Source organism: Castanea sativa, chromosome 11 (genome assembly GCF_040712315.1).
Source record: "Castanea sativa cultivar Marrone di Chiusa Pesio chromosome 11, ASM4071231v1".
Taxonomy (NCBI): Eukaryota; Viridiplantae; Streptophyta; class Magnoliopsida; order Fagales; family Fagaceae; genus Castanea; species Castanea sativa.
Window position 1 is genome coordinate 60,619,237 of NC_134023.1, and position 62,503 is coordinate 60,681,739.

A 62,503-nucleotide genomic window follows, 5' to 3' on the forward strand; every position below is an offset into this window, starting at 1 on the left:
TCACACATTTAAAAATTATTTTGTTATAGTGTTTTCAGTTTTCAGCAAAATAAGTTATATCCAAACGGACCCTTAGTAAGTATATCCCATTATTCAACATGCTTTTTTTTTTAATAAGCAAAAAATGGGTAGAGGGGGGCGATCTGAGTTGACTTTTTCACCTGGGTATGACCATAGTGACATTCTACCCACTAGGCCTGCGCCTGCGAGTACAGATGATCCAGATGAGTCATAGTTGTGCATCTAGCTCCATTGAGGACACTAGTGAGCATGAATCGAGAGCATAGAATTATTTCCCAGGCACTTCCCATTGTAGGATTTGAATCTGGAACCTCCACCTCCCAAACCTTTAGGAATGAGCCCATGACCACTAGATCAACCACCCTCGGTGGTTCAATATGCTTGTTAAAATTGAGCTTTCATCCACCCAAATTAATCAGGTTAACCATCTATCTTTCATGCAATTTAAAGTAATAAAATTGACACTTGCGTAACCTATGCGAATAACTGAAACTAATTTTTTTTTTTGGGGGGTAAAAAGGATACTTAAATTAAAAGCTAAATAGAAACAATGTCTTTAGGGCGACGCCTATTAAGATACAGACCATTAAAATCCAAATTAAAAACTAGCTCTATGTCCACAAGCGGACTATCAAATAAAAGGAAATCTAAACTTTGCTGAGATCCCATCCTAGCAAGGCTATCAGCATATTTATTAGTTTGGTGGAAACAATGCTTAATACGAATCTGGAGGAATGGGGAAGCTAGGTGCTTGCAATCATCCACAAGAGGAGAGTTAGCTAAGTTGGAGTTGCTGGTATTAGTAAACATATGTTACATATCTACTATAGCTTTACCATCAATTTCAACTTCCCCCACAAGGAAGTTTCTTGCATGACAAATAGTAAGCCCGTCCCGTAGGGCCAAAAGCTTGGCAATAAAACTTGAGGCTCTCCCAACATTTCTAGAAAACCCGATCACCCAATGTTTTTGAGGCGGATCTGTCGGTATTCAGTTTCATCCATCCAGCAGAAGGTCTCTCCCATCTAATTTCTAATCAGCTCCTGTGTAATTCTAGACGGAGGCAAAACTATTTTCTTCTCATATCTAGCCATCCTTGCTTTGCTTGACATTTTTTTTTTTGGGTGCATAAACGATGATTTATTGAAATTAAATTTAACACACACAACTAAGTTCATACTACCTACTGAAAGAGCAGTAACTTACAAGACAGACTAAACCCAACATACAAGACAAAACACTAATTTAAACACTAACAACAACAACAACACCTGGACTTCATGACACAAATAAAACAGAGTAGCTAAAGCTTTATTTGCAGAAAACTCCACGAGATGAGACAAAACCCATGGAATCCCAGAAGAGGCATTGTAGCAAAAAGGGTGGGGCATGTGTCATCAGAGACGGAGCTATTCTTGGACTTGGGGGGGCAGTGGCCCCCCCCAGATTTTCAAAAAAAAATTTTAGTATATATATAACATATTATTTTTAGCAATTTTCTTCAATAAAAATTATATTTTGCCCCCCTCTCATAATATTATTGATATTTTCAAATGCTAAAAAAAAATAGCCCAGTAACAAAAATTAAGCTCAAACAACTCCTCAAAACAAACGCAAGCAAAAAAAAAAAAAAATCAAAAATCAAAAATCAAAAATCAAAAATCAAAAATCAAAAATCAAAAATCAAAAATCAAAAATCAAAAATCAAAGCCGGTTCTAATTAGATATTTACCTAGGCTAGGAGTGGGAAACACCCCCACTTACCTCACACATATAATAAAAGGAAAAAAGAGAAGGGGATTTCTAACTCTAAGCCATTTAAAAAGAAAAAAAAGAAAAGAAAAAAACCTAACTAACTTACGGCTGAACACAAAGGAGAGGAATTTGGCAGCCAGCGGCAGAAGCAAAGGTATCATCTCATGTCTCATCTCATATTGAATCCTTGTTTGAGATGATTTACTTTTTGTAATGTGTTGATTGTTGACACTTGATATTGTTGTGGCTTGTAAGTTGTAAAGAAAACTTAAAAGAGAACACAGAGCAACTAAGTGCAGGGACTAGAGAGGGAGTTAGCAGTCAGGGAAGCTGGGCCTGGAGCCTGGGAGTTGGGACGGAGACGGACAAACTTTAAACAGAGAGTAAAGAGAGAGTTAAAAGAGAGGTAAAATTATCACTCACCTATCTTTCATCTTTGTCTTTTGCCCATACTTTATATTCTTTTATACATGAAAAGCTCTATCTGACCATTGACAAACACAATTACACAACCCCACACGCCACATCAACTCCCGTCATTAATGTTTTGTAATTTTTTTTTTAAAGTTTTGTTTTTAGCAATAGCATGTGGCTGTGATGTTTTGTCATTTGTGATTTTTTTCTTCATCTGACAATTGACAAACACAATTAGGCAACCCCACACGCAACATCAACTCTTGCCATTAATGTTTTGTAATTTTTTTTTTTAAAGTTTTGTTTTTAGCAATTGGATGTGGCTGTCATGTTTTGTTATTTGTGATTTTTTTTTTTTAGTTTTGTCTTTAGTGTTTTTGTCTATTAGTTAGTGTCTTTTAAAACATTAAAGTTAGGTAAATAATTAAAAAGATTATTTGTAATTTTAAAATTTATTGGTCCGTTGTTGAATGTTTGTGTGCATAGTATTTGTCTATTGTGTGTAATGATTATAGATTATTGACCATATAATAACATAATAATTTCAAATTATATTTTATTTGTAGATTATGAAAAAGTCAACTACCATATTTGATTTTTTTAAAAGAAAAGCTTCAAATAGTTTAGAAGCTAATACTAGCGATGCAACATTGCCAACCACTAATGTTGAGGAAAATCCTGATGCCCCAATTGAGGAAAATCTCGACATCCCAATTGAGGAAAATCCTGATGAACCTGTTGAGGAAAATCTTGATGTCCCTTTTGAGGAAAATTCTCAAACAAAATTTCAAAAGGTTGATATGAGTTCGTTGCAATTAGAACGTGATCTTGGATTGCGTAGACAAATATATACTTATCATGTTGATCAACGAGATGAGATCCGGCGACGTTACATTACGTTGGGTCCATACCAGCCTCGTTTTAAAAAAATTTTAAAATCTGAGAAGGGTCGAAGCTTTCAAGGTTCTTGGTATGAAGATGATCGCTTTAAGCCATGGCTTGAATATTCTCCTAAAAAAGATGCCGCTTTTTGTCTACTCTGATTTCTCTTTCATAAGCCAACTAGGCATGATGGACAAAATGCATTCACAGTTAACGGATTTAAGAATTGGAAGAAAGTGAGAAATGGTGAAAGCTGTTCTTTTAGTCTTCATATGGGGAAAGACCTTAACTCCACTCATAGATTTGCCCATAAAGCGTGCCAGGATTTGATGAACCAGTCTCAACACATAGACAGGGTAGTGGGCAATTTCACTTCAGAACAAATTGTAAATAATCGAGTACGATTGAAGGCTTCAATTGATGTTGTTCGACATCTTGCCTTGCAAGCTATTGCTTTTAGAGGTCGAGATGAAAGCTCAACTTCAACCAATCGGGGAAACTTTCTTACGACATTGGATTTGATGGTGAGCTATAATAATAATGTTGTTGAAATAATGGCAAAAGCTCCAAAAAATGCCACCTACACATCACCTCAGATTCAAAAAGAAATTCTACATGTTATTTCAACCAGAGTGAAGAAGGCAATTAGGGAAGAAATTGGTGATGCAAAGTTTTGCATATTGGTTGATGAAGCTCGTGATGAGTCCATGAAAGAGCAAATGACTGTGGTTTTAAGATATGTTGATATAGCTGGCTTTGTGCGAGAACGATTTTATGGGATTGTTCATGTTGTTGACACTGCAGCAGTGACCCTTAAAAAGGAGATATATTATTTGCTCTCTAATCAGTGCTTAGATATCCAAAACATTCGGGGGCAAGGATATGATGGTGCAAGCAACATGCGGGGTGAGTGGAATGGATTACAAGCTTTGATTTTGGATGATTGTCCATATGCTTACTACATTCATTGTTTTGCACATCGTTTACAATTGGCATTAGTAGGAGCATCGAAAGCAGTTGTCGTTCTTAATAGATTTTTCAATAAATTGATTTTGGTTATCAATAATATTCGTGCTTCATGCAAACGTATTGAGCAATTAAAAATTGCTAGAGCTTCTGACATTGCATATTTGATTGATATTGAAGATCTTAAGACTGGGAAAGGACTTAATCAGATGGCCACTTTACAGCGACCTGGAGATACTCGTTGGGGTTTGCATTATAAATCGGTTTCTAACTTGATAAAGTTGTTTAGTCCAACATGTGAAGTTCTACTGAAAATCATGGATGAAGGAAATTCTTCACAAAAAGTAGAAGCAGAGTCTGCTTATGAGGTATTAATTTCATTTGAATTTGTCTTCATCTTGCATTTTGTTAATGAAACTATGGGAATCACTGATAAACTTTGTCAAGCTTTGCAAAACCAATCACAAGACATTTTAAATGCTATGCATTTAGTTTCATCCCCTAAAAAGCTTATTCAACAATTTAGAGATGAGAAATGGGATGACTTACTAGCTACTGTGATATCATTTTGTAAGAAACGTGGTATAGATGTCCCTGATATGAATGCTCGTTATGTTGCAAGATTTGGTCGATCTCGTCATCAACAAGAGGACTTTAAAAATGAGCATTATTATAAAGTAGATATTTTTAATGCAGGAATAGATTCTCAATTACAGGAACTAAATCATCGGTTTAGCGAGCATGCCATGGAGTTACTTACGCTTAGCTCAGCTCTAGACCCTCGAGAGGCATATGAATCTTTTCGAGTTAGTGATATTTGTTCATTGGTAGATAAATTTTATCCAATAGACTTCACAAATGATGAAAAGAATGATTTGAAAAAGGAACTTGATCTTTATAAGTATAATGTAGTTCAGCATTCAGGGTTCAAGAATTTGAAAAATATTTCTGAATTGTGCCAATGGATGGTGAGAACTAGAAAATCAGAAATCTATCCACTTATTTGTAGAGTGGTCAAGCTTGTGCTTACTCTTCCCGTTTCTACTGCAACTAACGAGCGAGCATTTTCAGCTATGAATGTCATCAAAACTGACATTCGCAACAAAATGGAAGATGAGTTTTTGTTAAACGCTATGATGTTATTCATTGAAAGGGACATTGCTGCGACAATTAGTAAGGATTCAATCATAGATGATTTCGAAGATTTAAAAAGATGGCGAGTTCCATTTTCATAAATAATTGCATTGCAATATCTTTAAAAAAAAAAAATTCCTGTCTTTTTCTTTGTTGATGGTTTATTAAATGAATGTTTATTTGGAGTTTCATTTTTTTTTTTATACTTCTGCCCCCCCTAACTCCAAGTCCTGGCTCCGTCCCTGTGTGTCATAGAATTTCCTATAACCCATTTAAGGCCTTTTGTTAATAATTTTCGTCCTTTTAGAAGAGCTTTCCAGGAATGTGAGCCATTTTTAGAAGTATTGGTAAGAAAATTGCTACGCCTGAAATGTTTATGTTTCAGAAAGTTAGTCCAAAGCATATTTGCATTTTGCCATAAGCGCCAAGCTTGGTTAGCAAGGAAGGTTTCATTACTCCGTTTTGTATCTCTAATGCCCAAGAGCCTCCACATTCTTTAGTTTTGGTGATTGTGGCCCAAGCTAAAAGATGAATATATTTTTGGGAAGTAGTATCTCCCCAAAGGAAGCCATGGATTGATTTTTTCTATTTGACGTGAGATGCCTTACAAGTAAAAGAGTGGTTTACATCAGGAAATATGCTAAAGGTGAGAGGATAGCCTTAATAAGAGTAATTCTACCAGCTTGAGATATAAGCTTTGCTTGCCAATTATTGTAATACCCGACAAAAAAACAGAAAGAAATAAAAGGAGTGGTATTTAAGTAATTTTCTTTGTGGGGTCAATTTTATAATTTATAATTATAAGGGAGTTTTTAGAAAATAAGGTTGAAACCCTAACTATATATAAGCTTATTAAAGGTCAACGTATAGGGAGAGATATTTTGAGTGAGGAGACTACCCAAAGGACTGAAGTAGAGAAGGATTGACTACATCCTTGAGGTAAGAGCTTAAGAAATCTTGTTCTTTTGTCAAATTTAGATTTTATGTGGTATTAGAATATTTTCTTTTGTGGGTATTTTGGCCAGTCGTGAAATTATTTAATTACTTGAGAGTTTTAATGATGCAAACAAAGAAAAGTTTGGATTTATTTTTTGATAAACTAGACGCTGTTACTACAGATGTTTCTATGTTCAGTAACTTAATCATTTTTTATAACTTTGTGCGTTAAGCGTAGAGAGAAGCCGCATATTTTCTTAAAATGTTAGGTGTTTTGCGCAGACTTTCTTTCAGTAACAGTGCCGAAGTAGTGGATTTGATGAAAAAAAAAAGTTGTTTTTCCCATAAGGCCATGTGCCTAATTGTACTTGGAGTTGGCAGGTGGCATGAGATTTTGAGATGATAATGGTGGCAGGTGGCAGAGAAAAAGAGAAAAAAAAAGAAAAAAAAAAAAGAAAAAGAAGGAAAGGTGTAAACGTAATTGTGTTCATGTGTTTTTTTTTTATTTTTAAAATTGGCTTTTGACTTTATAGGTATTTTATAGTCTATATCCCTAGGAAACTATATGTAGCAGAAAGTAAAGAAAATATATTATATGAATAGGTGGATTTTTTGGTGTGAGATAACGGTGGATAGTTATGAGATATTTTTAATAGTTTCTCTATCTGGCCGGGTACAATTATAAGTTCTTCTTAAATTATTTAATTGTTGAGTAAAAATATTTGAAAATTGTTTTAGGTGATATCTAAGGATTTTAGAGGATTTGTTAAGGAAAAGTTTCTTTTGGAATAGCTTTTGGAGGTACGTAACCTTATCCTAATTAGTTTTATTTTGCGTATATATATGATTACTAATTTCAAGCAAATAATTATCACATATATATATGATTACTGAATATATGATATATTTTATTTAATTGTTTTTAACTATACTAATTCAATTTAAAGAATAAAGAATTTTCACCAATATATATGAGCATTGAATATAAAATTTATTTTATTTAATTGTTTTTTTAGCTATATTGATTTAAAGTAAAGAATATAGAAATATCACAAATATATTTGAATATTGAGTATATGGTTGTGTGTGTGTGTGTGTATATATATATATGTATTTGAATAAGATATATTTTTGTTAGAAACTATGATTTCATATATATGATTATGGACAATCTGACTATGAATTGATTCTGATACCCAAACCAATAGAGTTATTCATTAGTACTTTGATACCCGGCCAATGGGGGCTATTCATTGGTACTCTGATATCCAAACCAATGGGGGTTATTTATTGGTACACTGATACCTAGCCAATGTGAGTTATTCATTGGTATACTGATATCCAACCAATGGGGGTTATTTATTGGTACACTGATACCCAGCCAATGGGGGTTATTCATTGGTATTCTGATACCCAAACCAATGGGGTTTATTCATTGGTACGCTGATACCCAGCCAATGAGGGTTATTCATTGGTACTCTGATGCCCAGTCACGGGGATATAGTGTGACCATAGTCATAAGATTGCTAAGAATATGAATTACGTTTGAATATTTGACTATTTTGAGTCCTTAAAACTACATATGTGATTTTGAAAATGTTTGAGTATTTGAATTATTTTGACTCACTAAAACTGCTTATGTGTTTTTGGAATCTATTGTAAGTTATAGCTTTTGATATATGGAAAATTGACTATTTTCTAAACCATCTATGATATATTTGTAAGATTAAAGTATGTGATCTATGTGCAACTTATTATTTTAAGATTATGAAACTTCTTCAGTTATTTTGAAAACACATAGTTTATTATAACTTTTGAAGATTCATATTACATCTTATTATTTTACAGATCTATTGCTTGATAAAACTTATTAGGACTTTGGTTACTTATTGAGTTGTCAACTCATCCCCCTTTTTCCTCTTCAGTTTTAGATTGGGAAGAATAGCAAGTTTTGAGAGTTTTGATGTTGTGTTGTGAGCAGGAAAAGAAGCTTAGAGATTTTGAAATTGGATGGTCTTCTAATAGTTTTTTATTTATTGGCCAATTGACATTATGTACATGAGGTTTGGATTTTGTTCCTACTAAATTATTGGAGATCTATTCATAAAGAAATTGTTGAGGTATTTTGGATTTATTTGATTTAATTTTTGAGGATAAATTTTAGTTGCTAAGAAGACCTTGCACACTTGTACAGTGCTTACTTTATAAGTGTGCGGTGGTTGTCACGTGCCTATTTTTATAGTTGGGTTCGAGACATGACAATTTTAATGGTATCAGAGCTTAGGTTATGATCTTACAGACTTTATGCTAGGTTTTGATTTAGAATGAAATTTGCGCCCTAGGCATTACAATTCTAGTTATTGTTTATGAAGCTTGTTAGGTTATAGATAGTGTTCTTTTGATGACTTGATGAGAAGTGTAAGTGAGGTTCCATCATATGATGATTTGTTAGGTCATATTTGAAGGATTTGATATTTATTTCTCTTGGGTTATACCTACATGACTTATAAAACAAAAAGGAGAATTTTAATTGATATACTTCTATGTTCTTATACTAGTATTAAGTGGGTATATTTTATTCTTGAAAATTTTGTAATTGACCAGATTAGTTATTAAAACTTCTTCTTCTTATTAAAAGGAAAAGAGAGTGAGAAAAAGTTGAAGAAGTAAAGCTTGTTCTCCGTCTCATCCCCATATGGTTTAGTTGCATAATGTTCACTGTAGTCCAAGCTCAACTTCACACCCACTACACCATTCAAGGTATTACAATGATCCGATCAATAGGACACTTACATATTCCCCCAGGATCACTTTAAGCCTTTGTACGCATCACAGTCTTATTCACCGTTCCATTCTATGATCGAATTTTTGTCCCAATAGCCAGAAAATTTACAGGACACCCATCAGGCATTACAGTGCTACAAAGAATAGTTGGACTATTTCTATCCATACTCAACATGGTTGTGTCAGCTCTAGTAGAAACCAAAAGCCAAAAGGGTTAGCATTGCCAAAGAATATAACCCCATGGATTGACCATAAAGCAACAATTCCAATGACAGTTTGGTGGCTACTTCCACAATACATAATTTATGGTTTCTCTGATGCATTCGCAATTGTGGGACTCCAAGAATTGTTCTATGATCAAATGCCAGAAGCACTGAGAAGTATGGGAGCTGCAGCATATATTTGTATGGTTGGAGTTGGAAGCCTCATGAGCAATGCTATTATGTCTATTGTGCATGAATGGCTTGGTAACAATCTTAGTAGTGCACACCTCGATTACTACTACTGGGTTCTAGCGGGGTTGAGTGCTTTGAATTTGTGTGTTCATGTATGCTTTTCTATGCGCTTTGTCTACAAAAAGGTTGAGGAGGCTGAAAAAAACCAACGAAGAAAAGTGGGTTATGATGAGCACCCATAATGGAGTACGGAGAATTTTAAGACTAGAGGGGCATGCTATATTAGTAGGTTAATTAACAAATACAAATCGCCATCCCATTCTTAGTTTTCCAGTTTATGCTCCATCAATTGCAAAATGATGTGTTTAATATTTCTTTCATCTTAAACACTGATTACTAAGGGAAAAAGAAAAAGGAGGAGACTTGTGACAAATTGTGATTGATAGAATATAAAATGGAACAATACAAGTGGAATGGATGATTTTTTTTTATTAATTAGCATAAAAAACCAGATTACGAAGAGTAAAATAACATGTATAGTGGCGATATGCTTTAGAGATAGCAACCAATGGTTTGCTAAAGAGCTGGGTTTTGAGAGTTTGGTAGTGGAAGGAGATTCAAAAATCATTATCAACTCAATCAATGGTGAAAATATGCTCTACTTTGAAGTATGGCATATAATACAAGACATAAGTTACTTAGTTCTTCACTTAGAAATGTTTACTTTCGCCATGTTAAAAGGCAAGGTAATTGTGTGGCTTGTAAGCTCGCAAGTTGTAATTCTTTTTATGTTTGGATGGAGTCTGTTCCTTCTGACATTCCCGATGTCTACAACTTTGATCTTAGTTTGATTGATTAATAATACGCCCTATCCCTAGGGCTTTTCCTCAAATAAAAAAGAAAAAGAAAAGAAAAGAAGATAAACCAGTAAATATGTATGTGTTTGAATGCCTATATAATGTGAAAAAAAAAAAAAATTGAAGATCTTTGAAAGAATATTTTCCTTTACTGTTTAATGTGTATCAGTAAATACTAAATATGTTTGTGTGTGCATCTTTAGTTACTTACTTGACTACAGAATTTGAACTAAATAGTTGGGCTCTTTGATAGTCTTAGTGAATTTTTCATTCTTTCTTTATTTTTTTTTTTCAGAAACGTTAGGGAGAATGGATGAAGTGGACTATTAACACAGTAGCATCAAACAAAAATGAAAAATAATATCAGCAGAGCTTCGGACCATTTTGTAGTATCTCCATTTGGTAATTATTTCGGTTATCAAATGGAATTTGATAAAACCCCAGATACTCAGCTCCATGGTTAGGTACACATTATTTGTGGCACTTCAGTCACTCATAGGATTTATGACATGTCTAATTGACCACTACTACATCAATTTGGTTAATTTTCTAAAGGTTCATTATTTTCTACTATGATAAGCTATTTCTCCACTTTTTTCTCCCTTTTAGACCTTTGTTAAGAGCATTTTTGGGCAACAAATTAAAAAAGCCTAAGGCCCATTTATCAGTAATTCAAACCTACAACTTGTAAATGTGGACTACGTTTCTGACAAAATCAATATGTGAACTCGGCTTAATTTGGGCCCTTGCAATCATCCGAAAAAAAAAACTGTCATTAATATAGCCCACAAAGATCATGAAACCAGCCAACAAAAATTGGCTAATTAGGGCCCACCAAGGGCATATAGCTGAGCCGAAGACTATGATACTTAGGTGCTTCTTTTTCATTGTGCGGACCAAGCCCATGTATGAAAGAGGAGGCCAACAAAAGATTCAAAAAAAAAAAAAAAAAAAAGATGGCAGAGTATCATTAGGTAAATACTTCAGCATAATTTTTCTTTTTTCTGAATCCCCATTTGTTTTTGACTTGATTGCAATTCCCTTGACTTCTAAAATTCCAAAATGGCAACTGAAATTGGATAATCTGTATTGGGAAGGAAATTAAGATTCTTCCTTTTAAAATTGATTCATTTCATATTTCAAATTAAATATATTACAAAAAAAAAATGTATCTATTTTTTTTTTTGAAAGGAAAAAAAAATGTATCTAGTTAATATCACATCATTTGAAATTTTAAATACTGGGCAGTTTGCACTATGTACAATGTCAGAATACAAAAAATAAAATCTTAATTATGAAATGAATTATTTCAGTGCCTAAGCATGTCATTAGTGCAAGTCCTTTATCTTTGCACCTAACCTTCATAGAGAGCTAGCTCTGTAGTCTGTTACATCAGAAATGATAGATAATGGCCTTGAAGATACCAACCAAGAAGGAAGAAGCTCTTCATTCCTAGATAACAGTCCAAAGGTGGATTAATTGCTGCCATTTTCATCATCTGTAAGCCAAGACAATCAATTTAATTCCTCCTCTTAATTAGCTACTCTCAAAACTTCAACTTATGCTTAAAACTTGGTTATCGATTCTTTTTACTTCGTTTTGCAGTTGTTGAAGTGGCAGAGCGAATCAGATTCTGTGGCTTGGCTAGTAACTTCATCATGTACCTCACAGATGAACTCCAGGATCCCACCTCCACAGCAGCTAAGAATGTCAACACTTGGATTGGTGTATCTTGTGTGTTCCCCCATTGTTGGCGGCTAAGGGGGTTTTGTATTTATTATTTTTTGTGGACTTTTGATGTGTGCGTTAATGACAAAATTATTATATTTAATTTTTTTAAAGGGTTGGGTAAGGTAAAACTAGTTGATTGAGTTTAATTATTTTTAGCATTACTATTGGTAAATTTTATTGTTAGGCTAATTTTTTTGGACTTGTATATTTTGTTCTAGATTTTAGACCAATAAATTTTTTTTAGGCCTTCAAAAGGAGAAAAATGCTAGAGTTACAATTTTTTTTTTTACAAATTGCTAATGTAGTGAATGATTATTGGTAGTTAAAAAAGTGATAGAAGTGGTAGGCTTAAATGCAAACCAATAAGATTTACTACCCAGCAATTTGTAAAAATGTTATAAAAAAGTTTGTGACTGTAGTATTACTTTTAAAAGAATAAATGATATTGTTAAGGGGGCAAAGTGTAATTTTATAGAACAAATTGTTAAAATTAATACTCATGTATATGCTAATTTTTTTTTTATTTATAAAAATAATTAGGGGGGCAATATCCAAGTCTACCTCCGTCCATGAGAGGAACAGTAGTTGCTCATTTTTTTCAAGAATATTAATGCATAGCCAATCAAATTCAATAGAATGATGTTCTTTCTTTACTCTCTAGGGAGGCTCCTTGGATAATTAGATGGTAATTAAGATAAGTGATTCTAAACCAATTTTTTGTTCTAATACAATATACAAATATACATATCACTAGGCCTTTTGCTAATAAATTTAGTTTTGCGTTTTTAAAATTTTTGTTTTAAGGTGTTTTGAGAAATTGTTCTTAAAAATAGTTTTCTAGTATTTTTCCACCCAAATCTATTTGGCACTTCTTTTCTATTTCAATTTTTTTTTACTCAATGCTTCTTCTCTTCAAAAACAAAACACAATAGATCATGCAACCAGCCAATCCTTTCACTGCACCCAAACCACCAATTGCACAACTCAATTAACTGAAATTGATATATATTATGGGAGAAAGGGACGAAGAACTAAGAGAAAGTGACGAAGACCAAAGAAAAATACAAAGGAAGAAAGTGACAGAGAACAACTAGGATACAAAGAACAACTAAAATACAAAAGTTAAACTTAAAACACGAAGAAGGAAGCTACGGGAAAGTAGAATTGGTGAATGAGAATAAGGATGAGTTCTAACTACAAGACGAACACACTGACTGGGTAATAGGAGTGTAAGAAGATCATGGAAGCTTATTAATGGCGTATATTGCTAAAATACTATAGAAAACAACAGCAAAATATGGAATAGAACATAAAACAAGATACAATAAACTGAGGGATATTATTAGATTGAACAAGTTTTTTACAGGACTGGAAGTCATAGACTGGGAAATATTATACAAACTGGCTAACTCTTAGTTTCTAAAACTCTACTTCTCTCTAGCTCTTCAAATCAAGGAAGTCAATACCGTACCGGAAGCTGTACCGGTTTAGCCAGTGGTATGATATATTTCGGGTACCGGTCAATACCGGTGTACCGTTTCGGGTTTACCGCTATTTTATATAATTACTATTTTTTTTTGACACACACACACACACACACACACACACACACACACATATATATATATATATATAAACACATACACAACCTTGAAAATGCACCTCATTTAAATTTATATTATATTTTAAATTGTCTCACTTTTCAAAATTGTGCCCATCTTAATGTAAGCTAATTACATTCGGTTTATTATGACTTACTTTTGCAGGATCTTCTTTTGGTATTACTGTTTGGTTTTAATGGCAATATATTTCCCTTTCAAAAAAAAAAAAAAAATTCACATCACCTTGGATACCGTCCCACTTTTTCAGTTTTGTCTCAATCCCTCCCATCTACTCAGCTGTAGACCTGCCTCCTTTTCTTTAATTGAAAGGAGAGAATGCAGCTAGCACAAGTTATTATCAAATATACATTCCGGATCTAGCCTTTTTTGCTCTTCATTCTCACGCCTTCTTCTTCTTCTTCATTGAGTCTCTGAACTTCTTGCTCCATCTGTTTTTTTAGCCTTTTTTGCACTTCATTCACACGCCTTCTTCTTCTTCTTCTTCTTCATTGTGTCTCTCTGAACTTCTTGCTCCATCTATTTTTTTATTTCGAAAAATCCTTACTCATTCTACATCAAACGGTCTTAACTCATCAAGAAAACCATTCTCTTTCCTTACTAGGAATGAAGAAGATGATGGGTAAGTTCACAAATCTTTGGATTTTTTAGTTTCAGTGTTCTTTTGGGTATTAGCTTTGTTTTGGAAACCAATCCCTTGTGATTGTGAACCCAAAAAATGACAGAATCGTGTTTCGGCCCGGTATCCATTTCCCGGCTGAAACAGCCGGATTTCGCCGGTACGACCGGTAAACGGCCGGTACGGCCGGTATTTTTTCCGGTATGAAACAGGAGTTTACATGTACCTGTGCACTCGCCGATACGGCATATATCGGCCATACCGGCCGGTACGGTACGAGATCAACCACACTGCTTCAAATTCTTTTTTCACTCTTTAAACTTTGCTGAACTAAGGATACAAACGGCCTATTTATAGGCAAATATTTTACAAAATGACAAAATAATTTACAGTGAAGAAATGTGAATTCTGACTTCTTTCTTTACAGTTGTCGAAGAGTTGTGATGATGCAGTGCCAGCTGTCTTCTAAATGAGCAGGAATTATTCTCTTGCAGGATTCTTTACTGACAATGGGAATTATGGTACTGAGAGAAAGGACGAAGTATCATGCATGAAAATAGTTGAAGTCTTGAAGGAAGTGTGACGGCAAAAGGAAAACACACCAAAACAAAAGTGGGTCCCACATAATTTTTTTTAATAATTATATATATATATATATATATATATATATATCTTTTGTACATATTTTTCTCTAATCATCTCTTCCTTGGAACCATTCTTCATCAATGTCTGCATCTGGATCATGGTTATGGTAATAAGGATCATCAAAGTCGAAAGGACTGGGCATTTCCCAATGGTGTTGATGGGGCCATTGCTGTCGGCAAATATCAGGGTCTGCTGGCACAATGTCTGGAAGGATTCCTTGATTGAGGGATTCTGCCATTGTGAGTGAATAGTGACAGGATATCCAAGATACGTCCGTGTGTCTGTGAATAGTTCCGTCGGCATTTGTTACCCAATGTACTTCTAGAGGGTGGAAAATTCCTTCTGCTTGAACATTATTTTTGGAGTTCAGCTTCGCTACTAGACATGCTGAATTGATTTTGTGACCAAACCGGGGGTGATCTGTTTTGTGATACTTGAACTATTGACCATCATGAGCATCATTTTTCAAAATTTCATGCCAAAATTTGTTAAAATATTTATTTTCATGAGGAAAAGTGTATGAGTAGATATATCATGTTATTTGAGTTTAAGGCTGTGTTTGGGTGTAAAAAGAATACGGAAAATATTTTACACCACAAGGGGTGTTTGGGTTGACTGGAAAATTTAGTCAAATGGAAAATCATTTCCGTTGACTGTAAAATATGAAGGCCTGAAGTGTAAAATAGATTACACATCTATTTTACCTTCAAACCATTTTCAAAGAAAAAAAAACTGAACAGAGAGAGAGAGAGAGAGAGAGAGAGAGAGAGAGAGAGAGAGAGAGAGAGAGAGAGAGAGAGAGAGAGAGGCTGGTCACCTGAACTCGAGATCGACTCCACCGCCGTTTGGGCCGTGCTTCTCACTGCCGATCAAGCATAGCTTTTCCTCCTTCTTTCTCTCTTCCTCCCTCTTTCTCTTTCTCTTTCTCTTTCTTTCTCTCTTTGCCACCCATGTCACCGATTTGCCCTTTGTCTCTCTACCCATATCTAGCAAACTACAGTAAGTCAAGCGATCCACCGTGACCTAGTTGCCTTTGCCGCTCGATCTTGCCTCCACCACCTCTAGATTGAACCACCTACTAGCCCATAACTAATTTCCTTCTATTTCTTAGTCTGCCTATCATTTCCTCTCTCTCTCTCTCTCTCTCTCTCTCTCTCTCTCAATTTGACTGGATTTGATAAATACACTTAAAAATATTTTTCAAAGCATTTTTTAGAGTGCCACCAAACACCTAAAAATATTTTCATCTGAAAATATTTTACACTTGCAAAATGTTTTACATAAAGCTAAACACAGCCTAAGTTTTGTTTGTTTCACAGAAATCAAAGGTTTTTTTTTTAAAGGGATTTAAGACAATTTTATTGTTTTATCAATAGGTCTAGAGATACAAATATTTTTAAAACTGACAAAGCAATGTATTGTGATTAGCGCAAATACAAGTGGTCTTAGTTGTGAGTCATGTAAAAGCAATATTAGTCCAATCATTATTCCTCACCTCAACATTTGAAAAAAAAATTGTGAAAATTTTATTTTATTTTTGTTAAGTTATATACAGATTTAGTGAGTCTCTTAAATTTATGATCTCAACCGTTATTTTATTATTATGAGAAAAGGAAATGCTAGTTGACCTATAACCCAATTTATGTTTGATCCTTTTCTAACATAGTCAAAGCATAAGGGACTAAAATTTTTATGACAAATGTTTGATCATCTCTAGCACCATACTTGATAAATGTAACATTTGATTTAATGGTATCAACACAACTTTCATAAGGGGGCTATCAGATTAAAACCTTTACATATTTTGAGCAAAGTAATATACCAAATTACATCTTGAGGTAGTTAGTGGGATTTCATCGTTACACAGTGAGGAAAATTATGCCGTGTAGTGACAGTTAGCCAATAATAGTCTCAATTTATAATAATAATAATAATAACCTCTATGATACAAGTAATAACCTCTATGATACAAGACTCATTATTATTTCCCCCTGGAAAATATTTTAAAGAGAAATGGTGCTAGTTGCTTAAGTTTGTGCATGAAAGAGTGTTTGTACAATGATCTGATCAATCGGACCCAACTTTTTGCTTCAGACAGCATCACTTTAAGCCCTTCTCGACCTCACTATATCATCATCACTATTCCATTGTACGATCGATTTTGGTCCCAATTACAATAAAAATCTCATGACACCATTCTTGAACTACAATGCTACAAAGGGTAGGCCCTGGTTTATGTTTATCATTGCCCACTATGGTTGTGGCAGCTCTAGACTCTAGTAGAGGCCAAAAGGGTTACAATTGCAAAAGAATATGACTTCATGGACAAGCTTGAAGCAATTGCTCCTATGAGTGTGTGGTGATTACTTCCACAATACATACTTTGTGGCTTGGCCAATATGTGTTGGGCTCCAAGAATTGTCCAAGGACCAAATGCCAGAGTCCTTGAGAAGCTTGGGAGCAGCAACATATGTTACTGTTGTAGGAGTTGGAAGTTTAATTGGATCTACTATTATATATGTAAGGTTGAATTTATTCAATCATGTGTTGGCTTTATTTCGTGCCAAATTTGCTTATAATTTAGCAATTAAATACACTGTATTTAGGTGAGATTTATGTAAGGATAGTGTATGAGAAAGTGTGAAGAAACCTCAAATGTGTGCACTTAAGAAGAGCCTCGCGACTGGCGAGTCGCCAAAGGTGGCACAAGTGTGGAGTATGCAAGAGAGCTAAAGGGTCGTGACAACTGGAGCATAACATGACAAAACTTCCAGTCTGGCCAGACAGTTAGCTCACGACTCGTTTCAGTCGCGAGGTCGAGTCGCCAGAATGCCCTGTTTGGATAAAACCTGACGTTTCACATTCCTCATATACCCTACTATAAATACCCTTATACCCACGAAATGTAGAGAACTTCCAGAGAGAATTTTGAGAGAGAAACCCAAGAAAAAAATATGATTGACTCATCCACAATCTTCATCATTTGATTCTCCAAATTCTTCTACTCTCACCCTCTCCATTTTCATATTCTTGAGAGGTACATTTAGCTAAGTCCTTATCTCACCATACCCATATCAGTGAGGAGGTGTTTTGGTGCTTGGAAAGCAGTTCAGAAGGGACCAATTCACTTGGTTGATGCAATGGGATTATTGCGGGATCCGGTAAGTTAGAGAAGACAAGATTCGGCATAACCCTGTTGAAACAAGAAGCTTGGAGGGCTTAGGTGCACTGGGTAGATTAGGCTTGGAGGGTCTTCTGCTATTCATGTATCCCAATTTCATTCTCTAATAGATTATTAACCGCTTGGAGGGCGGCGGAGAAGTTTTTTGCCGAGTTCTTCGGTTTCCTCTTCGATAACACATCGTCGTGTTATCTTTGTGTTTGCATCTCTCTTCCCTTACTCTTTACCTTTTAATTACTGCTATATTTGTGATTAATTTTAGTTTAGAGTGTTTTACCAATTTGGGTTTAGCTTATATTCATCATTCTGCACATATATTGTTTGTGTATAAGCTTGAGTTAGTAATTTTGTTTTTAGGGGTCTAAACGTTCATTGGTGTTTTTGTTTTATACGCTATTTGAACTTTCAATATATATTGTGCAGGGCTATTAGCTCAAGCTGTGGTGAAAAATGGCTTGGTAACAATCTTAAATGTGCACACTTTGATTACTTCTATTGGGTACTAGCAAGGTTGAGCACCTTGAATATGTGTGTTTACATAGGGATTGCTATGCGTTTTGTGTAAAAAAAAAGTTGAAGGGGATGAGATACATTCATGAAATAAATATATATTAAATATGTACATTGATAGATCAATAAATTGTTTGAAATTTTACATAAATAAATCTAAAAAATATTAAATTGAACATCATATCAAATGTTGCATTTATAGTGTATACCTTAATCAATCTCCCACCAAATAACAACACAAACAAAATATCAATATCACTTTTAAGTACCATAGAGTTTTAGTAACTCCAAGAACATGTCTTGTCCTATAAGTCATAAAAAAAGGGAACCTAGCTCAACAATATATTTAATACAAACCAAATAGCAAAATACCAAATGAATAAAAAGCTAGCAGCTCTAAAAAAATTGTTAGGTTAACATGAATTATAAAGAGCAATGACATTTAAAACAGAAGGTAAAGTTACTACAAACACTTAAAAACTCCATTAGAAAAATTTCAACACAATTATAAGACAATGCAGAATTTTGAGCCAACTCATTATTTAATTTTAGGTACAACCTAGCATCACTGTTGAAAATTTTTATAGGCTGGCTTAGCTTTCCCACCAACACCACCTTTGACTGGGTACTTTGCAGCGCCAAGAGTATTATTCAAAGCATAGTGTGTTTCACACGTGTCTTCCATTTCAACTCAATATTCAAACCCATTTTAACTCTCCACAATAGATTGTTCCTTCAAAAATAGATTTCTCCCACTTAAGCAATTCTAATCGTAAACGAATCAACAACTAAAATCAATGATTTTTTTTTGAGACAATTCTATGAGTATTGTTTTATCAAGATACATACATTTTCACTTTTTCTCTCCCCTCAACTGTTATGGTGCAAAGTTATAATTGATAATAATAAAAATAGTATTAGTAGTGAATCTATATAAAAGTTATGTTCATCTAATTATATTTTGACGCGTGCAATTGTAAAATGATTATGAAAATTTTTATGTACTTCCTACCTCTATTCTTTGTTCTATACATTTTACATCAATACTTTATAACCAATAGTCCACAAGATTCTTATTGTAAACACAGTTAAAGGCTTGCAGGCCGAAAGGCATATGAGATTTTCACCAATAAAAAAGGAAGAAGAAGAAGAAAAAAGAAAAGAAAAGAAAAGAGAGACATTTCTAGAGAAAATTGCTGTCAAGAATAAAGTGAAATACCAAAATGTACCGTAGTAAAACAAGAAAGAAAATCCATGGTGCAAGTTAGAAGCTTTATGGGCAACAACTTTGATCACTTTCTTATCTCTGCTAATAGCCATAGCATAGCATTGTATCGTATATGGGAACAAGACACAAGCATCAACTTTAATAGCTTTTGTCATTTTGTATATAAACAGAAAAACTCAATTTTGAACCGCTACTCTGCTTAGATGCTCCAACCAATTCAAAAAGAGAAAGGTATTTTGACTTTTTGAAAACATAAATTAATGATGAAATCAGTGAACCTGAACCATCTTAGTTAACTGAGGTTCGCAATGACCAGTTTTTGTTTTCTAATGCATATAGTTCAGAACACACTAGGTTCTTACAAAAATGTCCAAATGCTTTGTCAAAGGAAAAGAGAATAGCTTTTCTAATTTCAACACAGCATCCAAAAAGAATAGAAAAGGGAAAAGCCCACGTGTTTTGGTGTGTCAGTAGAGTTTTCTTAAAAAATAAAAAATGCTCTTGCTAGAATGGAGAAAAAATAGGGTGTTGAAAATGTGATATATAATGTATATACCTTGATTTCTTATTGTAGGTCCCTCCTCTGATGTTGCAGTGACATGCATGTCATGCAACAACCATTATTTTGTTCTTTCAAATTAGCTGAACAAGCTCCTAGGTTAATTCAATTTGCCCTAAATTCTACTCAAACCAAAATTAGAAGGAAGACAGAGAAAAAAGGTGAAAAAATACCACACGGTACTTGGGCACATTATGTGCAATGTTTTCAATGTATTCTTCGATATACGTGTGTGACATTAAAAAGATGCTGTGTAAATTGTCATTATAGTTCTGCAAAACTAGCTAGGTCCACGCTAAAGTAGTAAAGTACCCAAATGCCCATTCAGAGAATATCTCACCAGTCATTCTACTGCCATGTGAAACAAAAAAAATTCTTGTAACATAAAAAAAAAAAAAAAAAAAAAAGAGTGAAAGTGACAGACAGTAATAATTTAACACGTAGAATAGTTGTTAAAAGCAATAACAATTTTAGTGACAGATTGTTTATTATTTTCACATATATTCAGCATTTTTTCTTTATTATTCAAAACACATCATATGAACAATTGTGGCAAATATTGTGGTATTTTAGAATTACTCATATCCCACGCCTATATATATATATATATATATATATATATATATATATATATATAGAAGGAACCAAATTCCATAGAGCGCTCAAAACACTTCACTAATTAAACCAAGCCTTTTTTTCACCTACCTTTCTTTATTTCATAGAGAGCTATAGCTCTCTAACACCAGAAATGACTGATCATTGCCTTGAAGATACCACCCAAAGAAAAAAGTCCAGAGGTGGATGGAATGCTGCCATTTTCATCATTTGTAAGCCAATTAAGCTACTCTTTAATCTTAATTATTAGCTACTCTCAAAGCTTCATATTATTCTTATATATGAGCTTGGTTATTAATTCTTTTTTCCTTTGTTTTGCAGTTGTTGAAGTGGCAGAGAGATTCACATTCATTGGCCTGGCCAGTAACCTCATCATGTACCTCACAGATGAGCTCCATGAACCCACCTCCACAGCAGCTAAGAATGTAAACACTTGGGTTGGTGTATCTTGTGTGTTCCCCATAGTTGGAGCCTTCATAGCTGACTCTTATCTCGGACGGTTCAAAACTATCGTTGTGGCTTCCTTCATTTATTGCACTGTAAACTCTTTAAACCTTTTCTTTTTCCTTGACGAAGTACATTTTCTAGGTTTCAGTTAATTTAATTAATAAAGTATTTAATTTGTTGTTCAATAAAACACTATTTAGGGTTTGAATTCGACTTACCCATCAATCAATTTTGTCTTTTGACTTGATGATTTCAGTCAATCATCATGAAACAATTGTATAAGTTCAAGTCCTATCGTAATTTAAAAAATAAATTTTTTTCTCTCTATGAGCTTACGTGCTCTTCTTCTTCATCTTAAATATCATAAATATATATCAACTGTAGCAATTAATATTGATTAAGATAGATAAAGTTTATCACTACACATATTTACTCACAGGCTCTATATCCAAGCAACAACCAGTAGCACTATTAACCCTTGCACATGAGCCATCATGTTTGAGGTTCAACAATCTTTTTGTTTCTAAGTCATATACGTCTGAACTCATTGGTTGCATTAGCGCTGTGTCTTTTATTTCGGTTTCAAAACTATGGAGCCTGAGGCTCCTAATTACATAAAACCGACATGAGTACGTTCATGGGCCACATGAAAGAGTGGTACCAAATCAAGCAGAGATCGAGAGGCGGCCAGTCGGCCATACTACACGACTGAAAGCTCTATAGTTGACAGGAAATATCTCTTGTTTCCAGTCGGGGTGAGTGTGATGTTGGGGATGCTATTGATTAATTGGGGAAAAAAGGTAATGGATGCCTTAAAAGACATTAATTTATAAAATAAATGCCTTAAAAGCACTTGTGAGGACCCGATGACCTGAAGATCTAAAAACCCGAAGATATATTAGGAAGCGTAAGGAGTAGAGGAGAATAAAAGTCAAGGGCCAGAGGATGAAGTGGGATGGTCCGAAAAAGTACGAAAAATAGATTGGTGATGTATGAGGTATATTGCAAATATCTGGGTTGGGGTAGATAACGATGAACGTTGCATTGAATGTTCTGCACCAAGTTTTCTGGCCGCATTGAATAGGGAGTACTAGCTTTATCCGTTGCATTAATGTGGAAATGACTTGAACAATACAAAGCACAGATCCAAAACTTTTCTCCATTATCGACTACAAGGGAATGGACAAGTGTCAGTAAATGGGGTTGAGTAGATGAGAGGTGTATGGCTGAGATAGTAAGGGCAATGGGTATAAATAAGAGAGAAAAGAAGAAGGGCAGGGGGGACGCCAGAAACTTTGTTGTTGATACCCTCTTTACAAATTCATTGTTTTTGGACCTTGAGTTATAAAACGCTGTTATTGTTAAGCTTGTACGTGATTTTTGGTCCTTATAATTGGCGCCGTCTATGGGAACAATAAAGTGGGGCGTTCTGGTTTGAAGGTGAATGGCGGAGGCGAATCAGGAAAGGGAAGAATTAATAGGTTCCCAGAGGGGAAACCCAGCTATAAACATGCAATGCGGAGATGGAAGGAAACACACCCCAAGTGTGGTGGTGGAATCGTATCGTAGTGATCAAGTGGTTGGACGACGATCACAGACTGAGAGGCAGATGTCTCATGATGATGTGTTGCGCAAACGCTTAGATTGGAAGAAGTGTGGTAGGAGGAGCCCGTCTTGCTCGTCCAGTGATAGCTCCAAGGAAAAACGAGGAGGAAATAATCATCAAGCATCTGAGTCTCTTCACAATGAGTTACGTTTGATTACTTCTTCACGTGCTCGGGCGAAGAGGAGGGAGGAGACGCGAGATGAGAATGGGTCATACCAAGGTGAGGGGAATGATGCAATGGGTAAAGCCTTGAGGCAAATCTCTAAATCCCCTTTCGTGGCTCGGATAAACAAGGCAAAACTTCCCCACAGATTTTCTCAACCTATATTTATCATGTATAATGGCAGGACTGATCCTGTAGAACACGTCAGTCCTTTTAATCAAAAGATGGCAGTTTATTCGAATAATGAAGCGTTGATGTGTAAAGTTTTTCCTTCCAGTTTGGAACCAGTGGCTATGCGATGGTTTGATGCTTTGGCGTAAGGTTCCCTAAAGTCCTTTGAAGAGTTGACGAGGGCATTCGGGGCTCGGTTCATAACATGTAGTAGGGTCCCAAAACCCTTGGATGCATTACTATCTATGGAGATGAGGGAAGGAGAAACGCTCAAAACTTATTCCGATCGGTATTGGGTAATGTATAATGAAATTGACGGAGATGTTGAAAATGTGGCTGTAAGAACTTTTAAGGTGGGGCTCCCTACGGAACACGGATTGAGGAAGTCCTTGACAATGAAGGCAGCTGTAGACATGCGTCAGCTTATGGATCGTATAGACAAGTATAAACGGGTTGAGAAGGACCAGATTCAAAGCAAAGGTAAAGCAAAGCTATATCCGGAGAAGAAAGATCTTCGGGGAATGGGGTACCAAGGCAGTCGACCTAGGCGAGATTTTCCAAGTCGTCCATTGCCAGTGAAACTCCTTTGATTAATTCACTGTTCAAGGAACCTATACATCAAATATTGGAGAAAATACGAGATGAACAATACTTTAGACAACCTAACAAGATGAGTGGAGATACATCTTTGAGGAATCAAAATATTCATTGTCATTATCATCAAGATAAGGGACATACCACAGAAGAGTGTCGGACGTTGCGTGACCATTTGAACCAATTAGCCAAGGCGGGAAAGATCAATCATTTCTTGTCTAGGCCAGACAGGCAAGTTGGGCATCAAGGTACAAGAATGTATTGTGGAAATCTTCCTCGGCCAGCATTAGGCACCATTAACGTCATTTTTGCGCAGCCGAGAAGAGGAGCCGAGGATCCTTCTCGAATCATGTCCGTGCATAGTAGTTTTGGGAATGAAGTCATAGAAGGAAGCAATCAACTGGCTAAAAGAATGAGGTTCTCGACAATGCCAGTGTTGGGTTTTTCTGAGGAAGATTAGGAAGGGACATGTCAACCCCATGATGATGCATTGGTAGTAACTATTCGTATCGGGAGATATGACGTGAAACGAGTCTTAGTGGATGATGGAAGTGGTGTAGAAATTATGTATCCCGACTTGTTTAATGGTTTAAAGTTGAAAGATGAGGATCTGGAACAGTACGATTCTCCGTTAGTAGGCTTTGATGGAAAACCGGTGATTTCGCGAGGGACGATTAGGCTGCCTGTACAAGTTGAGGATGTAGAAGTCCAGGTTAACTTCATAGTAGTCAGGGCGTATTCACCTTACACGACCATTTTGGCTAAGCCCTGGCTCCATGCAATAAGGGGTAGTTTCTTCAACTTTGCACGTAATGGTGAAATATCCTATCCAAGGAAGGGTAGGAATATTACACGGCAGTCAGTCGGTAGCTAGGCAGTGTCTGATTTCTGCAAGTGTTAGGACAGGGCCAAGTTCAGCAACGGGGGCAATGCTGAGAGCTTTATAACAATTAAAGAAACCTACTCGGGGGGTGGGTATCAATGTGGATGGAGGTTCCGCTGAAGAACTAGACAAGATATTTATAGGAGAGGGTAAGGAGAGATATTTTCAGGTGGGATCCTAATTGCCAGTATCAGAAAAGGAGGAATTGGTTAAGTACTTAAAGGATAACATTGATGTTTTTGCATGGACTACCTATGATGTCCCGGGCATTGTTCCAGAATTCATTTGTCATCATTTGAATGTTAGTCTCGACGTAGTGCCCCATAAGCAGCCTCCTCGGCGTGCGTCCCAAGAGCATGCCGAGGCGGTGAAAGAGGAGGTTAATAAGTTAAAGCAAGCGAGGGCAATCGAGGGCAATCAATGAAATCTTTAATCCTGAGTGGCTTGCTAACACTGTTGTGGTTAAAAAGAAGAACGGAAAGTGGAGGGTTTGTGTCGATTTCACTGATCTGAATAAGGCATGTCTAAAAGACCCTTTCCCTATTTCGAGAATTGATCAACTGGTGGATGCAACTGTTGGGCATCCCTGGATGAGTTTCTTAGATGCTTTCCAAGGTTATCATCAGATACCTATGTCATTAAGTGATCAGGAGAAGACAACTTTTCGTGCTACTAATGCCAATTACCATTATCGAGTAATGCCTTTTGGTCTTAAGAATGCAGGCTCCACTTATCAAAGAATGGTGACTAGAATGTTTGAATTGCAGTTGGGGCGTAATATGGAAGCATATATCGATGACATGGTGATTAAAAGTAAGAAAGTAGGGGACCATTTGAGGGACTTGCAAGAAACCTTCTCAGTCCTTAAGAGGCATAAATTGCGTTTGAATGCTTCCAAGTGTTTTTTTGGAGTAAGTTCAGGAAATTTTCTTGGGTATATGATAACGCATCGAGGAATTGAAGTTAATCCTGACTAGATTAAGGCTATCTTGGGGTTGCATCCTCCTCAGAATCCTAAGGAGGTACAAAAGCTGACTGGAATGTTTGCGGCATTGAATCGGTTTATCTCGCGATCTACGGACAGGTGTCGACTTTTTTATCACATTTTGCATAAATGGAGAGATTTCCAGTGGACGGATGAGTGTAATATGGCTTTTGAGGATTTGAAGCAATATTTGGCGAATCCGCCAATACTGTCACGTCCGGAGAAGGAAGAGGTGTTGTATGCCTATTTGGCAGTTAAAGATTACGCTGTAAGTCTTGTCCTAGTACGGAATGATGATGGAATTCAAAAACCGGTGTATTACATTAGTAAATCCTTGCAAGAGGCCGAGAGGCGATATTTACCTTTGGAAAAGGCTCTTTTAGCCATCGTACGTGCAACAAGAAAGCTTCCCCATTATTTTCAAGCCCATACGATAGTGGTACTTACCCAACTGCCTTTGCAAGCTATCATAAGGAAGTCAGATTACACTGGTCGCGTGGCTAAGTGGGGAACTAGGCTTGGAGCTTATGATGTCAAGTATATGCCCCTGATAGCTATTAAAGGGCAGGTTCTTGCCGATTTCGTGGCTGAATTCACGAAAGGTGGCATTAGGCAGGAAGATGTTATACTAGCCGTGATGATTATTGGGCTTGGGAGTGTCCTTCTTTGGAAAGTTTATACGGATAAGGCATCTAACCGAAAGGGAGTAGGGATTGGAATTGTGTTGATTACCCCTGAGAAATTAGTCATGGAAAAGTCACTATAGCTAGGATTTGTAGCACTAATAATGAGGCCGAGTATGAAGCTCTCTTGGCAGGCACTCAAATGGTTAGTCATTTGGGAGGAGAAATAGTGGAATTCTATTGTGATTCAAGATTAGTCGTCGGGCAAGTTAATGGAGAATTTGAGGCAAGAGATGAAAGAATGAAAAAATATCTCGACCAAATCAAAGGGGTGTTAAGCACGTTTAAAAGTTTCAAAGTAAGACAAATTCCAAGAGGGCAGAATGCTCATGCCGACTCGTTGGCCATGTTAGCCACATCCTTGGGCTTAAAGTTACCGTGGACGGTAATGGTAGAGGACTTGATGACTTCTAGTCTTACTGGAATCCCGGCAGTTGGGGTTCACAGCATTCACGTTGGCCCGAGCTGGATGGATCCGATTGTGACCTTCTTACAACATGGTATGTTACCCGAAGACAAAGTGGAAGCAGAGAAGGTACGGAGAAGTGCCCCCCGTTACTGGCTTTCTGGGGAGCATAAGTTGTATAAATGTTTATACTCGGGGCCATATTTGCTCTGCGTGCATCTTGAAGTTGTTGAGCCTTTATTGGAAGAGTTGCATGAGGGAATATATGGAAGTCATACTGGGGGAAGATCGTTAGCCCACAGGGCCATGACTCAAGGGTATTGGTGGCCAAATATGCAGAAGGCCTCCCAGGAATATGCAAGGAAGTGTGACTAATGTCAAAGGTTTGCACCAAACATTCATCAACCAGGGGGAGTCTTAAATCCATTATCTAGCCCATGGCCTTTTGCCTAGTGGGGCTTGGATATTGTTGGACCTTTTCCTCGAGCAACTGGTAATAGAAGATGGCTCCTTGTCGGCACAGATTATTTTACTAAGTGGGTGGAAGCCGAACTATTAGCTAACATCAGGGATGCAGACGCTAAGAAGTTTATTTGGAAGAATATTGTAACTCGCTTTGGAGTCCCTCATACTTTGATTTTTGACAATGGACTTCATTTTGACAGCAAGACTTTTCGTAGGTATTGTGGGGATCTGGGAATAAGGAATGGATATTCAACACCGGCCTACCCTCAAGGAAATGGTCAAGCTAAGGCTACAAATAAGGTTATTTTGGCGGGGTTAAAGAAGCGATTAGACGATGCTAAAGGAAGATGGGTAGAAGAGTTGCCTCATGTGTAGTGGACTTATCATACTACCCCTTGAAGATCAACAGGCGAGACACCCTTTTCAATGACATATGGAATGGAGGTGGTAATCCCGTTGGAGTCAGGCTTTCCCACCTTGAGATCTGATCAGTATAATGTTGAGAGCAATCATGATATGCTATGCGATAGTTTGAATACTATTGAAGAAAGAAGAGAAGTAGCCAGTGTGAAGATGGGCAGCTACCAACAGAAACTCAAGCAAACATATGATAAAGGAGTGAAGTCGAGACCTTTAGTACCAGGAGATTTGGTTTTGAGAAAAGTGGTGGGGACAGCAAGAAATCCTGCCTGGGGTAAGTTAGGGCCTAATTGGGAAGGACCGTATAGAATTATGTCTGTAGCAGGTGTGGGGGCCTATCGCTTAGAAGATTTAGATGGAAAAGTAGTTCATCGCCCCTGGAATGTAAGCAACTTACAACGTTATTACTATTAAAGGAAAAGCCTCCTTTTGTATAAGTTGTAGGCCTATTTTGTTTCATTGGTCTGTGCTTCTTTATTGGAACAACTTATATCTAAGTGTTAAGTTGATCTTAGCTCTTCTCCGGCTTCTCGGGCCACAAGCCTAAGAAAAATTAACACCCTAAGAAAAATCCAAGTGTTAAGCTGATCTTAGCTCTTGTCTGGCTCCTCGGGCCATAAGCCTAAGAAAAATTAACACCCTAAGGAAAATCCAAGTGTTAAGCTGATCTTAACTCTTGTCCGGTTCCTCGGGCCACAAGTCTAAGAAAAATTAACACCCTAAGGAAAATCCAAGTGTTAAGCTGATTTTAGTTCTTGTCCGGCTCCTCGGGCCACAAGTCTAAGAAAAATTAACACCCTAAGGAAAATCCAAGTGTTAAGCTGATGTTAGTTCTTGTCCGGCTCCTGGGGCCACAAGTCTAAGAAAAATTAACACCCTAAGGAAAATCCAAGTGTTAAGCTGATCTTAACTCTTGTCCGGCTCCTCGGGCCACAAGTCTAAGATGAATTAACACCCTTTGGAAAATCCAAGTGTTAAACTGATCTTAGCTCTTGTTCGGCTCCTCGGGCCACAAGTTTAAGAAAAATTAACCCTTAAAGAAAAGCTAAGTGTTAACTTAATCCTAATTCTTGTTCGGCTCCTCGAGTCACAAATTTAAGAAAAATTAACACCGTTTTTTTTAAAAAAAAGGTAACAAAAAAGTGTACTATAGGTATTATTCTGGCTTGCGTTGCAAAGTTGATGATCGTGTTATGTTTTATGCATCTATGAAAAGTTATTATTTCAGCAGTAAGGAATTGTAATTGGCAATGAGCAGAAACAAAAATTTAATATTTGAGCATCGCGATATGTTGACAATAACTAATATGCACCATTGGCACAACTATTAATTCCTTAAATTCAGTTTAACAAACAAACAAAAGAAAAAAAAAAAAGCAACAACAAAAAGAAAAGTAACAGCATCAAATTCTAAAACAGCTTTTAACAAACTCTTGAGCTCATATGTCAAGTGTTTTTTTGTTTCTCTTTGGTGTTCTTCTTCTCTGGTTCTTTCTCTTTCTTCTTCTTTTTTGTCTGACCCACCTCCTTCGTATCAGCTTCATTATCTTCATTCACCAATTCGGTGTTAGGAGAAGGGTTCTCAGCTATTTCTTTGCCCTTGGAGTGAACAGAAGAAGGTTCTGGGTCCGGAGTGGTTGTAGATGAGGGAGGAATGGAACTGGGGTCACTTGTTGGTTTGGGAGGAGCAGGTGCCAGTTGTAAAGCAGAAGGGTAATAAACACTGTCGGGATTTCGAAGCTCAGATTCGGTGGATACACCGGCAGCGTCTAAGGCCCGACCCCAAACTTCTAGATAGAACACACGGGCAACGCCTTTGAGTTGAACTGTGAGGCTGTCAGCAGCTTTCTTCATACTGGCATCATATGCTGCTTGCTCAACATCAGCTTTCTCAGCATTAGCTTTCTCTTGCTCCTTAGATGCTAATTCCTTTTGCACCTGTTTAAGCTCCACCATAGTGAGAGCAAGTCTGTTTTGGGCTTGTTTTTGGGCTTCAAGGGCAATATTTGCCTACGACTTATAACTTTGCAAGGTAGATTCCGCGTTTTTATGAGCCTTTTTCACCTCGGCTAGTCGAATGAGGGTTTCCTTCAGATTCTGTTCTGCCTCGTTCTGAGCCTTCACAGCGACTTTGGCGTTGGTCTCTGCTTTTTTGGCTAAGTCCAAGGAATGATCCACCCATTCCTCAGCCATGAACGAAGCCTGGATAGCCTATAATGTACATCAATTACGAAAGACATATGAGTAATGCTTTCAATAATAATAAAGATAAAATGATATAGAATTGTGAAAGATACCTTAGCCAAGTCTTATTTTAAAGACAGGAAGACTTCTCTTTTGCGGAAAGATCTCAGTTAACCATGTCCTCGGGAAGGCATAGGGCCTTTTCCAAACACTCAGCCACTAAACTTGAGCTCCCTTTTTTCAGATCTCTTAGATTGGCATCATCAAGAACGGGGTTGCCTGAACTTAGGGTGAAGCTGGGGAGCCAAACAGATGCTTTCCTTGATGAATCGCCACTGGTTTCCCTGGAAGGTCCAGTATGAGCGGGCTTCTTGGAGGGGTTTTTTTCCCGCCCTAATATCTTTAGAAGGGAGGTCGGGGTTCTCGCCTTCTTCGACCTCTATGACATTTTTGCTACCTTGACCCCTTTTCCTTTTCTTGTCCACGACCTCGGGGGGAGGGGTACGTGTCACTGCTGGGGTGATGGGACGAGGGGGTACGGTCACAGCAGGAGAAGAACTGCTGGCATGTGCTTGTAGCAAGGCCAGAAGATCGGGTTCTTTCTCTTGGAAGCCCATGTTGCTTGTTGAAGGAAGTTGTGAGTCGTGAGGGGCGTCTTCATGATAAAAAACTTCAAAGTCTTTATCCGTCACCTCGGGTGACTCGGCTCGAAAGTTGAAGTCTTTTCTTCGTCCGCAAGATTAGTGGATTGCTTTTGGGGGTAAAGTAGTTTGGTTGCGAGAGGGGCGGGAAGTTGTGCGTCCTGTGTTCCTGCTGGTGGGGGTGTATGTAGTAAGAAGCCAGACACCGCAACGTCAATATGAGCTAAACGAAGATCCCTGGCCCGGATTACGTTCTTTGGACTTTGAAAACGTTTGGTGGAAGGGGTGTAGCCGAGAATGATGTGGGCTGCTCTAAGTTGACCGTCCCTGTGCAAAAATATTTTCGACCGGAGAATTCTATTCAGATCTTGATGGTTCACAGAGGATTTGTTTGGAGCGGTGTGGTAGTCGTCTGCAGTGAGGAATAAAAATTGTTAGGAAGAATTAATCAATGCTAGATAATAAAAGAAGACAACTGATATTCCTAAGTATCATGTCAGTCCTTGAGAACCCTACCTAGCACCCCATCTTGGGTAGGGCAGTGTAAGCTGTCATGCCAATTTCTCGAGATGATGAGGTAATCTTCGTCCATGCCTTTGCTTGAGTCAGGCAAGCAGAAGATCAACCTAACAGTTGGGACCCTACACTTCATGTAGTATTTGGTTTTCTCCCCTTTTTGGCAATTGTACATCCAGTTTACATCATGCCAAGTTAAGTTAGTCGCCATTTTACGATTTAGGGCATCTACACATCCTAGGATCCTAAGGACATTGGGAGAGCATTGAGTTGGGGTAAGTTTATAGTTTATAAAAAAATCCCGGGTCACCCTACCCATGGGGATTTCCATTCCGCCTTCGATAAAAGCGATCATGGGAATTAAAACTGACTCGGGTGGCCGGGGTACAACTAGCCAATCTCCTTCCTCACAATATTGAATATCTACATCGTCAAGAATCCTATATTGGGCCTTAAAAGCGGCCTTTGCCTCATCCGTTTTCACTAATTTAGCGTATCTACCCATTAAACTTTACGATAGAAAGAGAAAAAATAAAAAATCAAGGAGAAGCAATAGGAGAGCTGACACACCTCTGAAGAATGTTTAAAATTGCTCCTCGGGAGATCCTTTTTCCTTTAATCTTTCAAAACGCCAAAATGAACCTCAGCCAGCCCCAAGGTTTGCTTTATAGGGGTAAAAGACAAAAGAAGGGCGGTAATTTTCCCGCTCATAATTGAGATCGCAATCTGAACCGTACAATGTTAATCCAGTCGTAGAACGTGCGAAGATAAGGAACCGCCTGACACCATAAATGATCCATTGTGGACTACGAGGCGTCAGGAGCGTGCCATGGGCAGCGAAAAGACGTCTGTACGTGTGAAAGCAAAATGCACGTAAGAAGTGTATCCAAGGAGTTAAAACTTGGCTATTAATTCGTGGTTAATAGCCCAAGTTGTAAGGGGCTATTGTGAGGACCCGAGGACCCAAAGATCTAAAGACTCGAAGACATACTGGGAAGCATAAGGAGTATAGGAGAATAAAAGTCAAGGGCCTGAGGATGAAGTGGGATGGTCCGAAAAAGTACGAAAGATAGATTGGTGATGTATGGGGTATATTGCAAATATCTGGGTTGGGGTAGATAACGATGAACGTTGCATTAAATGTTTTGTACCAAGCTTTCTAGCCACATTGAATAGAGAGTACCAGTTTTATCCGTTGCATTAATGTGGAAATGACCTAAACAGTACAAAGCACAGAGCCAAAACTTTTCTCCATTACCGACTATAAGGGAATGAACAAGTGTCAGTAAATGGGGTTGAGTAGATGAGAGGTGTATGGCTGAGATAGTAAGGGCAAGGGGTATAAATAAGAGATAAAAGAAGAAGGGCAGGGGGGACGCCAAAAACTTTGTTGTTGATACCCTCTCTACAAATTCATTGTTTTTTGACCTTGAGTTATAAAACGCTGTTATTGTTAAGCTTGTACGTGATTTTTGGTCCTTACAGCACCCATTAACAAGACCAATTCATATTGTATTAGCTTTACAAACTCATGTGTTACAAAAAATTTAAGTGATATTTGGAATATTAAAAAAATTATTGTGTAAATCTTACAAATTGACGTGTTACTAATAAGAAAAAGTGATTTAAACATTCACTTATTATATTAATTAAATAGACCAATTAGATTCTTGTTACATCTATTTGTTGTAAGTCTTTTGCAATAATGTTAATAGTTATATTAGCATTTTATTTATCTATTTATTATGAATTAAAATAGCACCAATCATATTTATTACCATATTAATTTATAAATTTTTAAAATTAAATATATAATAACTTTAATATATATAGTTCTTTAGTCCCAACCACATGTACATGAGACCCAGGTTGCACGGAAATCATTGCTCACTTCTAATACATACCATAGCAGGCTAAAATTTGTATTAAATAGCTAGGTATAAGAAAAAATAAATTTAAATTTAAACCTAAAACTAGTAACAAATTGAATCATAATTTTTTCTAAAGTAACAAATTAAATCATAACGTTTAATAAATTCATTAGCTCTAAAATTAATAAACCAAATTCTGTGATTTTAAAAATAACAAATTGAATGTCAATCCGTTTCAGTATTAGTGTAGAATGACATTGTTTTAGATTTTTAATATAGATGAAAGTTATTTAATTTGCTACTTCTTATAAGGTTTAATATGTTATATACTTTTTGAAACTACAAGGTTTATTATATTACTTTTGAAAATTATAAGATTAAATTTGTCACACCTTGCCAAAAGCCTTGTAGCTGAATTTGTACCTTCTCATGTACAAAGTGTTTGGAAGTCTAGAGGGAAAAGAGTTCGAGTTGCGGAATTGACATTGTGTTGTAATTATTTCTCAAAAAAATATTTGTCACACCCTAAACTTAAAGGTATAAAAATATTATTTTTTTCAATTTTTTTTGTTGTCACTATAAAGGTGACATATTGTGATTAAGGTATAATAAAATTAATGTTAATAGTGAAACTAAATCTGATAAGATAGATGAAATAATGTATATCACAACTTTCCATCATAATAAGATGCGAAAAAAGTTATGAATTTTTTTTGCTTTTAACATTCATCCAAAAACAAAAAACACTTGTCCCAAGGACAAAGATTAAGAATTAAAAATATTTAAATATGAATTGCAATGCACACTTCTTAAAAATTCACACCTTTTAAAAACCAAACACTTGTCAATAATTTGTTGGTTTAAAACTTTTCATGTATATATAAATGGGCAATACTTAAGTACAGTACTTAGGTACTATTCATTAAGTTCTTCTCTTAAAATTTTTCCATATGAATTTTTTCACATAGAATGAAAGTGCATTTTTTAGTTAAATAGTCATATGACTGAATGTTAAAAGGAGAACTTAAGAAATAGTATCCCAAGCTACCGTTCCTAAATTTTATCCTATGTTTTATGTCATATTTTTCTTGGTATTTGTGCATTGTATAAAGTTTTGTGTACACTTGTCAATAATTTGTTGGTTTAAAACTTTTCATATATACAAATTGATTGTGTTTGTATGTCATATTTTTCTTGGTATTTGTGCATTGTATAAATTTGTGTGCGTAAAATATGCAAAAATAACATTTAGGGTCCGTTTGGATACAGCTGAAAATTGAAAACTGAAAGCTGAAAATACTGTAGAAAAATAATTTTTAAATGTGTAAATAGTATCATGAGACCCATTTTTAATTAAAAAAATTGCTGAAAAGTATGTGAACAATGCACGCACAGTACGTGAATAGTGCGCGCACTGTGCATGCACTGTGCACGCACAGTAACTTGTCCCCTAAAAGTAGAAAAGGCAGTAGGGGAAAAAAAAAAAAAAAGAAAGAAAGGGAAAACGCTAAACGCTGGACGCGTTCAGTGCTACCCAAACCAGCCTTTAGAATGTGTTTAGATAGAGCGTTTTGGTGTCTGCGTTTAGCCCAAGCGCATTTTGCAGTTTTTTTTTTTTTCCCCCAGCCGCACTTGTTGACTTTCCTGCGTTTCACTTTTTTTTTTTTTTTTTTGCTGCAGCACGCGTTTCAGGGGACAAACGGCTATTGTTCATGAACAGTAGCCGTATGTTTCTGACTTTTCAGTCACTTTCTTCCGTGAACAGTGCATTCGTGCACTGTCCACGGACCCACAAATTTCATTTTCAGCCATTTTTTTTATTAAAAATGGGTCTCACAATACTATTTACACATTTAAAAATTATTTTGCTACAGTATTTTCAGTTTTCAGTAATAAGTTCTATCCAAACAGACCCTTAATAAAGTATTAAATGCACCTTCATTCATACCAATAGCTCAGGAAAAAAAAAAAATCATACCAATAGAATATTCTCCTTATTTTCTTTTGAAACCAGACACATATATGCCTTTAAAAATGCATTTAATTAGTACAACATTAAAAGTGGGTTGCATTACTTACTTGTGCTTAGCCATATTATAGTGAGTTTTATGCCTTCAATAAAGTACTATTTTTTTTTTTTTTGATGTGCAATAAAGTACTATTAGTATAAAGAAGGGAGGTTTTTTGTTTTTATTTTTATATTTTCTTGGAGAAACAAAAATGGAAGTTGAATTATTTGCATATGTTTAGCAAACTTATAGTGAGCTTTAATGGTAAACGTTTGATTATCTATGCTCTCTCAATAAAATGAAAAATATGTTGTTTTTGATCATGTTTTTACGGCTTTTTATGTCTCAGGGAATGGTTTTGCTAATCTTATCAGTCTCGGTAATACCTTTGCATTACCGAAAAGCATTGTTTTTCTTTGCACTTTACATATTAGCAGTTGGTGAAGGTGGGCATAAACCATGTGTACAAACCTTCGCAGCAGATCAATTTGACCAGAACTTGCCAGAGGAAAAGAAGGCCAAGAGCTCATTTTTCAATTGGTGGTACTTTGGAATAATGGTTGGTGCCACTTCTGCCATAATAGTGGTAGTATACATGGAGGTAAAATAAACTCATATCATTTTTCAACTTTCCAATCTTGAATTTGTACAAATACACGTATAAAGTGAATCATATTTGTATGTGTTAGTTAACTAGTAACTATTTTTTTAGTGGGCAAAAGCAAAAGTCATAAAGTTAAAATTAATGTTAAGGACATAATTTTTTTTTTCACAACTTGTTGGTATGACCAATTATAATTACAGTAATATTACTTTTGCTAATTCTAACAACATAGTTCAACTTATATTATGCAATCACAGAGTTATTGTACTATTGTTTCCTTATATATTGTAAACTTGAACAATTGAAACATATATTACAATTATTTATTTATATTCCACAATCATCATTATCACTTCAATAAGTATAACAACACTCAAATCCACTATTTTAAAAACCAGACTGAACCAGCGGGTTCAACTGGTTAAATTGAGAATCAGACCTAGAACCAGTCTGATAAAAATCAGATTAACCAATAAAGAACCTGTCCAATTGGTGAAAATCGGTCAAGAATAAAAAAAAACCGAGAACCAGTCCTTTTTCTGGTTCTTTGACTATTTTGACTTTTAAAATCATGCTCTAATCCCAAAACTATAAGGTATAATATAAATAGATTGAGATTAACATGTATTTTTTGTCATTACTCTATCCAAATCAATTCTTTAATAATTATGACAAGGGATGGAATCAAAATTTTCACTAAGGGATCAAAGGTTTTTTTTTTTGAGAAACAGGGATCAAAGGTTTAAATGTATACTAAATTTAAATTTACAATAATATATTGATCGACTTGACATGCATGGCTTCCTTTTTATTCTTGTTTATAAGAAGTATTTACAATTTTCTTTTGTTCTTTTTGTTTGTTTGTTTTTTCTCCGTAACAAGTCCAAGTTAGTATTCAATTATGAAAAATTCCATGTCGCAATAACTTTATAATTTGGTGCAGGACCATATTAGTTGGGTTTCAGGGTTTGGAACATTTGCATCAACGTTAGGAGTGTCATTGGCAATATTTCTTTTAGGAATAAAGAGGTACAAGAAACAGGGTCCTATTGGGAGCCCATTCACCAAGGTGGTGCAGGTGTTTGTGGCGGCAGCACGTAAGTGGCGCGTGAATGATACACATGGCGTCTTGGTTGTTTGTTTTGGAGAAAAGTTAAATGATGTCCAAGTGGAGGCTCAACCTACAGTAGTACAAAATTTGGCTCATACTAAACAATTCAGGTACATGTCAAAATTTAAAATAAGTGCAAAATTTCATTGGTGAGTTTGACCTCATTACTACGATTAGTAAGGTTATTGTGGGTGTTTTGGACTCGTGAGAGTCATGTTTGGTTGTTTATTTATTAATAAGTTACATGCATATTTAGGATCCGTTTGGTAAGCAATCTCAAACTCACATTTTTATATTTTAAACAACTTTACATATATTTATACACACTTTTTCACCCACACAAATTTCAAAAAACTACAAAAATTTCATCTCAAACTACTCTACCAAACACTCTTGAATTTATGAATATATTAATTGTTGTATTATTACGAGTGGAATAAATGATAGTTGAATTATAGTTCATTGGCATTTGATTATCTTTTGAGTTTTGACTAGTGAAAGGATAGTTCCCTCCTTTTAACTCTCAAATCAAAATAGGTATGTGGGTAAATTTTTCTACAAATGGTACCATACTGGGTAATAGTTACATTAGATTCAAAGGTTATATTAACATTATTTGTTTGATAATTTTAGCTTACAAATAAGACAAAATTTTAATGAGATCTCGCCTATCGCACTGAACTTAATAAAAGCGACATTTAATTCAAAGATTACACAATTTGTCTTCGAAAACTTTAGCTTTAGCTTGCAAATAGGATTAAATTTTAAGGAGATATCACCTATCACACTAGTAAAATAGCATGCATTTGATTAAAAAGTTAAAACTGTCAGAAAGAAAAGAAAAACAAAGCTGTATCAACACCAGCCCTTAGAAAAGGCGAAAGGTATAACTATTATAAGATAACTTTGTATGATTGAAAATAAAGAAGATATTATTGAAGTGGATCCTAAATTATAGTTAATTTGTCACAATCTACTTTCACAAAATATAATTATGTTATAGACGTTTTTTTTAATGAAAGATTATGTTATAGACTTGTAGCTATAGACCCTATAAGCCTGTGACAATATGTTTTCTCAAACCATTGAATCAACCTTGCCATCCAGGCTCTCATTTGGGAGACCAAAAATGGGGGTAGCCTGTACGGTGTCTGTGAAAAGGAGTGTGAGCCCACGTCATGATGACAATTCTAGAAAATTTCTATAGGTAATATGCATTATTTTTACTTTGGCAAAAATTAGATAAAGTTAGTTATGTGATACCTTTATCTTAGGATAATTTCTAATCAATATAAATAAATAAAAAGGAAAAATTTTAGGTAAAAATCTTTATTACACTACATTATTTTCTTCAATTAAATTCAAATGAATGAATTGACTAAACAGTATTATCTTTCTCAAATATAATTAAAATCAATGCAATTATATGTACGTTTGATTTTAATCAGAGGATAATATATAGTAATGAAGAATTATGCTTTAGTTTTACCATTCTACCTTTTTATTCAATGTTAGAAAAACATCTTTGATTTAGGGTGATTTTTTTTTTCTAGTTTTCTTAAAGAAATTTAAATGTTGTCAATTTTAATCTCTTTTTTGGAATATACAGTGATCTACTAATGAAATAAAGCAGGGCCATAATAGATTTTTTTTTAAAATATAATATAATTTAATTGATTTTTTTTTTTTGGTAAAATAAGAGATCCTGTTAGATTAGTTCTTTGTGGTATTCACTACGGAATTGAGTTAGCTTAGAAAAGTGCACGCAAAGAAGTTAACTAAAAAATCAGCTCTACATATTCATTGGTGTGCAAATTAAGGCATGGGTTGCATATGTAGTGGGAGAAATTGACACTATTTTGATGAGGAGACCATCAAATTTTAAGCTTTATATATTTTTAGCAAGCAATATTGCCAAGTAGCATCCTAAGGGAGCTAGTGGAATCTCAAAGTTACACTTAGTCACGCTTAGGAATCTATGCCTTGCATTGACTGGTTAGCCAATATATAGTAGCCTCAATGACAACAATAAGTCTTTTGAGTTATAAGTTTTCTCACGACTACGGAGATGTACAAATTTTTAGTGTTAGAACATAAATTGATGTTGATGATGATGAATTCAAAAGAGAATCAATAACAATTTGACAATTCAACAATATAATTTGGAAACTGTTGGAATATGCATGTATAGTATTACTCTAATAATAATAATAATAATACTTTCAATAATGTAGGATTCATTTTAGTCCAATTCATGCGAAGATAGACAAGTGTTCATAATGTTAGAGAAAGAGATGTTGTATAAAATTACAAGAAGATGGTTTCAAAGAATTGTTCCTCAACTTTCAAGTTAGAATGAATGTGCGCTAGTTTATGGCTCCTAGAAAACGTACCAATTTTTAATGGCTTAAGCTTTTATTAGTCTTACTTAACATATGTCTTATCGTACGTATTGGTTGAAAACTGTAGGTTTTTGGAGAAAGCAACTGTCATTGACAACATTGATGCATCAAGTGAAAGTAGAAATCCTTGGAGGCTATGCTCACTAAATCAGGTAGAGGAAGTGAAGCTTGTCCTCCGCCTCATTCCCATATGGTTGAGTTCCTTAATGTTCGGTGTAGTTGCGACCAATACTTCGACCTATTTCACCAAGCAAGGTAGTACAATGATCCGATCAATCGGACCCCACTTTCAGATTCCAGCAGCATCGCTTCAAGCCTTTGTTGGCATCACTTGCATGATCACTGTTCCATTGTATGACAGAGTTTTGGTCCCAATTACTAGAAAATTCTCTGGACACCATTCAGGTATTACTTTGCTACAAAGGGTTAGCATTGGTCTATGTATATCATTGCTAACTATGGTTGTGGCAGCTCTAGTAGAGGCTAAAAGGGTTAGCATTGCAAAACAATATGACCTTCTTGACAAGCATAAAGAAATTGTTCCAATGAGTGTGTGGTGGTTACTTCCACAATACATACTATGTGGCTTGGCTGATATGTTCACATTTGTTGGGCTCCAAGAATTGTTCTATGATCAAATGCCAGATTCATTGAGAAGCTTGGGAGCGGCAGCATATATTAGTGTTTTAGGAGTTGGAAGCTTCATTAGCAGTGCTATTATATCTATTGTGCAGGCAATCAGCTCAAGTTGTGGTGAAAAATGGCTTGGTAACAATCTTAATCGTGCACACCTTGATTACTTCTATTGGGTGCTAGCAGGATTGAGTGCCTTGAACCTGTGTGTATATGTATGGAATGCTATGCGTTATATGTACAAAAAACTCGAAGGGGATGAGATACTTGCATAGAAGTAGTATATATTGGCTGCATACCTTGATGGATCAATGATATGAGACTATGGGGCCTTAGCTGTTTGGTGGGTTGTTTCTATCAACATAAATTAATAAATAAATGAATTTCATTTTTAATTAAATTATGCCTTAATTATTGAAATTGTACAAATGTTGTATTTCAACCCAAATTAGAGAAAAGTTAGAAGATACTACTTCATTGTTCATTTGACATATCTTGTAACATAAAATATTACTTGTTGGCAATAATTCCATAAGACTGCCCAAAATTGATCCTATTTTATTTTATTAATTTCATTTTTAACCTGGGTTTTGATTGATGGTTCATCTTGATGGTGATTTGTTTTGTTTTTGGTTATTCAAAATTTGGGTTTGTAGATTGATGATGATTCTGAAAAATTTTACCCTCACAATGACCAAATCAATACATAAATCCTTAACACACATCCCTTCAATTGATCTAGGGGTAGCTGTCCATGTTTTTAATTCTGTTGGACTTGTGTCATATGGGTGCATATTGGAGCGTTGCCTGGCCTTAACACACATCCTTTCAATTGACATGAGAAAATTGACACACATTCCCTCTACTAGCCTAAAGAGACGACAAGTTCTCAAGCTCTATGCCTTGTAACTTTCACTTTTCACTTCTCATCTGCACCAGTTTTTTGACCTAAGCCTCAAAGTTTGCATGACCTCTTTCTTTCAGGTGCTCTTGGTTGGTTTAAGGAACAAGAGATCTTCCTTGTTTACTTAGGAGGTTCCATCACAATTTGGCTGGAGTCAAATATTTATTACAGTTTCATTACGTCTTTGTTTGAAATTTTATGTGTTCGTTTTTAGACCCCTGTAAAATTAGATTGTTTAAGCTAATTAACTAACCAAGTGAATACTTAGGTTTATTATTCAGATCTAGGTTAATAACAAAACAATCATATCATGCAAAGCAGCGGAAATATAAAGAACACAATGATATGATAACTCAGGAAAACCAAACCGGTAAAAAATCTAAGGAGAATTTGACCTAATTATCCTCAAGGTAAAACAGCAAAACCACTATAAAAGAATTGGAGTTTGTACAATAGCGACTTAGACCACTAACATCCTATTGCTACTTCGAGTAGAAAACTGACTATCACGATCCCATGGTAGCTCTGAGTCCACGGACTACTTTTTTCTTTGGCCTTTGCAAAACACAAAAACCCACGTTTGTGACTTTGAGATCCTACTCAAAGATTTAGCAACACAAACTCTCCTGTTTGTGACTCCAAGACCACCCTTAAAGGTTTAGATCATCAGCACCTTTGATGACTAGAGAAGGCAGTAATTTCTACAACTCCAGATCTTGAGATTCTTCAAGTAATAACGCCGGTAGAAGATATGAGAGAGCTTTTTAGGAACAAAACCCTAAATACAAAAGAGGCAGACTCTTCTCTCTCTTAAAAACCTTATAAAAACGTGCTTAGAGTTTCCTTTATATAGTAGGAGAAGTAGATTAGAAACCCTAATCCTTAATGGGCTTGAACTGCTGTTTGGGCTTAATTAAAATTCTACAGATACGACTTTCAATCGGTTGAGCCTGTCTTTCGATTGGTCGAACTAGGCAGATTCTGAAATCTTCTTTCTGCAGCTTATATGTTCTTGTGTGTTCACGATTTGCCAATTTTTCTAAACTTTTTAAAACCTAACACTATGCAATGTTTTCAGTGCATGCTTCGATATATAAGCGAGTGACGTTAAAGAATATAGGATATATATGATTTTTTTAACATGTACCCTGAGGATACACAATAATATACAATTTTTGAAAAAAATCTTATAGGAAATTGAAAAAATTTTGACAATTTTTTTTAATTTCAGATAAAATTTTTCCAATAAGGAATTTATTAATGTACAAGTAGATCCTTGCTAAAGGACATTAATTGCTGCACAAGCAGATCCCTGCTAAAGTACCCAAATGCCCGCTGAGAGAATCTATAAAAGGACCCAAAATCCAATTGAGAATGACAATAGTCCAAGTTCTTTATCTTTGCACCATCTTTCATAGAGAGCTAGCACAGTAGTCGGTAACATCAGAAAATGATAGATAATGGCCTTGAAGATACCAAGCAGCTCTTCATCCCTAGAAAACAGTCCAAAGATGGATGGAATGCAGCCATTTTCATCATTTGTAAGCCAAGATAATCAATTTAATTCTTCCTCTTAATTAAGTAGCTAATCCCAAAACTTCCATTTGATGCTACTTGGTTATTGATTCTTTTTCCTTGGTTTTGCAGTTGTTGAAGTGGCAGAGCGATTCACATTCTGTGGCTTGGCTAGTAACCTCATCGTGTACCTCACAGATGAACTCCATGAGCCCACCTCCACAGCAGCTAAGAATGTAAACACTTGGATTGGTGTATCTTGTGTATTCCCCATAGTTGGAGCCTTCATAGCCGACTCTTATCTCGGTCGCTTCGACACCATCCTTGTGGCCTCCATCATTTATTGCACAGTAAGTTCTTCATCTTTAACCTTTTCTTTTCCCTTGATTAAGCTCTATGGGCCAAATTTCTTGCTCTTCTTCCTAGATATGATAATATTGTTTGGGAAAATACCCTCGTTCAACTTGTAAATTATAGCAATATGATTATGTTTACCTTCACTCAGGTCTGTTTCGTTTGTTCACGTTTGTGTCTGCGTTTGGTTTGTTCTGCGTTTTCGGCTTTTTTTTTTTTAGTTCTGTACTTTTTGCACTGTTCATGTGCATTCAGCTTATCTACCGTAACCTTTGGGTGAACAGTAATTTAAAAATAATTTTTTTTAATATTTATTTTTAATTTTTAATTTTCAATCTTAAAAAAATAAATAATATCTAAATGCGCAAAAAAAAAAAAAAAAAAAAAAAACTTTGCTGCAATAGTTACCACACATACAAACTCACAGTCTCATTCAAGCAACATTTACCACCTGTAGAATTTTATTTGTTTTTAAGTCACACACGTCTACAGTGAGGTGCAATTGGTACTAAAAACTCATTTGGCTGCATGCGCACTGTGTCTTTTGCCCGTTCAAAACAATGGAGGCTGAGGCGTCCATTGTATACACATACACGTGTATGCATGCACGTTGGTTTCAAACCGACTTGATAAGTTCAAATGAGCCATCCAATTGGAGATACATATGCATGAGTAATTTGCAGGAAAGAAAGAGAAAGAGACACATGTAAATGTCATAACAAAAAATAATAAAGTAGAGATGGAAAAGCGAGCCACTCGTTACATAGTAGGGGTGGCAAAATTTGACACGACCCGCGAACCCGACACGACACGACACGAAATTAGCAGGTTATGGGTTGAGGCTTAACGGGTTCGTGTCATATTCGGGTTGACACGACTAACCCGTTTAATAAATGGGTTGGGTTAGGGTTGAACACATAGAACCTGTTTGACCCGTCTGACCCGTTTAATTAAATGATATTTTACCAATATACCCTTCAAACTCTAGGTATATAAACTTATTAGTTGTTGTGATTTATTTTCTTTGACATATTGTGATTGATTATTTGTGATATTGGGATATGCTTTAACTTTGAATGATTATTTGTGATGCAGTTCTTTCGTTAGTTCTAAATTTTATATTAAAAATATTTATTTGTTTGTTTTTTCATTAATTTTTATTTTTCATTTTGATAAAATCTAATAAACAGGTCGACACGACTGACCCGTTTAATAAATGGGTCGTGTTAGGGTTGAGAAATCTTGACCCGTTTAATAAACAGGTCGGGTTAGTGTTGACCTATGTAGTCGAATACTCATGACTTGACACGACACGAACCCGACACGCGAACACGAATTGCCACCCCTATTACATAGTATCTAGAAATCTCTATTGTACTCATAATAAAAAATTATATATATATATATATATATTATCTTACATTAATTACACTATTTTTACATTAAATATAATATAATATAATATAGGGTCATGTTAATGAGGGTCCTAAGGGCATTAGTTAACAATTTATTATAAAAAAGTTGACACCACTTTTATGAAAAATGAAAAAAACTATTAAAACATTAATTGTTTTTTTCCCATAAAAATTTTCTTCAAATGGATTATTAACATCTGCCCTAAAGACATTCGTTAGCATTTTCCTATAATATAATATAATATATTATTTTACATTAATTACATTGTTCTTGATTCTCCCCAAAAAAAAAAAAAATACTGTTCTTCATTCACAACCACATGAAAATTTATCTATTGTTTTAAAAATAACAAATCATTATGAGGTTTTGAAAACTAAAAAATTAATTAAAACTCAATCCATTTAAATAGAATGAAATTGATTTTGAAGTTTGATATTAATTACGAGTTTAATTTGTTGCTTTTTGGTATCTCAAGATTAATTTATTCTTTCAAAAGTATAAAGTTTATGTTCTCACTTTATAACATTTTAGGGTTTAATTTGTTTTGAAACTTTATAGTTGAATTTTTTACACACCAAATTTAGGATTTAAAATTTAATTTTTTCAAAATTAATTATAATTTCTTGTTTTATAACTAATAAGGAGATATATTGTTATAAGTATAATAAAATAAAAATAATGTTAGTGGTAGAACCATATTAAATAAATGTTATACTAATCACACCTTACAATCTTAACAAAATGCAAAAAAGTTATGCATTTTTTTTTTTGTCTTAAAAATTCATCCAAAAAGCCTAATGTCTTGAAACTCAGTGACATTTTTTACTTTCCTAGATTAATAGAACCAATATTCAAATTATTCCCTCACCCCTTATATTATTGTTTTAAAAAAAATTCATCTAAAAGAGAAATACAATTGTCTTAAGAACAAATGTTAAGGAATAATAACTATTCAATTATGAATCACAATGTACACTTTCAAAAAATAAAATACTTGCATCTTAATAATTTATTGGTGTACAAGCATAAATTCATTGAGTTTATATGTTTTTTTGGCAAATACACGGTAATTAATGTTAGAGGATTTTTCTCTCTAATATTTTTTTGTCTAAATATGAAATTTGATGATTAAGGTAGCTATTAATTGTCATTTAATACAATCACATTTGCATATGGAACTAAATATTTTACTATTCGGCATTAATTATTATTGTGTTTGTATATGAAACTATATATGTGTTTAGTAATCTTATAGTGCCACCGCACACCCTTGGTGCAATGGTCACTCCACAGTTATAAATGCTTGTGGAGTGTGGGGGGGTAAGGGCTGGGGTTCAAGTCTCCAGGAGAGAGCTTCACACACATATACACTTAGATTATGCTAGAGTAGAAATTCTATCTTGTATATAAAAAAAAAAAAGTAATCTTATAGTTCATTATAATGGTAAATATTTAATTATCTAGACCATCTCATTTAAACCTAAAATATGTAATTTTTGACCTTTTTTTTTTTTTTTTTTCATTTATGTCTCTGGGAATGGTTTTGCTAACCCTATCAGTCGCGATAGTACCTTTGCATTATCAAAAACTTTTGTTTTTCGTAGCACTGTACATATTTGGCGAAGGTGGACATAAGCCTTGTGCGCAAACCTTTGCAGCAGACCAGTTTGACCACAACTTGCTTGAGGAAACGAAGGCCAAGAGCTCATTCTTCAATTGGTGGTTCTTCGGAATAACGGTTGGCTCCACTTTGGTCGTACTGGTGGCAGTATACATAGAGGTAAAAAGAAAAATTCTCATATCATTTTTAAATTTTCTTATCTTACTTGAATTTTTATATGTACATTTATAAAGGTAATCATAGTTTTATGTGTTAGTTTAGTCTCTAACTACAACCGTTGACAAGTTTTTCCTAATGGAGTAAATCAAAAGTCATAAACTTAAAAGAGAAAAGCCAAAGACATAATTTTTGTCTCAACTTTTTTTTGCCATTGCTAGTATAGTCTATTGTGATTAGACTAACATTATTTCCACTGAATTTAACATCACTCAATAATAATGACAACAGCAAAGAGTTAGTTCCAAAACTTTGTGATAGAGTATAGGTCATCATATATTGATCGAGATCGTTCACATTTATTTTCTTCGCTATTTTATCTTATCCATTATCTAAAATTTTATTTATTTATTATAATTATGCCTAGGGTTGGAATCAAAATTTTCACCAAGGGATCAAAGAAAAGGTATAGATGAATCTAAACAATAAGTCTAGAGTTGAAGATTCTTATTTGGTATTTGATATTTGATATGTATATAATTTTGAGGGATTCACCAGTGAAAAATAGCCTTGTTTGTAAAGGTTTGAGCCAATTTCACATTTTTTTTTTCACTACTTGTAATAATTATTGCATATTTCCACATTTTGTGAACTATTCTAAATGTGAAGAATTAAATAGAGTAATTACTTACTAATTAACATGCATGACATGCTTGGCTTCCCTATTATTCTTGAGTATATGATTTTTTTCTCTCTCTTTTTCTGATTTGTCCTCAAAATAAGTTCAAATTAGTGTTCAATTATGAAAAATTTCATGTTGCAAAATCTTTACAATTTGATACACAGGACAACATTAGTTGGGCAGCGGGCTTTGGAACCTTGACATTAACAATGGGCGTGTCACTGGCAATATTTCTTTCGGGAATTAAGAAGTATAGGAAGCAGGGTCCCTTAGGAAGCCCATTCACCATGGTGGTGCAAGTGCTTGTGGCGGCATCACGCAAGTGGCACGCAGATGAAAAGCATGGCGTCTTGGGTGTTTGTCTTGGAGATGAGATAACTAATGTCCACCTGGAGGCTCAACCAACATTGACTCGAGCTTTGGCTCATACTAATCAGTTTAGGTATGTGCCAAGTCTAAAATCAATCCACCATTTCATTAGTGAGTTGATCTTGACCTCATTACTACCAAGGTTGTTAGGGTCTTACGGACATACACGACAACCATGTTTGATTCTTTTTATGTTTATTAATAAGTTATATGCATATATTTAGTGGTTCTTGAATCCATGACTTCATCTTCTATTTTGTTATTATAGGTAGAGGACGTTAGTTAAACTATAGTTCATAGGCTGTTTGAATCTTTGATCCTCATTTTAATAGTGAGAACATTGTTTGTTTTACCTAACTCACAAATGGGAGTAGGAGACTAAATTTTACAACAAATCTTACCTATGGCATATACTCCGTAAATGTAACACTTGAGTTGGCTTTAGAATGTGAGCACAAGACGTTAATTCAGAAATCAACTCTAAATTTTCTTGGTGCAGAGGCGTGGGTTGCATAGTGGGAGAAATTGACTCCAGAATTAGCTAGTGGGGACTATTTTGATGAGGGTGCCATCAACTTTTAGCCATTAGTTCTTTTGAGCAGGCAATGCAAAATTACACATGAGATATACTGGGATCTCATCATTACATAGTCCTAGTGAAGAAAAATAATGATGTGCGTTGACTGGGTAGCAAATAAAGTGATGCTTGAAATATTACAAGTTTAACTACATAAGTTTTATAAACTAATATATCAACTTTTTTTAAAGAGAGTTTTAACCTATGGCGTTCGTTCTTGATGATAGCTCTTTATCATTAGACCAAGACACTAATCAGTTTTTGGTGTCGGCAGAAATTGAGTCCCAGATCTTTTATACAACAATTATAGATTTTATTAATTGAGCTAACTAGAACCCACACTAATATATCAACTGATATATAAAAAAAGTAATTAAGAAATTTATTCATTATATTGTTAAGATTATATCAATCACATTAATTTATTGGCATGTCGATATATGAAAGTTTTTCTAGTAATATTAGCACTAACTTGGCATTTTCCTAATCAATAATAACCACAATAATAATTCTTGAAAAATGCAGAACTCATATTTATAATTATCCGGAAGATACTGTAGAGAAATTTTGGTTTATGTCTATTGTTTTAGTGTACTGGATTTGAAACATATTCGAGATATGTTAAAAAATTTGGAGACTTTTGCTAACGATGTAATGGGGTTTGTTATCCCTAGACTTTGTGCCAGTTGCTTAGCGTGTCTGTGATACTGTGAGTGTTTTGGAGAGAGGGCTAGAGCAAAATTACATAAAGTTGGTTTCAAAGCATTCTTGCTCATGTGTCAAGTTATAATGAATATTAGGCTATTAATTCTTAAAAAACGTATTATGTTCATAATGTAATTCTTTGTTAGTCATGCTTGCCAAATGGTTGAACTAATTATTTGAAAATTGAAGGTTTTTGGATAAGGCAATGATCATCGATGACATTGATGCATCAAGTGAAAGTCGAAATCCTTGGAGGTTATGCTCACTAAATAAAGTGGAAGAAGTGAAGCTTGTCCTCCGCCTCATCCCCATATGGTTGAGTTCCATAATGTTTGGCGTAGTTGCAACCAATTTTTCAACCTATTTCACCAAGCAAGGTACTACAATGATCCGATCAATTGGACCAAACTTTCAACTTCCAGCAGCATCACTTCAAGCCCTTTTCGGCCTCAATGTCATGATCACTACTGTATTTTATGACCAAGTTTTGGTCCCAATTACAAGATAATTCTCTGGATACCATTCGGGTATTACTTTGCTACAAAGGGTGGGAACCGGTCTATGTATATCATTGCTCACTATGGTAGTGGCAGCTCTAGTAGAGGTCAAAAGGGTTAGCATTGCAAAACAACATGACCTCATGGAAAAGCCTGAAGAAATTGTTCCAATAAGTGTGTGGTGGTTACTTCCACAATACATACTATGTGGTTTGGCCGATGTGTTCACATTAGTTGGACTCCAAGAATTGTTCTATGATCAAATGCTGTAGTCATTGAGAATCTTGGGAGCAGCATTATATCTTAGTGTTATAGGAATTGGAAGCTTCATTAGCAGTGCTATTATATATGTTGTCCAAGTAATCAGCTCAGGCTGCGGTGAGAAATGGCTTGGTAACAATCTCAATCACGCACACCTTAATTACTTCTATTGGATGCTAGCAGGGTTGAGTGCCTTGAATCTGTGTGTTTACATTGGGATTTCTAAGCGTTTTGTGTACAAAAAGGTTTGAAGGGGATGATAATACTTGCATCAAAGTTTTATATATTTTGATACGTATAGCTTGATGGATGAATCTGTTAGTGTTTAATACATATATATTCCGTTTATACTTCTATCAAGGACGTTTCATCCTTAAATTTAGCTATGTTTCTTACTCTTCTTATTCACAATTTTCTTTTTGGTTAATTTATCCTTTTGGTCCCTCAAATTTGTGCTAAGTTTGATTTTGGTCCTTCAAATTTAAAAGTTCAGACTTGGTCCCTCAAATTTTTAAAAGGGAAAAATTGCGTTCCTCATTTATTTTAGTCCCTTTAATATATAGTTGGTTTGATACTTTGATTTAGTCCCTACAAAAATAGTGTGCCCAAATATGAACTTTTAAATTTGAGAAACCAAAGTCAATCTTGTACCAAATTTCAGGGATGAAAAGTATAATTTAACCTTTTATTTTATCATAACTATTACTACATACAAATTCTTATTAAAAATATTCAAATTCTTAAATTCAAAATCTTGTATATATAAAAAAAAAGCAACAAAAACTTTGAGCATGCACAAAGCATGTGTTGAGGACATGAGTGTTAAATTATTTAATGTTTCAACTAACAAGTGATATTAAAGTTGATTTTGATGTGTGGTAAGGTGGCATTGTCATTTTCTTTATTGGAGTAGGAATGGGGTGACAAGAGGTCACTCCGAATTTTAGCTAGAAAGAAAGAAAGAAAAAAAACATATTTTATCTAGCTAGCCATGTTTAACCTACATCTATATCATATATTTTTTTCTTCTTTTTTTGTTTTTATTGAAATTTGGAGTTGAATACCTCATTCAAGAATTATTTTTGATCCAATCTGCAAGAATCTATAAAAAAAAAGGTAAATTCTTTATGATACGATAAATCCAAGTCAATTATTGATAGAGTAAATCTATTTACTAGTCTTGTATTTTTTTTTTTATTGTTTTCCTTTCTACAAAAATGTAATTTAATCTTTCTTCCCAAACTTTTGTCTCATATCTCTTAACTTCTTTTTGACCAACAAATCATACTTCACAAATTTCCTCACCAAAAAATCATCAATCACAAAAGGGGTTTCTTTTAGCAAAAAACCAAAACAAAAGGGGTTTCTTTGAGAGAGAGAGAGAGAGTGATGTTGGAGTGAAAAAAGGTTTTGGTGAGCTCTAGAGCTAGTGTAACTTTTTGAAAATTTGGCTAATGGAAGGGTTTTTTATTTTGGGTGGGTTAACTAAACGTTGATTTGAAAAGGCCATTTACATAGCCTAATAACCAAATGCGAATATGCTCTAAGAGTCAAAGGTATTTGACTTGCCAGAGGGTGAGTAAAGTAACTGGTCGACAGTGTCTATGCAAGAGATGTTGCTATCAAGAAAAGAAAATAAACAAAAAAAATCAAATGAAAGAAACATTTCTATTGAGGATATCAAAATTAATTCAAAGTGTTCTTTTGTGTGTAGGACGCGGAAAAGTTGTGGTGTCCACCAAAGATCCTATCCCATAGTCAAGGGTGACCCACTTGGATTTGGTTGAGTAGCCACATACATACATATATAATCAAAATCCACTTCATAGCTTTTCTTTTTGATCCACTTCATAGCTCATGATATGAATTCCTCACATTCTTTTGTTATCTGCAATCTTTTCGTCCATTAATAGCAGTAAAAAGGAGTAAAATAAACAAGCATATATATATATGGCCATGAAATTTTAAATACCCTTTGTTATTTTACATATCAAAAAGAAAAATCTTCAAGCACTTCAAATCTTCAATCCTTTAAAGACAAGAAAAGCTACGGATAAGAATCATAAAATGCTTTTTGAAATGATGCTCTAGCCATCTACCATTTTCTTGGCTATACTGCATGGCTAGAATGACTCCAATGTTACACACATAAATGATTAGAGGCACATCCTGAGAGATCACTTTCATATAGTAACACACCAATATGCCAAATTCTATGGTGGAGAGCATTTGAAGCATGAATATATAGTACTGTGACAGTGTCAGGAGTGGCTGATGATCATTTCTATCTTCAAGAAATTGTCACTTGGCTACTTGGCTTTGACAAGACAAAGTTTCCATAATGCCTTCTTTTAAGTTTTATCTTCATCCATTATATTCATGACTAGCATTTTGTCAACGCCCTTGCATGTGAGCACGATTTGATTATATATATATTCTAGAAGTAGAAGATATTGTTATGAAGAGACAGAGTTTAAAATAACATCATAATAAGATGTTTCTAAAAAATGATGAAGATCCCTCTATCCAAAACTTTCTTACTATAGTATTAATATCCTATGCATTTCCCATCGCAAAAAAAAAAAAAAAAAACCTGTTCATTTTGGTCCAGTGTATGGGTGGCAGTGTTGGCTTCTTTGTGGGCAAAGCTATAAGAACAGAAACTTTCTAAGAAAGCTTGGATATATTCTAGAGCCAATTTTGACAAAGTTTAGATATCTTTGGGCAAAGCTTAGATATCTTCTTATTTGCAATTGTTTAACTATGTTCAATTGTAAGTGTATGGGTGTATTTAAGGTCAAAAGTTGTTGTTCATTGTGTGGTTTCGAAGATTTTGATCAAGTGAAAAGATAAGATTGGTCAACCAAAACTAGTGCTTGGACATAAAATTTCGGTAGAAACTCGCGAAATGTTCGGTCGAGCGAATCCTTATCATGAAACATTTGAGATTGGTTTCCATGACTGTTTTGTAGCTACTCAACCCTAAAACCCTACAAGTATTTAATTAGAAACTTTGCCCTACATATCAAGGAAGATGACCACACAAGATAGAACAAAATCTAGAGAGAGCGCTTTTTTATTTTTGTGTCTTTCACTCTGTCTCATTGAATATCTTTGAGAAGTTTATTATTCCGAACACATGGATCACCATAATTGTGCTAGACTTGATGTTGAAACCACATACAGCAACAAATATTAAAGGATTAATACATAGAACAGCTTTTTCATATATTATTGATAAGGATATCATTGGGGTTCTTGGAAGTTTCTTATGCATTTGCTCTATTGATTTTTAGGCCTTGGAGTGGTCGAGCTAGAGATCGGTTTTTAGTCAACAAATTGACTTGAGACAATAAGTAACTTCAAGGATCATACACTTAGATGACTACATGTATAGAAAATCATATGAGTATCGTTTGTAGCACAACAACCTTCAATAATAGACTTGTTGAGTTCGGCTTTGCTTAGGAATGTCGAGGACTATGCACTTAGGATGACTACATGTATAGAAAGTCGTGTGAATATTGTTTGTATCACAACAACCTTCAATAATAGACTAATGAGTTGGGTTTTGCTTAAAAATGTTTTTACTTTTTACTGTTTTGACTTTTGACTTTTCACCCTTTGAACAAATACGGTTTCTATGTGAGTTTGTTTGTTCATTACTTTTTTGAATGTGTTTATCTATGTTTATTTTTGTGCTTAAATATTGATTAATTAACTATGAAATGACTAATTGAAAAATCCATTAAAATTGGTAGCAAAGTCGTTATAGGGGTCTAAACATAACTCTCTTTATTAACCATTGTAACCCAAAATATTTCTCCTTGAATCCCCTTCAAAGCACACCTCCTAAATGCCAATCTCAATGGCACAGTTAACACTTTAAAAATTGAGGCAATTGTGTAAGGCCTCCAAAATCCAAATAAAAGGAGGCCTAATAATTTTTTTTCTATAGTGCAATACTGCATTTATTTAGCACTTAAAATTAAATATGTCGCACTATTAATGTCTAGCTAAAAATTGAAGTGGTCTATGTACATTTTTCGCTCTCCCACATAAGTGTTTCATTGTCTTAAAAAAGTCTTTCCACTTTTTCGTCAAACATCTCTTCTCTCTCTTGCTCTCTCAAAATAGGATAAAGTTTCTCTACAACCTAATTGGTAGGAAATCTTTCCAAACTATGATGTGTAAACAAAAAAGATTGACACTTGTCTTGACCTAACTAAAGCTCAAATTTAAGAAATAAACCCCCGTTAACCCAAACGTTAGACTACTTTTACATATCTTTTTCTATTAAAAAAAAATTCCATTTTCCAACGTCATCACCTAAACGTTCAGTCCATCTCTCTGTCTATCTCTTCCGTTCAGCTCAAATCCCTTCTCTATCACTCCTTTGTTCTAGATCCTTTCTCAAACTCTACTAATTCACACATCACAATTTAATGCCCACCCACAAACTATTACAAAATTTATGAAAATCCACATACTACTATAGCATGAGTTTGAACTTTGAATCATTCCCCTAGTTCGCTCTTAGTTATGCAGTTATTGGGAGTATTGGTGTATCGTTCCTACTTTAACATATGTCTGTAATAGCTTTTTGGGGTACTAATATATAGAACAAGTACCAATTATTATGGGTTATTGTTTGATTTTTCAAAGGATGTAAATGAACTAATATTTAGAACAAGAACAATTAGGCAAAGGTTACAAAATGGTAACACACAGAAATCAAGGTAACAAGATAATAAAAAAGTCTCACTATAAGCCTCTAACAAATTAAAGATTCTTTTATATTTTAGATCAAAAGAAGGTTAAGGAAGGATACTGGGAGGAGGATTTGATAGTGGAGTTTGGGCTGCCAGCCAACCTTTGTACAGGATTTGGCAGTATTATGGATGGGTGGGACCGGCGGAGACAAGGGAGGGTTGGACAGACCAACAAAAAGACAAGGGAGGGATTAAGTGGAGGCTGGAACGAGATTGCCATGAGGGGTGAGTTTGGAGCTTTGGCTACTGGACTAGAGAAAATTTAGGGGAGAGAGAGAGGGGATGGTTCAGGTCTGACTGGTCTATAGAAGAGGAGAAAAGAGTGCTCTAACATTTGGGGTTAACGGCGTTATATTTGAATTTGAGCATCAGTTAGGCTAGGACACGTGTCACTCTCTAATGTTGACACGTTGTAGTTTTCGGAGAGTTCCTCCAATTTAGTTTCTAGAAAAACTTTCTCCCACAAAATATAACTCTTGCAACTAGTCACCAATCACCATCAAACCACACATACTTTTTCTCTTTCTAAAAGCATTTTTTAATAATCAATCACCAACAAACTAATCTTTTTTCTCCCTTATCCTTAAACTTATTCTCATGAATTACCTTTAGGATAAATATGTATATATTATTTTTATATAGCACTTTGGGGGACATGATTGTGTAGTTATAACATTTAGAAACACCATTTACCCAAAAAATTTAAGCCAATAGATTTAGGTTCGAACTACTCATTTTTATCATTATTATTTAATATAAAATTTAACTATTTAACTAATCACATCACTCATGTTTGTTGGAGAAATTTCCAAACCAGACTAAAAGTATATTCCTCCAACTCCTGTGGCCTATTCTACTATCTGATCAAAATATCTGGATCCATTTAGAGACTTACTAGTGTAGTCTCAATGTGAAAGAATAATTGGGAAAACAACTCCCTCAGGAAACCATAACAAAGAGGTCATTGAGAGAGAGAGAGAGAGAGAGAGAGAGAGAGAGGGAGGTATACAAATACATTAGAAACAGATTTAAGGTTAGTGAATGGTATAAGAACTTTTTGAGGGACCTATAGAAAATTAAAACAAAAATAAAAAAAGTTCAAAGATTTCCTAAAGTAAAGTTCCGCATTCGTAATTTTTAAGCAAGAATATTAAATAAAGTTGAATAGTATAATCGTACTTTAGATTCTGACGTTCATTTTTTAAGAACATAATTTAAAATACCCATTGGTATTATTTGGTGGTTGCAATAGGTTGACTTGTGTTCAAAAGTATAATTTTTGACAACAAATTTAGTTGTAGCCTAATTTCACATATTATCTTTTTATTAGATGTGAATTTTTACAAATTTACCATTAGATTATATATTTTTTTTATATCTTCTATGCTTGCAAAATTTTCAAAAGATCAAACTTCAATAATTGTGTCATCAATTAATTGTTTAAATTCCAAAATTTTTTAAGGTAAAATTATACATAAAAAAGTTTATGAATCAAATAATTAATAAAATCTTATTGACACTATATAGTTGAGAAAATGTTGTGATAAGTTGTTAGTGGTTCTAATTTGAATTCACTACTGAAATTATTGTTTGTCCACCGATAACAACTTACTACTTAAGAATATTTATTGTGAAAATAATGTGAATAGTTTTTCACAAATACACTTTCGTGTTCTACACTTTACAATTAAAGTACTTGACATTTACATCTAAGTACAACTTACCATTTAAGTACATGACATATACACGTTCATGTTTTAAGTTACATGCCACCTATTATGGTAAGTTCTCAATCTCTCTTTTTCTATAATAGATATTTTTTCATTTTTATTTGAATAATACTAGGATACTAATTATTTTACAAATTATTGATGTGGTGAGTGATTATTGGTAAATAAAAAAATGATATTAATAGTAAGCCTAAATTAAAAAAAATAAAAGATTAATCATATCAACATTTTATAAAAGTATTGTAAAATAGTTTGTATATGTAACATTACTTTTTCTAATTTTCCAGAAACTGGCATGCATTGGGACAATGAATATCAGTGTGATCATTGACTCCAATATTATCAGAAAATTACTTAAAGGACCTATGTAAATGTTCTAGAAGAGGGTGAATTTCATGCATATAAAAAAAGGACTCCAATCGTCTAAAGAGCACCATCAAACCTTTTCTTATATCAAATTCCAATCCTTTACACCAACCTTGAATTGATAACTCTTGTTAGAACTAGTCATGACTCATAATAGCCATAAAGATACCAAGAAGCAGGTCTCTGCACAACAAAAGCCATCAAGGGGAGGTTGGAACGCAGCCATATTCATCATTTGTAAGACTACCTCTTGATCTCTGATCAGCTTCATCTTTATCTTTGATCAAACTCCATTAATTTTCACTTTTTATTTTGCTTGCAGTCGTTGAACTAGCAGAGAGATTTGCGTTCTTTGGATTGGGTGCAAACCTCATCACATACCTCACAAATGTTCTCAACCAGCCTATATCCACAGCGGCTAAGAATGTCAACACTTGGGCTGGCGTATCCTATCTCTTCCCTTTGTTTGGAGCCTTTGTTGCTGATTCCTTCCTGGGTCGGTTCAAAACAATCCTTTTGGCTTCTGTTATTTATTTTATGGTAAGTTATATGCGAGTAAAAAATATACAAATATTAAACGTGAATTAAACTATCTTCATTTCATTTGAAATAGAGAGGATCTATACTGAATTATTCGGATCAAAATGTATTAAAAAAATTACACTACAACTTTTGAATTTGTAGTCTAATCCTTTGCATACGCATGTACATGTACATACACACATATATAGATGTTAATTCAACAAAAAAACGCACACATATATATAGATGTTAATTCAACAAAAAAAGACCTTGGGTACGTATATATCAATTTTTTTTCTATGCTTTTAGATATTACCCTAGTCAGATTTCATTTTGTGTTTATGTTTCTAAATCTTGTGTTAATGGCTTTTTACGTGATGATAGGGAATGGTTTTGTTAACACTGTCGGTCTCAGTAATTCCCTTGGATTATCGTAAAGCGATATTCTTTGTAGCACTTTACATATTATCGGTCGGGGAAGGTGGGCACAAGCCATGTGTGCAAACCTTTGCAGCAGACCAATTTGATGAGGACTCACTTGAGGACATGAAGGTCAAGAGCTCATTTTTTAACTGGTGGTTCTTGGGAATAGTGGCTGGCTCATCCTCTGCCATTTTGGCAGTAATATACGTGGAGGTAAAAATTTGTGGAAAATGCTATACATATTTTATTATAAAAAATTTACAAAATTATGTGGCAATAAATGTTATTACTTCTACTTTCACAAAAAATAAAAAAGAGAAAATGATAAAATTAATACAAATTTTACTTTATAAGAAAAATGTAGTAAAATTTTGTAGTACTCTTTTATCATCACTCAAATTCGTTAAATTATTTGGTGAATTTATGAAAAAATTCTGATAAAAGTGGTAATATTAATTGATGTAACTTTGTTCGGGATTTTTTATGAATCAAACTAAAAAAGTTTGGATAATTATTTAATTGTTTTGTTTTATTATGAAGATTTGTAAATGTTTTGATTGCTTTTTATGGAAAAGAAGAAAGTGAGTAGCATCTAAACTTTTGGACCATCTACTCAGTGGCAAAAAGGTGAATCTCACTTATAATGAGTCATGAGTCATGACTATGATGTATATTAGAGTTTTATGAGGGGTTATGATAACGGTTTTAGAAATAGGATCGGAGACAAAGGCAAAAGCAGATTTGTCTCCGGTTTTCCGGTTTTTGACCGGCTTTGAACATCTTTACTAGGCTGGACTTATAATGGATAGATGATCCTATAATTAATGCTAAGTACACAATTTTTCAAATTTATTCACATGAAAAGTCTAGGATTTATTAAAGTAATGGTTAAATAAATAAATACTTCTTTTTGTAACAATTTGAACTTTTAGGATAAATGAGAAAATTTTAAGGTTAGTGATAATTTATCAAAATTTAACTCATTCTATTTTTCATTTTCTTAATATATAGCCATATGTGTAACTTACAACTTTGCTACATCTTTTTATTTTATTTTTTCGAATCCTCAATGGGCTACACTTGCAAATTAAATTTTCTAATTATATATTATGCTTTCAGGATACTATTGGCTGGGCTACAGGAATTGGGATGTTGGCAATAGCATTGGCAGTGTCATTAACAATGTTCTTGATAGGAATCAAGAGGTACCGTAAGCAAGGTCCCCTCGGGAGCCCATTAACTACAGTGGCACAGGTACTCGTGGCGGCCGCGAGGAAGTGGCGCGTGGCTGAAAAAAGCGGCAGTTACAGTGTTTATCATGGAGATGTGCTCCATGCAGTGGGTCAACCTAAGACTCGGACTTTGACCCATACAAATCAGCTGAGGTATGTGTCTCTTTCAATTCTAAATTTCTAATGGGTGCACGTACTCATGTAATGCTCTGTAATGATACATACCCAAGACTAAAAAATGACAAAGCCTATCAAGATTGAATCTAGCAACTTTTAGTGGTCACAATCTGATAGGATATTTAACTATTGTTTAGTTTCTATGTTACCCCTATATTGTTATCTCTATTATCAACAATGTTTTATATATGTTAGACTAGAGAAAACATCTGTACCTATATTTTATTATCCACTTACTTGGACAGTCACTCAAAACACCATGATATTATTGACAAACTTATTCCCACGGCTGTTGATCCCTGGGCTTGGCTTGAAGTCTTTAACTTGTCATGATTAACATTCAATTAGGAAAGTTGATTGTTAATGATTCTTTGGCCCATTCATGATAGACTCGTAACTTTTTTTTTTTTTTTTTTTTTGAGTGTGTGTAAAATAGTTTAAGGTTTTAATTTTGTTAAATTTTTATTGGCTCAATATTTGGGGCCTTTTTGAACATGGTAAAAGAATGCAAAAGGCTCATATTTTTTTTTTCTTTTTAAAAACTCAATTCATCCTACAATTTTGGGCCTTTTGTTTATTTAATTGGGGTCTTAAAACCTTTAAAAAATTATTGGAACAAGTGTGGGCTTAAGGCCTAGATCTTGAACTGACTATGAGGAAGTCTAGACTCACGTGTAAAGGACAGTTTAAAAATAATTATTGATAAAATGATTAAATGCACATATAGTATTGCTTATTTTGGTACTTAATTAGAATTGAAGGTTCATGTTTTTGATTTCTAATTTTCTTTAAGAGAGGATTTGTCTTATAAGCAAGTTACAAATTGCAGATGTTTGGACAAAGCAATGATTATTGACAGCCTCGATGCCATGAGAACAATCCGGGATCCTTGGAGGCTATGCTCTTTAAATCAAGTGGAAGAAGTGAAGCTTGTTCTACGCCTTTTCCCCATATGGTTGAGTTGCTTAATGTTCCCCATAATCATGTCCCAAATCAATACCTACTTTACAAAGCAAGGTAGTACAATGCATCGAGCCATTACACCCCATTTTACCATTCCCCCAGCTTCACTTCAAGCCCTTGTTGGCCTCACAATCCTATTCAATATTCCCCTCTATGACCGAGTTTTTGTCCACATTACTAGAAAATTCACGGGACGCCCATCTGGCATAACTGTGCTACAAAGGATAGGCATTGGTCTATTTCTCTCAATATTCGTCATGGTTGTGTCTGCTCTAGTAGAGGCCAAAAGGATCAATATTGCAGAAGAGTATAACCTACTGGACCACCCTAAAGCAATTGTACCAATGAAAGTGTGGTGGCTACTACCGCAGTATATAATTGCTGGTTTGGCTGATATATTCACATTTGTTGGGCTCCAAGAACTGTTTTATGCTCAAATGCCAGAGGCAATGAGAAGCTTAGGAGCAGCACTATACCTTAGTGTTACAGGAGTAGGAAATTTCATTTGCAGTGCAATAATTTCTATGGTTCAAACAATCAGTTCAAGGTATGGTGAAGAATGGCTTGGTGACAATATCAATCGTGCGCATCTGGATTACTTCTATTGGGTGCTGGCTGGGTTAAGTTCTTTGAATTTTTGTGTTTATGTATGGATTGCTAAGGGTTTTGTGTACAAAAAAGTTGAAGAGGATGATGTTCCAGGAGAAAAGGAGTTGGGAGCCATCAATGGGTACGTGGATGGGGAGATAATATGAGAGTACCTCATGGCCATGTAGGCCATAACGTGTATCTTTGGTTGTTGATGTTGTATATCCAATTCCAAACCAACTACTATCGCTTTAAAATGCATGTTTTATATAAATGTAGTAATTGGTTTATGTTTAATCTCGTTTATCGAAAAAGAAAAGAGGTTTATGTTTTAGTCTCTCCCCATCTTTAATGCTTTCTAGTTCCCCTTGACAGTTAACTACTTTTTATTTTATTTTATTTTATTTTGGGGTGTTTCAAAATATGAATAATAATAAAAAAACCAATGATCATAATACTAATACTTTTTAGAGAAAATTAACATTTTGATACCTAATATTTTAAATGCATTAATTTAGTTCTTTATATTTTGTTACTATGTTAAATTAGTCTTTACCATTAAATGAGTCTATAATAACTCGTTTATTTGTTGATGAACTAATATTGAGGAGTCTAGATGAAGATGAAAAGTGATTCAAAAGCTACCATTCCTTAAAAAACAAACAAAATTATATATATATAAACAACCATGCATTTGGCCAATGCATGTATGTTCAATGACCAATATCCAATAGCATCAAGAAATTAAGGCACTAGTTGATCCGGCTTAAAGGACCAAAATAAATGTCCTAAAATTGAGTGAGTTTCATTTCATACATATAAAAGGACCCAATTGCCCATAGAGCACCAAAAACCTTTTTGTTATATATCAATTCCAATTCTTTACAGTTTACACCAACCCTGCAATGATCATAACACTTGTTAGCACTTAGCACCAAGTCACGAATCATAATGGCCATAAAGATACCAATAAGGTCTCTACTAAAAAAAGCCCCCTTTAGAGGTGGTTTTGGAACCGCTACCATATTCATCAGTTGTAAGACCTCTTGCGCTGTGATCATCAGCTTCATCTTCATCATTCAACTCCTTTCAACTTTCACTTTCTTTTGCTTGCAGTCATTAAAGTAGCAGAGCGATTTGCATTCCTAGGCTATCACCACCGCGGCAAAGAATGTCAACACTTCGGTTGGCATATCTTGTCTCTTCCCTTTGTCTGGAGCCTTTGTTGCTGATTCCTTTGTTTGGTGGGTTCAAGGCAATCCTTTTTGTCTTCTATCATTTATTTTATGGTAAGTTACACTCGAGCTTATAACAAATAAACTACTAAGCATGGAATATGATTTTTTTTTTTTTTTTTAATTTCAATTGAAATTGAGATAATTTACCAAGCAACTTATAGTCAACTAGTCGGTCGGCATTTCTTCCTATTTTCAAATGAAACATCCAAAGTTAGATTTGATATGTAGTCACAAGCGATGACATGCACTTGTACATTTAATTTTATCAATAAAGGGGAGGGGGGGGGGGGGGGGAGGGGAGCTTGTGCTCTTAAATCTTTTATTGGGTAGTCAAATGGGCTAGGCATGGCTTAAAATAGGTTGGACATGGGCTTGTATTAAAAAGAGTACAAATTGTTATTCTAATTAAATATATTAATATTAATTTATATAAGTTAAATATATTATACATTTATTTTTTTAGGATTATTGAAATCCAATTTCCTTTTCTTATCAATAAAACTTTCATTAAAAAAAAAAAAAATCCAAAATGCTCAACTACTTCAAAGCTGACATTTACAAATATGTAGACAGTAAAGTGAAGAACCAAAGGCCCAAAACAGTTATTTTTGTTTTATTTGGTCACTTGAAACGAAACTTTATTATTGTAAAGTTGTTATTTACAACTATTTTGTGCTGGCTTCAATTTCGTACCAAATTTGATTATAATTTTATTCAATAATTTTTCCTTGTATTTATGTGGGGTTTTTCTTTATAAGGGTTGTGTGTGAGAGAGTGTGAAGACTCAAGTTTAAAGTAAAGAACAAGTGGATTTCGTGAGAAGCTCACGAGAAGATATCCCGTGAAGTAGTCATGTGTAGAGCATATGACTGGAATGAGAAGAATCATGACAGCCTGGAGTTTTTTCGAGTGTCTTGTGGGTAAGGCCCGAAATACTCGTGAAACATTCTGTTTGGCTATTTTGTCATGTTTGCTTTACCAAGTCTTCACTCACACTATATATACCCTCATTACCTAGATATTGTGAGGATTATTTTTTAGAGAGAAAACCCTAGAAAATACACTTGAGAGTTAGAGATTGTTATACCCACAATCATTTACACATTTCCTTGTAGTTTTCCTCTACTCTTACCTCTCTATCTCTAAATCCATGAGAGGTTGATAGCCCAAACACTTACCACACCCAATTTGAGTGTCAAGTGAGGTTTTGGTGCTGCTGGGAAGCATTGGAAGGAGCCATTCATTGGTGGATGTAATTAGGCTGAATTGCGGGATCTGGGAAAGCTAGAGAAGACAAGGTTCTGAGAAGCCAGTTGGTAGTAGAAGCTTGGAGGGCTCAAGTACATTGGGTAGACTAGGCTTGGAGGGTTTTTTGTTATTTGTGTATTCCAACTTATTCTCTAATGGATTGATTCACCGCTTGGAGGGTGGCAGAGACGTTTTTTGCCGAGTTCTTCAGTTTTCATTTCGATAACACATCGCTGTGTTACCTTGTGTTTGCATCTTTCTTCCCTGCTCTTTAATCTTTCATTTTATTGATAATATTGATTGAATATGGCTTAGAGTAGTTGTATCGGTTGTTTGCGCTCATTTACTCTTATTTTGCACTTAGCTTAAGTTAAAGTAAAAGAAATCTAGCAGTATATTTTATTTAGGGGTCTGAACAAGCTCTTGTGTTTTCACACAAATCCGAGCTTTCAATTACTTTTAAAGTTTTTTTTTTTTGTGAGAAACTTATTAATTCAAAAGTAAAACTAATTAAAAATAAATAAAATCTCAGCAAGTAGTAG

General features: G+C 34.7%; 3 protein-coding genes and 1 pseudogene across 3 annotated transcripts; all 4 read left to right on the forward strand.

The window, feature by feature from the left end:
- Positions 1-2,759: 2,759 nt before the first annotated feature.
- LOC142616853 (uncharacterized) lies at positions 2,760-9,529 on the forward strand. The gene is made up of 3 exons (XM_075789614.1): positions 2,760-3,160; positions 3,257-5,254; positions 8,989-9,529. Exons 1-3 carry the CDS (start codon positions 2,760-2,762, stop codon positions 9,527-9,529), a joined length of 2,940 nt encoding a protein of 979 aa, XP_075645729.1.
- Positions 9,530-20,984: 11,455 nt separating this feature from the next.
- LOC142614565 (protein NRT1/ PTR FAMILY 5.4-like) lies at positions 20,985-39,921 on the forward strand. The gene is made up of 5 exons (XM_075787099.1): positions 20,985-21,063; positions 21,173-21,390; positions 35,245-35,496; positions 36,443-36,720; positions 39,080-39,921. Exons 1-5 carry the CDS (start codon positions 20,985-20,987, stop codon positions 39,918-39,920), a joined length of 1,668 nt encoding a protein of 555 aa, XP_075643214.1. The 3' UTR covers position 39,921.
- Positions 39,922-41,999: 2,078 nt separating this feature from the next.
- On the forward strand, positions 42,000-48,953 carry LOC142616854 (protein NRT1/ PTR FAMILY 5.4-like; annotated as a pseudogene).
- A 6,686-nt stretch (positions 48,954-55,639) lies between these two features.
- LOC142617744 (protein NRT1/ PTR FAMILY 5.4-like) lies at positions 55,640-59,749 on the forward strand. Its single transcript, XM_075790698.1, has 5 exons — positions 55,640-55,807; positions 55,893-56,110; positions 56,477-56,728; positions 57,635-57,900; positions 58,754-59,749. The coding sequence occupies exons 1-5, from the start codon at positions 55,714-55,716 to the stop codon at positions 59,640-59,642; spliced, it is 1,719 nt and encodes a 572-aa protein (XP_075646813.1). The 5' UTR covers positions 55,640-55,713; the 3' UTR covers positions 59,643-59,749.
- The last annotated feature ends 2,754 nt before the right edge of the window (positions 59,750-62,503 follow it).

What these genes read in the sequence shown, in the direction of transcription:
- LOC142616853 (XM_075789614.1), top strand. Translation starts at nt 2,760, where the DNA reads ATGAAAAAGTCAACTACCATATTTGATTTTTTTAAAAGAAAAGCTTCA. An exon ending in CGAAGCTTTCAAGGTTCTTG is followed by an intron (nt 3,161 to 3,256) that starts GTATGAAGATGA and finishes TAAGCCAACTAG; the next exon opens with GCATGATGGACAAAATGCAT. An exon ending in TTCGAAGATTTAAAAAGATG is followed by an intron (nt 5,255 to 8,988) that starts GCGAGTTCCATT and finishes TTGTCCCAATAG; the next exon opens with CCAGAAAATTTACAGGACAC.
- LOC142614565 (XM_075787099.1), top strand. Translation starts at nt 20,985, where the DNA reads ATGACTGATCATTGCCTTGAAGATACCACCCAAAGAAAAAAGTCCAGA. An exon ending in TAGTGGTAGTATACATGGAG is followed by an intron (nt 35,497 to 36,442) that starts GTAAAATAAACT and finishes AATTTGGTGCAG; the next exon opens with GACCATATTAGTTGGGTTTC. An exon ending in GCTCATACTAAACAATTCAG is followed by an intron (nt 36,721 to 39,079) that starts GTACATGTCAAA and finishes TGAAAACTGTAG; the next exon opens with GTTTTTGGAGAAAGCAACTG.
- LOC142617744 (XM_075790698.1), top strand. Translation starts at nt 55,714, where the DNA reads ATGACTCATAATAGCCATAAAGATACCAAGAAGCAGGTCTCTGCACAA. An exon ending in CTTCTGTTATTTATTTTATG is followed by an intron (nt 56,111 to 56,476) that starts GTAAGTTATATG and finishes ACGTGATGATAG; the next exon opens with GGAATGGTTTTGTTAACACT. An exon ending in TGGCAGTAATATACGTGGAG is followed by an intron (nt 56,729 to 57,634) that starts GTAAAAATTTGT and finishes TTATGCTTTCAG; the next exon opens with GATACTATTGGCTGGGCTAC.